The sequence below is a fragment of the Haemorhous mexicanus genome, chromosome 4 (genome assembly GCF_027477595.1).
Source record: "Haemorhous mexicanus isolate bHaeMex1 chromosome 4, bHaeMex1.pri, whole genome shotgun sequence".
Classification (NCBI taxonomy): domain Eukaryota; kingdom Metazoa; phylum Chordata; class Aves; order Passeriformes; family Fringillidae; genus Haemorhous; species Haemorhous mexicanus.
This window is the reverse complement of record NC_082344.1, coordinates 47,689,571-47,761,380: the sequence shown is the minus strand read 5'-3', so window position 1 is coordinate 47,761,380 and position 71,810 is coordinate 47,689,571. Positions and strand designations below refer to the sequence as shown.

Sequence of the window (71,810 nt, the reverse complement as noted above, 5' to 3'; positions counted from 1 at the left end):
CATCTGATAACAAGGACTTCTACCAGAAAGACTCCTAAGTAGGTTTCTTTCACATAGACTGGAATTTCTCACTACAAATTGAGACAGACAGGCACTTCTACAGTTCTTGAAATCCAAAAGATTAATGAGTTTCCGAGCCAATGCTTGTTTATGCCTGGAGGCAAGTCTAACCCTCAGCAACAAAGAAGAGGAATTGTCTTTCAACTTTTCCAATTAAATCAGCACACAGACAACTACAAAGTTTAATAGCTTGTAGACTATTACTCTTTCTGGAGGCAATGACAGAGTAAGCAGGAAAAAATTTTGTGTGTACATGTAAGTCTGCAGGAGGCAGAAAGGTAACTAAGCAGTGCTTATTTGTTAGAAGAAATGGTGGTATGACAGTGTGCACATGGTAGAGAAAATAGTTTGGGAAGGCTTCCACCTCCATAGCACAACTGAATAAAGAGGACGTAGGAATGAGGCGTGGCATAACAGGGGAACCACGCACTTTTGCAAATAGTTATGAGAGGAAAAAAGAGGGTTAAGTACAGGAAAGACAGATATTGGGTATTAAAGCTGGCCTGAACTCCATAACAAAAAGCAGTGATGACAAGTTATGCTTTTTCTCAGGAGGGCAGCGATTACAAACCAGATTATTCATGATCTGACCATGAAACTCACCTGTTCTGATCCCTTATACTTGCAGGACTGCTAATGCATGAAACTAAATGAAGGAGCAATGCTTTCTCTTCCATGTTATTAAGTTTGCATTGAACCAGATCAGTTCTTAGATTTTATTGACCTACAATTTAAAATACACCTGTACTAACAAAGAAAATGAAAACACATAACAGGGCTGCCTCTACTGAAGGCTTTATCAGTTTTGCTATTTATGGACCCTTAGCGTAGAGCTGAGGGATGATGCAAGCGAGCAGGTGGCCACCATAGACTCCAAATTTCCAGATAAGACTTTGTGTTCATTTTTGATTACTCAAGGGTCACACTCAAAACCAAGAATTTTTCAATTTGGTAAATACTGGCCAGGATCTTTAACTGTGAGATAAACAATAGAGAAGACATATCAGTTAAGAGCACTATACCACTGATCCTGCAGATATTTAGGATCCACAAAAAGTGGTAACTTCTATAGGCTCAAAGCTTCAGTTTGCACACTCAATGTAAGTAAGTTTACTTTTTGAACCACTTTTATACAGTAAGATTATCTCTGATATCTTTACACTATGAGTTTCTAGACAGAGGGCAGAAAAATCTTCAACACACTGGGGGTAAATGGATTGTTTGCTACAAGTCCATTAATACAAGATATACAATACCTATAGACTATTGCAGCTCTCCCATGGGAGTTTCCAGTGCTCTAAAGCAGAAATTTTATGTTGAACAAATCCTGCACTGCATCTGGTACTTTGAAGCTGTCCTGGCCACCCTCCAGTCTCCACAGCAACAGCAACTGGCCAGGGAGCAAAGGAGCCAAAGATAAAGAAGGACTTCAGTTGACTCTTACAAAGTAAAAGCTGTAGTAAACTTGGCAAAACAGTAGCGTGGAAGTCTAATTTTATTAGATCATTTGAATAGGGAGGGAAGTGGTGGGAAGCCCACATCAGCATAAAGCCCTCTATAGAAGAAGAAAAGAAAAAGCCACATTAATAAAAAAGGCTGTTCAAAAAGATGCAAAAAACACCGTTCAAGATTATGGAGACTTACTTCTTCAGAGTCTACAGTTTATTAACTCAATAAATTCCTGACATTGAATTGTAACAGTCATATTAAAGTGAAAAAAACCATACTTGTGCTACTCCTCTTCAAAAAAAATTTTTGACCTGTCTTCAGAAAAAAAAAAGTGTATTAATAAAATAATAGAAAACAGATGCCCTCAAACACTTCAAATTTCTTTAAAGAAGGAAGCACTTAAAAAAAAGTCAGCATTCCTTTACTATTCATTTTGAGAGGGAGCAAGCTTTCAAAAATATGTAATTCTTACTCAAAATTGCTATTTTTTTCACTTGGAGACTGTAGCAGATCCAAGCCTACAGACCTAAAAACTGTCACTCCAATTTAGGACTTAGATAGATGCAAAATAAATTTTGAGTGGCCACTGCTGAATGCTAAGAGAAGGCTAAGAAAGTCCACAGTGAGCAACTATGTAATTAACTACTCATAAAAGAAGTTTTCTTCTAATCTTCTAACAGTGATTAGTGGTTGGTTTATACCCTGAAGCACACAGACTTCCTTGCCTGAAAAACCTTGCACCATTTCTAATATAATCACCTGAAATTGCTTAGCACAGCAAGCCACAATCTGTGGAGCTATACAACACAAACACTCACTCTTACAGACATTTGTTTTGTTTTTTCACTGAACATAGACAGCTCTAGGCAAAAAGACAAGAGCAGAGATCAAACATGTCTCTATTTCTTTCCTTTACTATCAAGATAGAATTCAGATAGCCAATTAACAATGAATTCTACTCAAGCACCAAGCCTCTGAAATAAATCAAAATGTGCAAGAGCTGAGAAAGCTTTAGTTCATTTTATGACAGAAATGAGCCAACAGATTAAATTTAACTAAAATCAGTTACACACAAATGATTATTGAAACACATTGGCTTGGGAACTTGGCAGTATCCCAAGAACATCTGGTTTTTGTTTTCCAAAAAGCGTGTTTTCACAGACCCTCCAAAGGCAGACACAGGAGGTTGCACACAAGTGGACACTCAAAGCTTCAGCAGAGCAGACACAAAATCAGCATTTGAGCTGTTCCTTCCTAACTTGCTTGACTGTCAAGCACTCACAACTCTTTTGCCTGTGAAAAAAAAATCACAAATTCAGGGCTTCCCCCTTCTCTCTCATTAACTCAAATACATTTTCACATGCACACATACAAGATTTGATGGAAGTTGTCTATGAAGCTGCAATACACAAGAATTGGTGACAGTGCAAATATTTCTTCACTCATATCTGACAGAACTGCATATCCAGAGATTTGCCAACATGTCAGGGTGCCAAGGCAGCTATATCAAATACGGAGCTAAAAAGCACACAAAGAGAACTATTTGAGAAGCGAAGAGCTTGCAAATGAACTGCATAAAAGTTCAAGGAAATCAAAGACTAGAAAATGAAAACCAAACCATGTCTTCATACTCTGAGAAAGGAGTAATTCCCTTCTCCCACTTACTATGGGACTCAAATTTTAAGAGTTAGTAGTACTTCAAGCATTTTAAGGAAAGGGAAGCAATAGCAGAGTCAGCAACTACCAAGCACAGCTTTATCAGCTGTCAAAGAACTACTACGTGGAGAGCCTCAGTGGAACAAATTTTCAACTGAGCATGCCGCTGTGCAAGTTTCCACTGATAGAACATAATCACAATCAAAGATGTATTTAGAAACAGCTGTTTTCTATTCTTTGTAGCACATTTTATATGACCTATGCTCATTTATAGCTTTGCATAGTTTTGGTTTCCTGGGAACTTAACCCACTTACTCCAAGGTTTTGCGCTCAAGATGTTATCAACAAGGTCTAAAAAAGCACAAAAGCTTTGAACACTCTAACCATCAGTGTCTGACAAACATTTGCTGAACAACTGTCTTAAGAGGATTTCCAAAGACACTTTCAGTGAAATTCACAACAGAAACTCATTTTAGCACAGATGAAACTGGACTTCTATTAATAAAGCCCTTTCAAAAACCCTTCACAAGCTGCACCAGTTAAAAATGACATTATTGCACATGGCTTGCACTACACTCTGACCAGCCCATTAGTCAGGAATTACACACACTAAATATAATTATGTTCTAGAAAGAATCTCTGGAGTAGAAATTTCTCAGGTATACCTTATACTGGGCACTTAGTCACCAGGCAATATTGGAAAAACACCAGTCTGAGGCTGAAGCTGCTTCTACATCGCATCCTCTGCTGAGGCACCAGTTACATGCATAACCTGCCTCCCCTAACCATCCAAGCCATATTACTGTAGTCAAGTGTAAATCACAAATATACACATAAGAGCGTATAATACTGTGCTTAGGAAGTCGAAAAACCACTATTTTGGCTTTTATAGTTATTTTGACACAATTTAGGTTATTCTTGTTACAGTATTCTTCCCCAAGGTACTACTCTAGAGCAAGATAGCAAGATTAAGATTATTTTAGAGTCCTATTGTGAGTTGAAACAGCTCTTAAGTTAAAAATGGAAGTGACAACTGTGCCCAGAAGATCCTTCTTTGTTTAACTGTCTTTTCTTTTAAACCTTTCTGCTTTGGAAACTCAGCCTAGCACTTCTTTGTACAAAACAAATAACAAACAAATAAAAAACACAACTTCTGCAAAAATGTTATATGCACCCTTCTACTACTGTTACACATTCCTTGCCAAAACAACTCTTATTTTTGAGTTTATTGCATAAATACTTCTCTAATTACATGTGACTTTGTCTTTTCCAACTATTAATACTTACAGACAAAGAACTTTTTATTCTAATTTCATCATTTATATACTACCCACCAATACAACATGAGAGAGACACATGTTTTAGCTGAAACTAGTTTAAAAACACTGTTGCTTGCAAAAATTCTGGCATGCAGTTAGCTAAACAACTACTGGGTATGTTTTTAAAGGGTTAAATCTTATTAACATTCTAAAATCTTTTGTATTATGACAGACTCATAGAGATTTAGCATTCACATTTCTCTACTTGAGATATCGACTCCTTTGATGGAATAAGCAGTAAAATATACGCATAAGGCTGATGAAGATCTCCTTCCAAGCTGAGTAATTTCATTTGCTCAGATTAGCAGGAGATTTACAACAAATTTAAGAGGGTTTTATAGACCTCTTTACTGATCACTCTCTCCTATGAAACAGACAATATTTCCACAAGGATTGCTCAGGAATAGTTTGCTTTTAGTAATGTTTCTGTTATTACTTGTACGTGTACAGCTCCACCTGCTGGTTTAGCAGTTTAGTGGTTTTCAGCTTCACAATTTTCTGGTTACTGCAAAAACACCAAAGCTAAAAACACCAGTACAACCCCTGTGCCCTCTATTCTTCCAATACAAAATGGCGTTAAGAGGTATTACAGCAGAAATATTTCCTCAGTCTTACTGACAACGATATGTGCTACATACACAGCATTTAAACTCAGGGGATGTGAAATCCAAGTTCTATTATTCAAACACCCATCAGACGTTGGAACCTCAAACACTTAACATGCAGAATTTACCTATGAAAGGAAAGCCACTTGACTCCTTCACACAATACAACTCCTGATGTCATGAGCAGTTCTGCAAAGTACTGTGTCTCAATTCCTTCTTCTTCATGCTTTTTAAACTGGATACCAGATGTTGTCAACAGTTCAATAGAGTCCTGAGCATACATATCTTCTCTAAAAAGAGAGAGGAAAAGTAAATTTCCAAAATCTACAAGCCTCAATGAGGTAACATTTCTTTTTTGCTATTCATTTCACAGACTAGGAACAATTTAACTTTCTTCTAGGTTAATTACAAAACCAACCATTTTTCAAAGTTTTTTTTTTAACCTTCATTATCACTTTTTAAATTTACCATTCCAGGAACCTCCATTCTTACCATCTTCACAAAAAAATTAGTTCCTGCTCCTCTTCCAGTTACCCATAACCACCCTTTTGCAAGCCTATAGATGAAAGTGCATCTATAGAACTTATTTGGTAAAATATCTCTATAAATCACTTGAATTGTGACAAATTAAATGTAATAGTTGAAGCAGTAACACATTACATTGCAGAAATTTGAGAAATATAATCCAGATCCCAGTACTGAATTAGTTCTGTAGAAAATATTTCTCAGAAGGTTTTTGTATTCTAAGCTTACGTAAATGTTTAGACATGTGTTCGTAAGAACTTTTTTTCAGTACAACTGGAAATGGAGTACTTACTCCATTTAGCAAAAACCTTAGAATTCAGAGATCCTAACTTTTTCTGTCTAAACTCTTTCTTTCTAAACAATTTGTTTCAACTTTAAAAGCTATTTTGGACCTAAAATTTAAGAGGATGAAATAAAAATTCCTCTACCTTTTTTTTGACCCCCCTTCTACCTCTGTGTTTATTCCCTTTAACACTAACTTTCTTTTTTTTTGCGATGTCTTAAGAATTTCATGCTGAAATTCATGTTTTGGAGATTTTTCTCCCTTAAGTTTTATCTGTATCATCATTACAATAACATGGAATGGTTAAATGAAGAAAAAAAAATGTAAGCATGTAAGTACTCAGAGAATGAAATTCATTTGACTGTCCCCAACATACTACTCCACAAAGTCTCTTCAGTGTACAGTTTCAAATTTTAATAAAAAACAATACCACATGAAAACCTAGACAAGACAACCAATATTTCAAACTTGACTATTAGATTCAGTCATAGATCTGTATTCCTTATTCCTAAGAGCAAGTCATCATTCTTTAGAACATAGACACACATTCTCAAGATGTGAAGATGTGATACAACTTTCTTCCTCACTCCCAAACAGCTGCTCTTTAGTTCTCCAGCTTTGAGGCATCAGCTTCTCAACACCTATCTCCATATCACATTAAAAAACCCATCCAAAAGCACCATTTAACAAGAAGGGTGTTTCATTCTAGTTGCTGCTCTGTACTAATCAGGTGCATAGTATGATTAGAGAAATATTTATGCTCTTTAAAAGCACACTAAAACAAGACCTGGCTGGAACCACACACACCAAAAAATTACCTTCTAGGAACAACAAACAGCTGTTTTGCTTTAGGAGAACACTTGGCACAGTGCCACTTCCCAAAAGGATGTTTAGAAACAGACAAAAATAAGTTGTTCAACCATGTAAAAATATATATATATATATATATGAGTTTCTCATGAAGTACTTACCAAGTTTATATTTTTCTATAACCCCCACCATCAACTAGTAATGAGGTAATTTGGCGAATATCTGTATCTTGCCTTACTAAGCTGTCTTTCTTATCTCTGCAGCATCTGGCACAAATAGATGGAAAGCTACTTTTGGTTTCAGTTGTTTGATATTAAGTAGACCTTTGAAGCTCAGAAAATAAATGAAGTGTACCACAGGCCCTTCTTCATAGATCAGAGTTTGGAAGTTATTAATTCCTTTTTCTCCTATAATTAGTAGAATTAGCATATTCTTCTATTTAAGAAAACAGATAACTTTCATCCAGCATTCATATGGCCAGGTAAGTTCAGAGATACCAAAACATTAAATCTGTGCTTACTTTTCCTTCAGGAGACAATTCACACAAGACTAAATAGAGCATGTCATTGCTCAGATCAAACTGATATGTGACAATCCACACCACTGCTTGTTTAAAAGAGCACAGAGATCAAGAGAGGCAGCAATGGTTTTCCTCCTATAAACCCCAATTACTTTGAAAACAAGTCTTTTCATCTGCAGAAAAAATAAAGGTCTCTTCTCTACACCTTCTTTGTAGGCTGTGAATTTAACTCATGTATATAAAGTTGCCCAGTTCTCAACTTGTAATACGACTGCCAAAAACCCCAAGGCTTAAATGTGTGAGAAGGGTTTATAGTGATATTCAATTCAGTAGATAATCAACATATGAAAATCTATCAGACCAATTATGTTTACTTCAGAAAAAACAAAATCAAGACACTAGTAACTTTGTTGACCACCAGCTAAAGATATAATTGGAGCACCAGATAAACTTTTGATCCTCTGAAAAAGTGAGGTTTACGCTTAAAAAATTTTATCACTGATAAAACCACATTTTGAAATAAAGTTCATGGTATTATTCCAATACAGTAAAAGTCAGCTTGCTTTTTAACACTTTGGACAAAATAATTCAGAATGATAATATTTGACATACTTTTTTAGTCACTTCACTTTTTTTTTTCAAGTGTTGGTATTTTCCATTTAAAGTATGTAAAGAAACAATATGTGATTTCTATAACAACTAGTAAGAGTTAAACTAAGGCAGAAGCACTCTAAAATGCTAAACATGAAAACACAGAACTAACTCTTGCACTAAGTATAAAATGCCTTCCATTAATTTTTTTTAAACTGCTTAGCATTTTTGACCAAATTACCAAGAGTAAGACAGACTGCACAGAAATGAGGGAAGAAAGCACGTGTGGCTGATGAAAGTTTTCCTTACATGAGTATGTATGGCATTCCAGTATTACAATCGGATAGATAATGAAGTTGCTACAGTATTTATACATTTTCAGTAAGTCAGAAACATACGTTTAGCAGCACAGGAATTGAATACTTACGTTAAGTTAAATTTAAAATTAAATTGCCAAGTTGAAGTTCCTGGAGGGTATTCTCCTTGCTCATTCATAAACGTCAGTCCTAGTTGAATTATTTTTAGCAAGTCGACATTGCAGCGTAAGAGCTGGTACTGATAGTCTGCATTGCTTCTGAATTCTCCAATAGGCCTTGCAACTACTCCTGGAAATTCAGTGTCCTGCAAGAGCAGAATTAAAACTTGAACACATGACAACCATATAGATCTAACCATATCACAGTTGAAGAGTACTGTGTGTAAAATTAACTTTTAAGAAGATAAAAGATTAGGATCCAGATGTTCACACAGCTCTAATTCAACATTAAGATTTCCTTATGCTTTCAATTTAAAAAGATGGACAAGTTTACTGACCTCAGCTGAAGTCACAATTTTTGCAATAGTCTGCTAGACAGACATCAAGCACCCACTTACCATAGCTACATAGTTATACTTCCGTATAACTTGACGAATTTTCTTCATCTCTTCATCCAAGTTACAAGCCCAAACTTCACAGATTCTTTGGCTATGATCTACGGTAGCTGCTGGCATAGTGGGGGGCTTTAGAGACCATACATCAAAAGTTACACTTGACCGAGGATTGGTTTCATAAAGAGGACTTCAACTGTTTATTTTTTTAGCCTAGGAGAGAAAGAAAGCAAAGCATGAAAGTGTAAGTTTTTACTCTTAGTTTACCTGAAGAAAAAAAGAAAAAAGGATTAAGCACCACATCCACGTTTTATCCTCGTAGATTTCACAAAAGCAGGACAACATAGCCACTAAAACCACAAGAATTTCGGCTTAGCGAGCTCAGATTACCATCAGAAACTAAACCCCTTCAGTTTCGTTAGCGACTGTTTCCTGCAAAAGGGCGGCAAGGCGCACTAGTGACACAGATACCGGAGACACCCGGCTCCCCAGGCGCTCCTGCCCCGCGGCTCGGAAGGGCGCGCTCCTGCGGGATCCCTGCGCTGCGTGCAGCAGGGAACGAAGCGGCAAAACAGAGCCACGCCAAACGCGGGGACGCCGCGGGCGGCCTCCCGAGGCGGGAGTAGCTCCTCCAGCTCCCAAGGGCCGCGCTAAACCAGCGAGCGGCGCGCGGAGACCGACACACGGCCGGCCAGGTTCCCGCGCGCGTGAAAGGCCCCGGGAGCGCCCGGAGGAGCGGCAGAGCCCGGGGGTCCCGCCGGGCTCCGTTCTGGTGCCGGTGCCCCCGCCCGGTGCCCGCGGCGCCGCCCCCGCTCACCCCTCGCGCTCCGGCCGGGCCGCGGCGGGTCTGGGAGGCCCCGCGCGGCCCCCGCGAGCCGCAGGAAGCGCTGCTGCCCCCGGCGCCGCCGCCGCGCGCACAAAGCCATTACATCATCGCCGCGCGCCGCGGCCTTTCCCCCCTCCCCTCTGGCCAATCGCCGGCCGCGCCGCCGCTCCCCCCGCTTCGTCCCGCCCCTCCGCCGCTCGGGCCGCGGCGCGCGGCGCTGACGCGACCCCGCCGGCTGCGGCTCCGGGGCGGGGCGGGGGCGGTGGCGGCGGGGCCGCCGTCGCGCGCAGGCGCGCGCGGGCGCTCGGTTAGGTGCGCGCGGTGCCGCGGGTGCCTTCGCGCCCCTCCGGTGCCGCCGTGCGCGCGATGAACTGGCTGTTCCCGCTCGCTAAGGGCGGCGCCGCCCCCGCCTCCGCCGCGCCGCCCGCGCGCACCGGCCTCCAGCAGCAGCGGCAGCGCCAGGTCGAGTCCCTGCGCGCCGCGCACGCCTCGTGAGTGGCCGCGGCGGGCACGGGGGTGGGGGCGGGAGGGCCGCGCTGTGTCGCCTGTACCGGGGCCGCAGTGGGACCGCGCTGCGTCGGTAGCGTGTCGGTATCGTGTTGTGTCTCTCTGTGCGCGGACGCGGGGACCCGGCTGCGTCCCGTTCCCTCCCCGTGAGGCCTGGCTGGGTCCTCGCGGCCGTGTGGGTAAACAGGGCCCCCGAGCCGACGGCGCCGCAGCCCGGGCCGGCCCAACCCCGCGCTGTCCCGGGGCCGAAGGGTCCCGCCGGGCGGGACCGCGGTGCCGCGGGGTCTCCGCCGGAGGACAGTGCGATGTGGGACCCCGGCGGGCTGGGAGGAAGAATTCGGAAACTGAAAGTCCAGCCGGCTGTCGGGGAGGCGTCCCCGCTGGCTTCGGTGTGACCTGGCCGGGTGATCGGGCGCAAGTCGCCGTGCCCGGTTTCACTTGCTATTGACCGGAAAGACTGCTAATGGGTTGTAATGTCTTCGAAGTGACGCGACTACGCCTTGGGATAAAGCCTCTCTGGAAGCTGCTTGTAATAGCGCAGTTGTTTCAAAGTTGAGACTAGAACGTAGAGCACCAAGGAGTTGTATGGCACAGTGGCCTGCCAGCAGTGCTACAGTGGCATAGCAGTCCTACTGGCTTTACAAACTGTTGTTCCTGGTGTTCAGTGCTACCTGCTAAAAACTGGCTGCTCCTTAAAAACTAGTTTTGTTTAGATGGTCAGAAGAGTGCATTTGTGTTTACTCCTGTTCAACATCCACGATTTTAAAGCAAAACAGTTTATTCTGAGGTACTCCCTCTAGGCAGTATCCTACCCTGTTTTGCCTAGTCGTTTAAAACTTCTCACATTTTAAAAGGAGATCCACATTTCATACATTAGAAGTTATAGTTACAGTGAAGTAAGCATTCTACTGACATACAACTTCCTAGGATTTCTGTAGAACTGAAATCGTAGCTGCATCCAAAATAATTCAGAAAAAGGACAGAGAATGCTTCCTGTCACATCAGATGGACACTAGGAGTGGAAGAGATACTAAATGCATTTCCAGGTTTAATAACTGCAGATAGTTTGCATTCCTAATATTTTGAATTATCACATAGGAAACACAAATATGATGGCATTCTAAGTATTGTTGCTTGAATAAGCAAGTGTAAGTCTGTTCAGAGCTAATTTCACAGATATTTTGGAGACAGTTCACTTTTCTCAGGAACTGTTCCTTTGGGCATATAGGAGCTTAGTTAACTTAAAAGTTTTTGTTAGGCTGGCCTTACTTGGCTTTTTGTTTATACCCACTTTTTAAAAATCTGGCAGTGACATGAGCTCATCCTGAATTAAGTCCCCAAAAAGGGGATCAGGTTTTTGTCAGTCAGCTTGCTGAAATGGTTTGCTACTCTTTGTGCAGGCAGCAGCTCAAGCACAGGCAGAGAGGGAATTGAGGTGAGGGGTAGGGATGTGGTAGCTGCCCAAAAGTTTTTCCTTTATGAGTATTGTTGTTGTTTTTCACCAAAATGCTCAAAATTCTTGGTATGCTGTAGTTAACTAAATTAGTCAGGTTTGGTTTTTGTCTTAGGTCATAAAAGCTCAGGTATATGTGATCTTAATTTCAGTAAAGCAGCTAGCTTTCCTATATACAATCTCTCTCAGGTTAGGAGCTTGAAATAAAATTTTTGCTTTTAAAAATATTTTTTTTTTACATTTGCTGTTGTTCTAGACAAAGTTAAGAATTTATAATTTTTCTAGTACACTTGGAGAAGCAACAACTAAGGTTATTAGTTGAAGGTTTTTCCTAAGCAGGGTTATAACCATTTGAATAGCTCAATGAGATTCTGGTTTTCTTGTTCCTCATTGCCTGTCCTCATCTTCCTCCCCAGTTTCCACATGAGTGAAGAGTAATTATATATCCTTCTCAAAAGGATTTTGCAGCAGGCTAATGAAAAGTGTAACAGATGATTACAGGGCAGGAATGTGCATGAGAGATTCCAGGGAGAATCCTTCAGTTAAGAATGAGAAGGTGCAGATCGTGGTGTGGGGTGTAACACAGCAGAACCCTTGATTTGAATTCTGCTGTGCTGAAGATATTTGGTATTTTCTTCAAACCGCATGTGGTTTCACAGGGAAAGTGCAAATACTGAGTTGTCTATGAGAGGAATAAGATCAGCCTGCAGAAAGCAAGATCCATAGCTGAGTTAGTGTCTTACTCCCATTTGTTCCCCAAGCTCTTAAAGACTTGGTTTTGAATTTTTAAATTCAAAACCAGGTAGTGCCCCAGTAGTGCTTTGGAAGGATACAAAACACTCCCAATACTACTCTTAACACACGTTTGCAGGTAATGTGTTCTGGGTTTCTTGAGGAAGGACTTGTATGGAGTGTACCTGGCAGTGGATGGAGGAGCATTTCTGAAGTTGGATCAAAAGATGTTTTCTGGGAACACCCATCTGCCATTATTTCCCACTGGAGCTGTGTTCCCTCCCCTGTATAAGAAAGCCTTAGGTTACAGAGGAGAGTATTATTAACCAGGTGCAAGCTGGAAAAATACATGGAAGAGCAATCAGTCTGCTTTTACAGTTTGTTTTGATTTCATTATAAGAGGAAGCTTGTTTTCTGCCCTTCTGTCTTTTACTCTCAGATTAGATATGTTCATATTATCTAGAAATTCTGCTTCTGAGCTAAGTCCTCATCTCTACCTCCTCCACATTCTCTGGTTGCTCTCTTTCAAAACAGTCTTGCTGTGCATAGAAATTGTAGAATGCTTTGAGTATTGAAATCAACTTCCTAATAATGTAGCTCAATTCAGGATTTTTCCCTCTGTAATTTACCTGTTGCAGGAAAAAGAAGTTTGGATTTGACGTTACTAGATTTTGTAAGGCTCATCAGTGCTTTCAGGAGGGCCTGGGTCTTGAGTGTCACTGAAGCTTTACATTGTTAAATGTAACTCTACTCCAGATATTTCTTGAAAGCTTGTGCAAGTTCAAGTGAGCTTGGTGCACATAGCAAAAACTACTGTTAAATAGTAGGGTAATCTCATAAGGAAGAATGCCTAATCTAATAAATGTTCTGTATATTGATCTGAAGGCAGTGTTGCAGAGCGATGTGAACCTGATATAATGCCTTGGTGAAGTAGATGTTTAATCAGATAAAATTGAGTGTATTAAAAAAACACTGATGTGTTGCCTTAAATTAAGCCAGCAATGGGAGAAAAATAAGTTGAGCTTGTTGCCAGAAGTGTGAGTAGTGTGATTTCTCCTACTATAGTTCCTTTGCTTGTGACCATGTATGAGGTTTAAATGTTAAATCCACTATTTTTTTGCTTTAATCTTAATATTCAATATAGAATGCTGAAGACTATTAGCTTATTCCAGCATTTTCAATTTTGTTCTTACAGGGCTTTTCAAAACTAAACCAAGTACAAATATCTGAGGTCATGCTAATTTCTTTTAGACTTTTAGCTGTTGTATTGACTGTGCAATGCATGCTAACAATTTTTTCTTTGACAGCATTGCAGAAATACAAAAAGATGTGGAATATCGACTGCCATTCACTGTAAACAACTTGACAATTAACATTAACATGTAAGTACAGTGGGCTGTGTCTATGCACATCTTGAGAATTAAAATTATTCTAAAAAAAAAAAAAGTGCTAATAGAATGTTAGCTGCTCCCAGCTCATAATTAATTTCAGGAACCATAACCTGAATTTGGATTAGAGGTTATAGTGATCTGGGTGGAATTGGCTCTGTACAAGATACAGATGTTCAGCTGAGAGCAAAATCATATTTTACTGTTCACAGTTCCTAAGATAGCTGTGTGATTTTAGTTGAAGGTAACTAGGGGAAAATGCTTGAGGATTTCTGATAATGTTGATTCCCTGCCACTGAAAATAAATTTGATTGGTAATTTCTTAGTCTGCTGTAACTCCATGCTCTTACCCTGGTGAAGCTTCTGGATCATAACTCAAGTGATTTATTGTAATAACACCAAGGCTGCAGGTTCAGTGCCTGTATGGGCCATGCACTTAAGAGCTGGACTCAGTGATCCTTGTGGGTCCTTTCCAACTCAGAGTATTCTGTGATAATTGCTCCTTTATTATACTTAACATTTTGCCCAATAAATGCTTTCTTCAGTTTTGTGGAAGTCTGGTACTCCAATCTGTTGGACTTCAAATTTTGTAACTGAATAATCCTTTTATATGCTTCATTCATTGTCCATAACGGTTCTCATAGAGAAGTATGTTTATGTAATTAATAGTACTTTTTATTTGCATAAGAAGCCTTCTTATGCAAACTTCATCATGGGGTGTCACTGTAGTAATAATTATTCTTATATTTGCAGTTTGCTTCCACCTCAATTTCCTCAGGAAAAACCAGTCATCAGTGTTTTCCCACCTGTGAGACATCATTTAATGGACAAGCAGGGAGTATATGTGACTGGTCCATTAATAAATAATGTATGTATAATTTGTAGCTTCACACAGATCTACTTTTAATAGCAGTTTTAAACACTAGATTATTGTTGATACTCCTGGTAAAAAAGATTAGTATAGATCCTAATCTCTTTCAAACTGTATTTCAGGGCCTGAAAACAAATTCAGAAGTGTTCAGTAGTTATTCTAATTATTTACTGTTACCATTTCTGACTTGAGTATTCCATGTATCTAAAACTATTTTAAGTTATGAAGGCTTGGAAAATTACTATCACTTTTTTTTTTTGTTATTGTTAATTGCACAGCTCTTCCAATGACATTCCAGTGTATTCCAAATAAAGGAGAGGGATGCTTTAAGACAGTTTTGTAACATAGTTCTTTCTAGCCTAATCCTATTAGAATGGCGTCAGGGTTTTAGCTCGAATATTCAGGATTTTAATATGCTGGTCTTTTTGTTAACAAGATTGTCCTATTTTTTCTTGAGTGGATGGAGGTTCTGACTCTTTTGGAATGTAGTTAGTGCCTTTGTGCTCAGATTTTTTTTTTCCTCTTCTGTTGTTTGGCACAAATGTAACTTGGTAACTGAAGTGGGGATTTTTGGTTGTTCAGTAGAAATGTGGTACTTCATTGACTCTCCACTGATAATAGAATATACAAAAGACTTCTAGTTTCTGTTCAATTCTGGGTTGCTTTATCACTTTATTTGGAGCTTATGTATATACAGTTTGGATTAGCTAGTATGTTTGAAATAGCTTTTCAAGCACTGTCACGTGAGTATAATCAAGCTCAGCACATTTTGGAACTCTTGGATTCCAGACATAATTTTTCTTCTTCTTTGGATTTTGTTTTGTGTTTTTCCCAGTTTACAATGCATTCAGATCTCGGAAAAATTATTCAGAGTTTACTGGATGAGTTTTGGAAGAATCCTCCGGTTCTAGCTCCTAGCTCAACATCATTTCCATAGTAAGTTATCTAAACATAATAAATGTCTATTAATTTTTTAAAAAGCAACTAAATCAATTAAAAGGAGGGCAGAGACAGGAGTAATGTAATGGATATACTGGAAGAATTAGATTCCCTGTCCTTGCACAATTTTATGTGCATGGTGGATGACCTGATTGTTTTTAGAAAAGACACTAGATTTCATTGGAGTTACTGGATCAACATGCCTAATGTAACTTTATGTCCAATTTTCTTGAAAAAGAAATTTTTACATTACCAGATGAGATCTGGAATTAGCTGTATCTCATGATCTGAGCAGTTATGTTTTTTCATATTCAGTTCATAATATCCCAGGCTTAGGGCCGTTCCTTTTGCACCAGGTGCAACAGAAATTCTGTGATTTAAAGAATTGTAGTAAATTCCAATTGTATCAGTACAACTGTGGTTCTCATGGCTGACGGTGATACTAAGTTTAGATGTGGCTGCAGTTGTGAATTTAAAAAAAAATCATTCTTGTTATTTAGAAATAATTACATGTGTGTTGCCCAAGCTATTAAATGCTATACCATAAATAAGAACTAATATGTGACACAGATGTTTTTCTTACAGCTTTAGTATGAAAACAATTTAAAATTATGCTGTCATAAATTTTTGAGAAGTAGTTTTCTCATAATTAAGAGTGTAAGTGTGTATTTGGCTGTTTTACAAGAATGTAGGTTAATGGAGTTCTAGACTATTTTGCAGTATTAGACAGAAAGGCTTATTACATTGGAAGTAACTGAGAACAGAAAATACAAAGTTTATGGTCACTTGAAAATTCATTCTTATGTCTTATATGTGGTCTGGCAATTATAATTCACATGACAAGAGATGTGCTGTAAATGGTTGCTCATGGTTGTGGTTTTGTTTGTTTTTTAGCCTTTTCAACAAACCAGCTGGAATGCCTCCTTTTGCTCCTCAGGGGTTTCCATTTCTCCCTCCATATCCACCTCAAGAAACAAACAGAACAATGGCACCCATGCCCATTTCTGAGCCAGTTTCTTCAAGCTACACTACAGACAAGCCTGCTGCTCCCTCATATGGCTTGATTGCTGATCTGCCGCTGCCTGTTCCGACAGCAGAAGCGGTGCTGCAGGTCAGTGTGCTGAGTTTTGCTGCTTAAGCTGTCAGACACTGGGCATAAGTTCCCTTGGGGGCACACAGGACATTGCTGTAAAACTCAAGGAAGCACTTGAGTGAGTGCACTTCATTGTTTTGCTGGTGCTAGGGAAACAAAACTGTCATTCTGGCATTGAAGAATTTTTTAGAACTTGAAGTCAAAGCAACAAGTTTGTCTGAGTTTCAATGAAACTAGTGTTAATGCTAAGGGTCTTTGATTATAGGGGGTTTTGTTTTGGAGCTGCACTTCCCCCATAGGGCAGCTGTAGCTGTATCTCTAACCACAGAAAATGTTTCTTTCTTTCTTTCTTTCTTTCCTGCTCAGAACCTATTAGGTGAGGGCAATGTGCAATCTCGTGTCTTTATATGTAGTGTTTTATCTTGTATGTTTATACTCAAGCTCCTTATTGCTGATGAACTCTGGAAGGAATTTTATTTTAAATAAAACTTCGTATCTAAATGTTTAGTCTTGAATCAAATCATGTCCATAGAAACAAATTTTCTTAGGCTTGGAAGGTACTTTTGTGGCTTTATGGAATTTAAATTTTCTACAACTGTTTTTTCTTGTCTAGAACATTTCTTTTCTGAAGGATTATGGCTTTAAAAACCACATGAAAGAGATCAAAATATCAATCTCCTTCTCTGTTCTCACTTCCCTGAGTTTTACTATTCCTGTGTATTTCCTCAGTCATACTGCTGTTTCCAGATGAAGGACATGGCAAAACAGAATTATTTTCCTCCAAAACTGACTCATCTTTTATGACACGTCACCCCAGACATCTTCAAGCATTTTGTTGCATTGCTTGAGTTGTTTTCTGTTCAGAGACTAGTGTTACTGCTTCTTACTGCTTTTTCTGCTTCTCTTCTTGCTAGAAAATATTCATCTTCAGTTCTTGATTAAACAGGTTAAATATCAAGAAACTGCACTTTAAAAATCAACTAAGCATTTCTCAATTTTGATTCAGGTTGGCCAGAATGGATTTACATACAAGATGCCTGATATTCCTGATACCTTTCCAGAGCTCTCAGAACTAAGGTAAACTTTCAGAAGGTAGTTGAACTTTCCATAGTTGTTGAAAGGCACTGCACTGTACTACTGGCCATTATCTGATTTTTGTCAGAAGTCTGTACTCATCACTAAAAGGATTTTGTAGAAATTATAATTAGGGGAACTACCAGATACCAAAGTATTGGAGTCATTTATATGCAGATGTGCTGCTTCTTTAGGGTGTTGTCAGCAGGAGCAGTATTTAATTCAACACCAGGAAAAGGAGTATTTATTTTCACTTTTTCTTACTATCAATGTTTTGCTATTTTCTGAGGCCTTGCAAGGGACTTCATTTCTAGTAATTCAATAAGTATAACTTTGAAGGAGCAAATGGGACAGCTTGAGGCTGATTCAAAAATTACATTCTCCTAAACACCAAAGGACTGTAGTGTAAGGTAAATGGGGAACTGCTTTGTGAGCAGCTCAGCATGTTCAGGGGAAGCTGGGTTAGACAAATCCAGGTGGTTAATGTGTCTGCTGTCCCAGTGCAAATCACTGCTACATCTAAATACTTTACACATGTACTACACAAATATTTTCATCTGTTTGTCATTATTCAAACACTGTATTAGTTATTACTCTGAGCTTGCTCAGATCTAATGAAACAGTTTCCTAGATCAGTTATGTGGGGTAGAATAGGTTACAAATTTGCTATAAACTCCTTCAGATCTCACATCTTTCTGGTGGTGTTGTAGTTAAGCAATTGAAAACTCAGTCCTTTCAACTGGGGTTGCTTTTTCTTTTGCTTTGACACTTTCATGCTTAGTTTAGCTGACTTGGCTTTTAAGTTCTGGCAGCATCCTTATTACATAACAGCAAATTAAGACTTTTGCAGGAAAGTGTAATTTGTTAAAATATTCTAATCAAGCCTGGTCCTTTCAAGAAGACTGGATTAAAATTCCAGATTCTTCTGTTGGTTGTTTAATTGAATGACAGTGCTATTGCAGCTGGTCTGAATAATTCTGTTCTGTATATGTGGCGCGGTTTTGGTAAAGGGGGCTTTTTCAGTGGCCTTTGTGAGAAAGGGTCCAGAGCTGCCCCTCTGCCAGGCACAGCTGGTTTGGCAGCAGACCCACTGCAGGACTGCTGAGTCCATTAGTGAAGCAGGTGCTGCCTCTGAAAACATTTTAGAAAGAGCAGAGGCAGTGAGGATTGAGGGGAGGAATGGAAAAATGTGATAATTCTGCGAACACCAAGGTCAGGGAAGAAGGGGGAGAAGGAGGTGCTCCAAGTACCAGAGCAGTTACTTTTCCACAGTCCACAGAAGTTTTGGAAAAGACTGCTGTAGAATAGGTATTTAAAAAATGTACCCTGTAGCTGAGAGGAGTATGCTGGATCAGTTGCCCACAGTGCAGTCCAGGAAGGACCCAATATTGGAGCAGGCAGATATGCCCTGAAGGAAGCTGCAGCCAGGTATTACCCAGACTGGAGCAGTCTCTCCTGCCAGGAACTGATTGCAGTCTGTGGAGCATGGGTGAAGTGTGAGAAGGAAGGAGAAGCAGAGATGAACTGTTAGGGACTGACTGCTACACTTGTAGCTCCCCTTTTGCCCCAAGGAGAGGGAGACAGGATGGGGTGGGGGGGAAGGTAGTGTTGGACATGAAGGAATGAGGTTGAGCCTAAGGCCTAAGGAAGAATGGAGCAAAGTGTTTTAGTTTTTGCTTTTCTTGCTTACCATCTAACTCTTACTGTAATTGACAGTAAATTCAGTTAAATTTTTCCGAGTGTGTTTTGTGTGTGATTGTAACTGGTAAGTGGCTGTGTTTATCTCAACCCCTGAGATTTTTCTCCATAGCCTGTTGAGGAGGGGGACAGAGAGAGCAGCTGAGTGGGCATCTGGTAGTTCAACACAGTCAACCCACTATTGTAGCATTATGGGAAGTAAGGTTTGAAATGGGAAATATTTTTTAACATGCTGCTTTTTAAATTCACTGCTGCATATAGTAGCTCCAGGAGAAAGTGGAAAAATAAGTTGTGGTCAAGTGTCTTGTATTTGTAAAGTCCCAAAAAATGCCTCAGATTTTGGAAGAAATTAATTACTTTACTTGTGGTGTTTTCAGATTTAAATGTACTTTCTTTCTGTTTGAGTACAGTATATCACAGCTGACCAGTATGAATGAGCAAGAGGAGGTGTTACTGGAACAGTTTGTGACTCTTCCACAGCTGAAGCAGGTCATTACTGATAGAGATGAGTTAGTGAAAAGCATTGAAGAGCTGGCAAGTAAGCTGTCAAAATGTTAATATGTGTGGCTTTGTTCTGTGAGCTAAATCCTTTAAAAAAAAGTAGTAATGGTGATTTTATTTTTCAGAAAAAAACCTGTTGCTGGAGCCTAGTCTTGAAGCAAAAAGGCAGACGGTGTTGGATAAAGTAAGTTAACGATAAAATCATCCTCAGAAATATGAGTGGTAATATCTGGAATTTTTTCAAGGTGATAATGTTCCTTTTCTTCTTCTTCCAGTATGAGCAACTCACGCAATTGAAAGCAGCCTTTGAAAAAAAGATGCAAAGACAGCATGAACTTAGTGAGGTATAATTCCTACATGGCGTCCTTTAAGAATACTTCGATAAATCTGAAGTTTTGATTTGTTTCTTTAACCATTAAGAATATTTATTTGGTTAAACTCTCATTTAATATGAAGCAGATTAAGTATTTCATCAAATATGAAAATAATGGAATGATGCACCAAAATGTTAAAAGCAAAATAATGGGTTTTTCTCATTGGGTTTTTATTTTTTACTGCTACAATAGAAGCAAAGTTGGAAGAAAAGAGTGATGTACATCTGTAACTGTTTAGTACAATCCCAGTCCAAACCAGTTTTAAGAATAGAATAATTTTTAAAGAAGGCTTGTTCAATTAATGGTACTCATTTAACATAATGAGATTGTAAAACTGTACCAGATGAAAGTGCTCAATAACTTCAGGAACTTAAATTCTGCAATTCACTAGGCATGCTTACTTCACACAATATGCTCTTGCACGTTTTGCAGTGGAAATAGAGCAGAAGTTATTACTTCAGAAAGTATTTGAGAAGGAGAATAATTTCTTGGTATGTTTATCAGGGTATTCATTTGAAGATGTAACTTCTGATAAACCACTTTCTGCACTGAAATCTTCATAATTTGCAAGACTTATCACCTGAGAATGCAATAGTCCATTAATTTAGAATGCATAGTACCTGAATTTCAGAATGCCCCCAAAATAACAAAACAAATTAAAAAAAAAAAAAAAAAAAACACCAAAAAGTTGTGTGATGGCAAACCAAATGATTTCATAGGTGGTCTAAATGTATTAGAGGTTTCCTCACTTGAAAATCAAGATAGTCTGACTCCTAATGCTTCCTTTGACTTCAGAGAGGGCAGAGGTAGTTGACATGGATAAACCTATTTTTGCAAGAAGCCATTCAAGAGCAGGACATAATATCGCACTGCTGTGGTCCCTATTCTCTTTTCTAAATTACATTTGCTGATTCTATTTAATGATGGATAGGAGGCTGAGAGTTGAGGAGTAGCAGTTGAATTTTTCTGCTTTTTTTCCATATATGCTGTATCTTCATGTAGTGATGTTTGCTGTGCACTACATGGTATCTCCTGCTCTCTTTCCTTCAAATTCCTAAACAAGTATTTTCACTTGTATTGGGTAAATTTTAGTCATCTTTTATTAAAGCAAACTCTCCGTATTTTGTACAAGATTATTTTAACAGGAAATTTTTGATTACATTAAGGTTTCAAAGTACATAAGTAAAAGATTTTCCATAGGGTAGATGAAGGTTAGGCCAAGCATCTAAAATCTATAAATAGCTTAATTGTACAGGTCTGGCTCTGTATAGACTCTGCTGGATGTGAATCATGTCCTGTTTGACTGCCCAGATATATTTGAGAAAAAATAATGAAATTGTATGCAATTAACAGAAGTAAGGTTTGAGATTTACAAGAACAGAAAAATGACTATACTGATTTAGATTAGCAGTCCATCTACTTCTTGAGCAGGTGCTTTTTGCTTTCCTGTCTTCTCCACAATCATTTCAAGGGTATTTAAAAGCTGAACAGTAAGTGTATTTTTACCTTTTTATACTTCTCAGGTTCACAACTGATTTTCAAAAGTAGACCCTATTTATTGAAGACACTTGAAATGTTAGACTCAGAAATCATGCACTTGAGAACTTGTCAGATTTCCATGCTGGATGCTTTCTACACTGTAGGGTAAAAGTTGAAAAACTTTATTTGTTTGTGTGAATGATTGTGTATCAAGACCTAAACTAGAAACACTTTTCTCACATTGAAACCTTTCTAGTTTAACAAGCTGTGCTGTAACTTGGAGATGGAACTTCATCTGGTTACTTAGGCTTTTATTATTTTATGTAATAATAGTGCTCTTTCCACATATTCTGTATTTATATAGTCATTTATCTTCTGGAAATGTAAGTTTTAACAGACAGGTTAATATTACATTGGACTTTTTATTTTCTTAGAGTTGCAGTCCAAGTGCTCTGCAGGCCAGACTTAAAGTAGCTGCTCATGAAGCTGAAGAGGAGTCTGATACTATTGCAGAAGACTTCTTGGAAGGCAAAACAGAGATAGATGACTTTCTTAGTAGTTTCATGGAAAAGAGAACGGTATGTAATATACAAGTACTTTTAACCCAAGACATGTACAACACACAGTGAATAAATTTGGCACTTCTTTTTTTAAGAGTTTGAGCAGTCCTGTGATAAAAAACAGTTCTTTAGTGAGCTTTGACAGAAGGAAAAAATGTCCTTAAATGGCTTCAGTTTATTTAGACTATAATCTGCATTCCAAAAGCACATACTTCTAAGATGGGAGTGCAAAGGTCTCCTGCATTAGACCATATTCATGTGCTGTTGCAGATATTTTTGTGCCAATTTCTTCTGTATCTTGTATAGATATACAGGAAGATAGCCACATGGTAAATTTCAGATTTGGAAGGTTGACATAAACTGACATGGTGCATTAAGCAACCTTAATGTTTAATTTATTAAACTTCTTAAACAAATTCTGTTGATGGCTATTATCAAATAAGTAACTGAGGTTCAAAAACCACCATTCTTGCTCATGCTGTGATAAAAGTAACTTACCAAGTAGTGTACCTTTCTTTAAAGGTGTCCAGTAAATACATTTTGTAACATTGGAAACAATCCTGTTATAAACAATTTTGGATAGAATATTGTTATCTGTGTAGACCATTGTTCAGCTCAAAGCTTGGAAGAGAGGTATGTCAGGCAGGGCTTTCTTTAAAGAGCCTGTGAAATAGCTAAATCATTAAGGAGAAACTGCAGTATGCATTATAAAAAAACTGCATTTAGAATTCAGTCTTATATGTCTTGTTTTATAGCTCTGCCACTGCAGACGAGCCAAAGAGGAAAAACTTCAACAGGCAATAGCAATGCACAGCCAATTTCATGCTCCGCTATAGGTAAACATGGTTTGTTAAACAGTTTACCTTATTGTTACACACCTGGTAACTGCTAATGGATTACAGTGTTTATTGTTCTAATAACACTTTCTGTGGAAATCAAGTATGTTCTGCATCTGTTGTTGAAAATATACTTGTATTGAAAATATAAGTTCTGGAAAAATTAAAATACCTAATTATGGAAATTTGTCTTTACAGACTTCCTGCAAACTACACCTGCCAAGAGAACGAATGAAAACCCCAATAAAGCACACTTTTTAATAACTATTATTTGCAAATAAGCATTTCATCTTATCTGGTTGTATTTATGGAAGAAAATTGTATACAGACTTGGGATGGTTTTTGTACAAATTAGAATGTCTCTTTATATTCCCATTGTACTTAAGAATCCTTCTATTGCAATCTTTGCATTAATTTCTTGTATTTATTGTTGATAGTTACAATATTTAAGTTCCCTGCTGCTATACTCCATTGTTCAGAGATTAAATATCTAAACATGTAATTTTGACTAGCTTTTTACATTTTTATAAAAACATAATTCATATCTTTTGTATTTTGAATTTTAACCATAGATTTGGCTTAATCTGTGGAAGACTTTAAGTGTTGATAGGCTTTTGGAAACGAAAAAAATTCTTAATGGAGATTGCCAGTGGATTCACAAGCTGTCTTTTCTTGAAGCCAAAATATTAAAGAACAAGTTTTTTTACTTCTAAGTAATAGTAGAAAACTAAGCATAGCTTGTATTGTGTTTTGGATAAGTAGATTGGGGATTAAGCAAAGGATGTGTTGAAAAAAATTATATTGGAATCAAAATAGAATAAATGATATCTGCATAGATTTGGTATGTTGCTTAGTAGCACTGATGCACTGATTTCTAAAGTGGTTTGGTACCCACCACTAATTAAACACAATTTTCATCTGACAAGATAATTTTCTTTTTTTTTTTTTTTTTTGTTCATAAAGGAATAATACACAGGTCACCTTCCTCTTTCTGTTTTATGCAATATAAATAAGTTCATCATGTGAGGAACTCAGAAACAACTTACAAAAACTAGTTCTGGAGTTCTTTGGAACATAGTTGTTTTTTCCTAATGTTAAGAAACAAAGAAATTAATTCAGTTGGAGTTGCATAATGTCATATGGTAAGGCAAGTGATCGAATTTGGAAGTGAAACTCAATTCTGTGCTTTAATCAAAGGATCTTGCCTCTGGTAAGCTGACAGTCTTGGGATGGGGTGTATCTGGTGAGAATGGATAGAACTAAATGCAGTGTTCTGTAGGAGAAAAATACAGGTCCTAAATAAGGCATGTATTTTCTCTCTTGCTATTGCAAGAAGGCACATTCTTTTTCTTAACCTTCTCAACGAATTAGGTTTTCATGGAGACAGTCAAGGAGGAAGGAGGAGGAGTAGAAGGAATGGTACAATTTTGAGAGTTGTAAGTAGGATAAAGTGCTGATTAAGTAATGTATCAGAAGTCCTGCTTCTTTCTTGTCAGGAAGCAGTCTGGAGATAAACCTCTTAGCCAAACTCTACCTGTGTGTTACCTAGATAGGATCACAGAACATGGTAGGTTCAAATCTCAGACTACAATCCAAGCATGTGCTTTTCTATATCACTGATCTTCAGTCCTAAATTTCATATTCTTCTGGCAAAATGTGATATTTCTTCTGAATGGAGAAAAGTGAGTAAGCAAAATCATGGAAGTGCAAAAAGTCTGTTCCACAGGCTAGTGGGTCTTCAGTCTCAGCCCTGCATTCGTTATACTTCTCTGATTGTCCTAAACTGTTGCTTCTCAGGGTGAGTAAACTATTCATTGATATTTTATAGGACTTAATTTAAAGCTGATCCAAATTCTGAGATTAGATGTCCTAAGAAAGTAGATCTGTGGTCCAAATCAAAGATACTTCGGTGTCTGAAAAAAAACCAGCACTTTATAAGTGGAATGCTTAAGCAATAATTTTAGAGGTTCTTATTCCAAAAAATGTGCTGTCTGTATATTGACATAGCACTCCTGCTAATGTGCTGACTAAAGCCTTACATTGTATAAACATCTAAGTGGTTCTGAACTTGTGTCTATGAGTAGTGTTATTTCTGCAGCTCTGGAGAAGAATTAGGTGTACGTCATCACTGTCACCTTCTTGGCAAAATCCCATCTCATTTTGTGCTGAGTTCTTTCTGATCTCTTTCTGAGGATCGAGTTAGCTCTCAAGACTACACACAATTCTGTGCAGAGCTGATTTTTTTGTTGTTTCTTGTGAACAGAAAAAGGCATGGATGACCAGACATCTGGTGTTCTTGCTGTATTGGGCTAGTATCTTCTTTATATGTTTTATTAACAAGATGGGAGAACAGGCTTCTGTTCTTATCTGCCAGGTGTTACTGTGCTCTGCTGTCACTGAACACTTTAGCTAGGTCACCTTCAGGGGATTTGATAGTACGAGTTCTGAATTCTTCTGCTTTTCTTCTTATGTTACTTTAGTGAGCAAATTTTCAAGTTGGGAACTTCTCCATGGAGTCTTTCTGATGGTAGTGGAGTAGAACCTACAAGAAAATGTCAGTGTTCAATGCAAGTTCAGTGTTTGTTGTTCAGGGATTTCATAGTTAAGTTCTTTTTTCTCCGTTTCTATTCTCTGTCATTGTTACAATTCTTTGGATTATTTTTTTCCTCATTTTTGGCCCCTTCAGCAGTCACAAACCCATCCTCTAGAAAAAAGGCACAGAAATCTCTGTATTCAATGATGATGTATACTGGATTAGCTGCAGGAATGCTGTCACATCCGAGAATGTCCAGCCTGTTTATGGTCTCTAAGGGCCTACCTGATGCTTGTTGGGGTGGTTTTTGAGGATTTTTTTTGTTGTTGTTTTGTTTTTCTTTTGTTTTAGTCCTACATTGGTTGTGCCTTCCCTGGTCTACTTTCACCAGAAGACTAAGTAGAACACTGATAGCACTCTATCAGAGTTAAAGATTTTTGCTTTTAGCACACTGGTAGCCCACTGTGAAACACATTCTTTACCTCAATTTTTGCCAAATATGGAGTGTAGGTGTAAATCCAGTTTCCCATAAAGTGTAAGAGAATGACAGCTGCTGTTAGATGCATATTCTAATGGGTTTTGAAATGTGTCAAAAGAACTTTTAAGCAATCTGTAATAAAAGGCTATGTACAATGACTTACTTCTTGGGAGCCTTGTACAATGTCATGCTCAGATGTTCTCCCAGTGGGAAAGCCAACTCAATGAAGAAGAAATTCAAGAGTAAGGAGATAGGTCAGCTCTGAAGTTGTAGTTGTTTGCAGGGGGGAGTGTACATTCTGTGTTATAACTGCTAATTGAGTCTGGGGCTTGCCTAATTTTAATACCTGATCTTACTGCTAAATCACAGAATGGGTCAGGTTGGAAAGGTCCACACTGGGTCGTTTGTTCAAACCTCCCTGCTCAAGCAGGGTTATCCTAGAGTACAAGTGACAGGATTGTGTCCAGATGGTTCTTGAATATCTCCAGTCAGGTGACTCCACCGTCTCTCTGGGCAACTGGTCCAGTGCTCAGTCACCCACACAGTAAAGAACTTCCTCATAATCAGGTGGAATTTCCTGGGCATCAGTTTCTGCCATTTACCTCTTGTAATATTGTTCAGCACCACAAAGAAAAGCCTGGCTCCATTCTCTTGACACCCTTCCTTCAGATACTTACAGACATTGATGGTGTCCCCTCTCAGTCTTCCCCAGACTAAACAGGCCCAGCTCCCTCAGCCTCTTAAGTGATGTGATCCACTTATCTTTGTTGCCCTCTGCTGGAATGGCTCCAGGAGCTCCATGTCTTCCTTGTTCTGAGGAACCCAGAACTATTCTTCCCCAGGTGCAGGGCCCTGCATTTGCTTTTGTTGAATTTCAGAAGCTCACTCTCTGCCCAACCCTCCACTCCACTGAGATCCTTCTGAAGGGCTGCACAGCACTCTGGGGTATTGGCTGCTCCTCCCAGCTTGGTGTCATCAGCGAACTTTCTGAGGAGGCACTGTGCTAGCCACCACTGCAAACAGGAGACTGCTAAGTCAGTTCTAAGCAGTATGTACTATAATTCTGTTGTTTGCTCTTTACATACTATGGCAGCTTTGCCACTTAGGAGCTGGATCACCAGTGGAAGTTAGAAATTTTACAGTTTTATACATGTCCAAGTTCTAACTACTCCCTTCAAATACTAGAATAATTTTTTTATGAAATAGAGATTTAAGAGACCTTCAGGTAAAACTCAGTTAAAACTCTGGCAACAAAATTAAGTATCACAGCCTTAATTATTCTGAACAGTAAATACTGTGATGTGTTAAACTTACAAATAAAGGCTTTAGGATTTTAATGTATCTTGTAGTCATATAACTTACAGATACAGTTGCAGAGCATTGCAAGACTTTTTGAGTGGATACAGAGTTGTGTTGGAAGTGGATGCAGTACAATACTCAAGGACAAACTTTTTATCTTCACGTGCAGCGGTTTGAGCTTTTCCTGTTCAACCATTTAAACAGCAATAATTCTTGGAGTTAGCTTCACTAAAATGGGCTTTAAAAACCTGTATTGCATCTCTGGCTTTTGAAAATGCCTTGTTTTTGTCAGATACCTGTAGACATCACATTTCTATGCAGTAATAAGCTATAAAGAGAGACTATGTTTCAATAAAAAGGGCTTACCTCAGTATAAAGAACTGTATTCTTTAGTCTTCAGAAACAGCATAAATTTATCTGAATAACCTTAGCAAAAGACTTAGTCCTTGCCTGAATTCACTTGTGTTTCTGTTCGACCTGTAAGGTTTCCTTAGCTTCTTTACAGAATAATTTATATTAAAAGACTAGGACATTTTATTTTTAACACTTAACATTATTGGATTTGCTGGTTTCAGGTGCTCTCCTGGCAATTTAAATAATATAAGTAAATTTGAATGTTTATTTTATCTTCTTATGCCCGCACTCTGGCACCTCTGGATTCAGGGTTTGCAGTACACTTGGCTCTAGATCTTTGGCATATTTTTTGTGTGTGTTAGTACCATCATAAGCAGACCTATTTCAAACTCATCCAGCACATGTTCTTCCCTTCCCAAATGAATTGTCAGTGACTTAGCTGTCCTTGGAGGATTTTTCAGTCACTGTGGTGTTTACCTGTCTCTGCACTACAGTGTAAGGGTGACCAGCCAACCTAAAAGCTGCACTCAGCCGTCAGCCTGCACCCAGAAGCAGCCCCTGGCCTTGACTATGTTTGTTATCTACTTGGGAACTCTTTGTATGCAGTTCAGGGCAGTGTCCACATTAAAGCATTAAGTTAGCTGCTCAACAGCGATGGCATTCTTACCTTCATTGCAAAGGCTACCCCATTTTGTTGCTGTAGTTTTATTGTTGGTTTGTGTCATTAAATATCTTTCACACTGTGAACCCGTGCCCTGGCTTGCCTCTGTCTTCAAAGAACATGGTTCCCTGCCTTACTTGCTATTTTTACAAAGAGCTTTCCTTCCCTGCCTTCCTCCTTTTACTCTCTGTTTCTCCTTTTTTATTTTTATTGATGCCGTGTTGTTATGCCCTCCAGCTAATTAATTTCTCAGCTTTTTAGAATCCATTACCAGTTAACCACATTTGTTTCTGGTATAGAGTTACCAATAAAAGCAGCTGGCAAGTAGTTTTCCTTCTCTGCTTCAGATGGTGAGCCTCTGTAAAGAAGGCTTCAGCTGTTTGATCCTATTGCTTTCAATGTCCCTTAGAGGCACATTTTGATACTAAAGAGCAGCCTGAACCTAGTGAGGCCTTTCAGCAGTTTAGTCACATTCATCTGTCTTATATTTCAAATTGCAGTGGGCCAAATTTGCAAAGATTTGCAGTAAGGCTACATGAAAACAATGTAGTTAGTAGAGAAGTCTCTTCATCTTTTTTTTTTTTTTTTCCTGAAAATAAAAGAAATACAGGGGTATAACACACTTCCATATAATTAACACAATTGATGAGAGTCTCAGTTTTTTTAGTTATCAGTTGTAGATTCCTCTACAACTGCAGCTACTGGATTCAAATATCAGAGTAGGGGAGATACAAGAATCTCTTGATCTCAGTGACAAAGTGACTCTTGAGTAAATGAAGAATTCTATTAAAAATCAGGAAAGCAATCCTTTGTTTCATTCTCTGGTGTGAAATAACATTTCATAATACCCAAGTGTTTATTTGAAGGTGTTTCTCATTAGCCTGATAATGCTGCAAATACATACAGTACAATGTAATCAGTAATAGTTAATTCAAAACTCCAAGAAATAAAAGACATATCACAGAGGGCTGCTAAGTGAAGGCTTAATAAAGAAAATGTTAGTATGTTAATATTTTAGTTGTAAAGCTAGTTACAAGGAGTTGTATAAGCAACAAAAAGATAGTGCTTTAAATTTGCATATCTTGCTCTTCTGCATTTATTTCTATACATGTCTAGTTAAACACAATGTCATCATATACAATTTTACATTTTAAATATGTACAATAACATTGCCCATTTTCAGACTGATTTTTTGGCAGAATATTTGTTTGTTTTGTTTTCATTGCTGACTTTGCAGCATGTTTCTTTAGTTAGAGAAAACCCATTCAAAGTTTCCTTTAATGCCATAAAGTTAACAGGCTATGTTCAAAATACAAAACACTTTTAAAAGTGCAGTTAAAATCAGGGATTTAATTTATTAAAAATTCATAAAGATTGAAAACCAGAAGGCTAGATTCTCAACAGAATATAATTTATTGTTATTTTTATTTGAATTGAGCTATAGTGATTTATCAAATTGAGGATCTGGCCTTTCCAATATAACATTAAGATAAACCTTGCTGTTAAGAATTATTTGTTCAATGACAGCAGCTCCCTTCAGAAGATAGTAATAATACTGAAGTTTACCTATTCACTTTTAATAACATGTTCACAGAACAGAATGAAAAGCCATTCCAGAGAAGCAGACTGAATAATAAAATCTAATGATTCTAAATTGAGGTATATTTATATAATACAGTTCTTTCTGTAGGTCTGTACTTGAAGAAGTAGTGTGAAATGCAACCTAAGTAAACTTACATTACTACCACTTTGCTCTACTGGAGTTCAATCCTGCACTGTCTTCAAGCAGGTAAAAGCAACCATATGAATTATATTTTTAACTGCTGGCTTTAAATAAAATTTTAAAAAAACCAAAAACCAAACTTGAAAGAGTTGCACCTTAATATGGCTGGCCACGTTTTTAGTGAGTTTCAACACCTTCCAAATTTTAAACATTTTTTAGTTGTTTACTTCTGAAATGTTGATTATGAAAACTATTACTCCTCTTCTTAAAAATATCTGAATTCTTAAATGAGATTAAACTTTCTGATGAATAGTGAATTAGTCTTTTTCTTAAATTAGTATTGCCATGCTCTGTTCAGGTGGCAAATACTAAAGGGGAAATTTTGTGTGAGGATAAAAAAACACCTCTTGGTTATGGTTAATTTATTTTGAATAACAAAATTTGGAAGAAATATTTTCTGTAACAGTTCCTTTATGGGCATAGCTTTCATTTACTTACTAATTCAGAGTGATGTTTTCATAAGTGATTTCTGTAAGTATTTTGATATTCCCTATTCTGGCTACTGTGTATGTACCTTACTCTCACTCAAATAAAACATTTTCTAGTAGGAAAATAGACTGAAGAATCAAGGATTTTATCACCTTTAACATTTTACTTTTGTGTCTTATGTAGATGCTTTGGAACAAGGGTAAATTATAAACTCTTGATAACATAAAGAGGCAAGAGCAAACTGCCTGGTGTACCTTTTCTTACAAAGGGGGTTTTAGCACAAAGGCTGTGCGAGCATTGTACATTCCTTGAAGTTTTGGTCACAGAATATACTGAACTTTCAACACTGGTTGAGAATTGAGTACAAATTGGATGCATTCAGATGCAGCAGCAGCAACTGCTTATTAATCTTTTTTTTTTTCTTCAGGCTCAAAAAAATCCTTGTCCCCTGAGCCAGGGTGTCCGTTTGTTAGTTTTACTTTACTGTAAAGGATATTAGTAAGAGAATATGCAAAATAATTGTTCTAACCTCTTGTGAAGAAAAAAGCAAAGAAAGTACATAATGTGTCTGAAGGCAAATGAGCTCTACAAAAATAAGTTTTGACTGCTTCACAAGTGAGGCTAACAGTAATGCATCTTCAGCCTTGAGTAAGAGAGTACTTTGGAATTTCACATCTTAGGAAAAGAACTATTATCCTGTCCAATAAATAACTATGGAAATGTACAAAGTAAGGAATAATTATGTACAGCATTGATAAAACAACCACCATATTAGCTTAATGAAATATAACAGTAGATATTACCTTTCTTTAGTGTAATGTCTTAAAATTAGTAATAACTTGTTCTGCTTGGATCTTAACTTACACAATTGCACAGTTCCCTTTCTTTGGATCATTTCTTTAGGCCATAGACCACTTCTATTCTTCATCTGATGAAAAGATGTCATTCCAGACTGTGTAAGACTTTACATCATCTGGATCTTTGTTGCAGGTGCAGGTATTTCAGCCTGCCAGAAATACAGCTTCATCAGAGTCCTTGCCACTGTCTTCACTAGGCAAGCAGCCACCCCCACTTGGGGACCTACAGCTTAAGTCCTCTACACCAGACTCCTGGTCACTGTTGGCTGAGAGGTCAGGATCAGAGCTTTTCAGGTTGTCTTGTGTCAAAATCAGGGCGGAATCTTCGTCCCCTTGAGAAGGGCTCCGGGATGGAAATGATTTCAGATCACTGCTATACTCCTGGGGAGTGTTAGCTAAGCTGTTGTTGGAGGTATACAGTCCAAACTGTTTGCTTCGGTCTTGTTGTTTACTCTTGACTTTATTATTACCTGATTGTGATTTCTGAAGATTTGCCAGTCTCTGAAATAAGGGAAATAGGATTTACCATGTGGACACATTTAGGACCCAGAAATTCTCTTATATGTCCTTACTTTTTTTCTTTTTAAATAAACTTCCAGAGCCCAACCCACCCTTTAAAACTGACTATTTGCACTTTTGGAATATGAGAAGTGCACAATTTGTCACACACTAGTGCTGAATTACAGCATTCTTCTGAGCTACAATTCCTTCTGAGTTACAGAAGGATTAAACTTACTTTCAGTAGTACTTGTACATCAACACAGGTAAAATTTTATCCTTAAAGAAAAAATTCCATTTTTGTGTCTTAAGTGCAAAACTTTCACAATAGTTTATCTGAGAACAAAGATGATGGCTGAACATCCTTCTTCCAGAAAAGGATGCAGTGTGTAGGGGACTCTGCAGCATATGGAGCTAGGTTTCATTTATCATCAGTTACCAAGTCTAGGGTATCAAGCTCAGCTGTTTATTACCTCTTGCAAGACTTCCAGCTCTTCTTCCAGCTGCTGAGTTTCTTCCTTCACTGCCATCAGATAATCAGTAACTGACTGTCGAGGATGCAGCCCCTTCTCAAAGCGGTTGTACATGCCACTCCAGAACCTGGAATTGATGGCAAGGTCAAGAATTTTCCCATTTGGTGAAGTTGTCTCATGAGACTTAAATGAACACCTTTTTTTTGTTTTGTTTGTTTGTTTTTTACCCAGACACATATTGTCCTAAAGGATCTATCCATGCTTATTCATCACTAGAGTGCATACACGTAAGTTCATAGACTATTAGCAAGGTTCATGGTTCATTTGCATTTCCTCCATCCTGAAGGTGCAACTCATAGGCAGCTGGACATAAGCAGCTCAAATTAATTCTGATAGACAATAGAAAGATAGATGAATGTAGTTTAGATAACAACTGAGAAAGGTTCACTGAATGCAAAACTTTGCAAGCTTTTTTTTTTGTATTATTGTTCTACACTATGGGCTTTAGAGCAATCGTACCTATAAAGTAGCCAATGGTAAAGACAGTTTTTCATATTTGTAGTTCTCAATTTCATATTTGTAGTTCCCAATTGAGCTCAACTTCTTTGGAATTCTGTGTTACTCTGGTGCCCCTCCTGCCTTGCTGGCATAGGGCCACAGGCGGGCCCTGAGTGTGTAACCAGTTCACCAGACAGGTTAAGTAGCTGAGCCCTGCTGTCAGCTGCAGCTGTCTGGCCAAGGAGCTGACAGATATTTCTGGAGCTCGTGCATGGTGCTTGGTGGCTTATTATTCCTATCCCAATAATATACTATTTAAATCACATTCCCCCTTAAGTTTATCATCTGATAGCTCATGCTTGGAAATCTTTACGCACCCAAGTAATTCAATTAAAATCAACAGGATTACTTATCCATTGGAGGATCTGCTGTATCAGTACTTCTTTTATAAATCCCACCATCCCAAAGAATACGATTAGTGACTATTTTTAAATTGTTTTAAAGTGGATGTGACCTGGTATAGTAGACATGAAAAAATTCAATTTCTGTCATTTAGGATTTTTATTGGTTTCTTAACAGGTGCTATTACTTGCAACTGGAAAACAAACTGATCAGTTTTACTTAAATGACTGTTTTAATGAATTTCTAAGTTCTCCCAAAGTGTGTTAAGACTAATGGCACAATTAATCAGGATGTCAGTAGTAACATTTCTAAAGTGATGGTATTTTGCTATATTTTGAAAAAATATCAGGAAAAACTTAACTTCATTTTACCTGATATAACAACATAGGGAAAGTCTGGGTTTTTTTACTAAATACTTATTTTAGCAATGAAATCATATGATTTCTTGAAAAGATCCTTTTTACTTTTGACACCAGTTGATCCAAACTAACATCACAAAATCTTGGAATGGAAGAAGTTAAAGCAACTGTAAATTTAGAAACAACAGACGACAACAAGACTCAAAGAGGCATTTCTCAGTGGAAGAAGTGAGTAACCTTGAAATTAGGACACACAACTATCAATATAGCTTTAATCTTAATCTTCTTTTCAGACTAATACTCTGTTGTGGAATGGCGCAGAGGTGTTGGCTGACTATGAGCACATAAGGAACAAACATCCTGCATTGAGACTGAATTTACTCTGCATAAACGGCCTTATAGAACAAGAAATACTTATATACAAAGGTATTCTGTTCTGTACTAACCCATACTACAATTCCCAGCAGCAAGTGATACTACCTACTTGTACAAGAAGTTGCAAGGAGCTATCTGTGGGTGCAGGGTCCCTTGGGTTTGGCTGTGGTCTGATCTGTATAAAGGATTCAGGTAATCAGCACGATTTTTCCACAAGTGGGCCCACAATGAATAGGTTCGTTCTTTGATTCTGAAAAACAATACATTAAATAAAAATATATTAAAGCCTCTATCACAATTGAGGGATAGTGAAAGCTTAGATGCAGCATTCTTGTCCTCAATACTTCTAGTTTACAATCAGCTGCTTTAACAGAATTAGACTTAAGTTACAAGCATAGAGAAACAGAGACCCAAATTCCCTTGCTGGTCACTAAAAGCAAAATCAGATCCATTTCCCATAAAGCAAAAACAGCTAGAGCGAGTAGGTGGAGAGACTGGTTCCTTTGTGTGGTGAAGAGGATCATTTCCATAAAGTGAGCTTGCAGGCAGATCTCTGCACCAAAGGGATCTCCACATTTAAAAGCACTCCTGTTGCACCGAGCTGCAATTTCTTACACAGTTACGTCTTGAGATGTGGTGATCTGTGAAGGTTTGATTTTTAAATAGGCATTCACTGTAGCTGCTCTGCATTTGAGCAGTGAAAGGGACCAAATGGCAGCAGCCAGCAGTGACCAGCACCTCCTCTCATTGCTACTGCTGACATCCTCAGGCTACTTGAGAAAAGCAATGGATATCATCATGCATCAAGGACCCAGGGCCCTGGGAAGCAGATAAAAACATCAGCACTGCCAGGAGTGATGATGCTGTCTTTGTTTGGGCCTCAGGGCAGGTAGATTAATTCATAATTGCTTTGAGGCCAGAAGGACAGCAGAAGGACAGACAGCTAACTCAGTCCTAGGGAGGGCTACCAGACAATAAGTTTGTTCATAAGGAAGGACCTAAGAGAGCAGGACTAAAATGTCCTGACATGAGATCCAAAGACATATTAAACCACAGAGGAGCAGTTACTCTTAAACTGAGAACTTAACTAGAGTTGCTATAATTTCATACTAGAGTTACAGGGCCAGCTTGCCTTGTATTCTGTCAAGGCTGCAGTAAAGGCAGGCCCACATGGCTGAAGGCATAATGCTCTTGTCAATTTTCACTAATCCCCGTCACGTACACCATGGATTACTCTCCCAGCAGAGCCTCACTGCAGAGGATCAACTTTTTTTGGTATTAATCTGTGTTGCCAGAAGACAACAGGCAGCCTGTGCCTAATGCAAACTGGAGAATGTCTGATTGCTCAATGCACCACCAGCCGCAGACCTCATGCATAAGTACGCTACCAAAAAAACCATTTTCATACTTCAGCTCTCTTCTCTCCTTCTGGCTGTTACACAGGAAATTCCCAAACTGGCAAGAATAGATGTGATGCTGTATGTGGATGAGGAATCTTTCATTGAATTCAAAGGCACAAGGAAACTGTTCCATAAGCTGCCAAACACATTCGATGAACTGGTCAATAACAGGTGATATCTCCTTTGGATCTCCATCTAAATTGCCATACCTGAAACAAGACAAGATGCATCCAATTATAACCTGAATTCCTGTAAGAAAACTGAATTAACTCGAAGGAAAACAAACCCCCCGCTTTTAGTATGCAAGGTACATCCTAGGCATTCATTTCTAAAATCTCAAGTATTACTATATTTTTAGTTAGAAAAATGATGCAAGAATCATGAAGTAGAATGGAGGCAGAATTACAAACAAAAAAGTCTCTTTTATTTGGTGTCTTGTTATATTACAGCCACAAAAAGCTGGCTGCTGCATAGTCATGTTTTAATGCTATCAGTATAAATTTTACCCTGGTAACATAAGTTATCAGAAAAATGGCTGCAATGACTTAATGACAAAAGTGTGCCAGAAGACAGTTCCTTAATAGTAGATTATTCCCCAAACCAGAAAACTGAGCAGGAGAACTACCTGCTCTCATTATAACCTCAGCAGAAAACAGGTTAAAGCTGCCCTCTCTTGGTGAAATTTCTAGGAAGTGGCAAATGTTTACATGCTACTGTGACTGTCAAGTAAACATGAACCTTGCTGTGTATAAAAATGCCTCTTGGAACCACTTGCAATGAAGAAAAGGAGACTGAAAATAATAGGAAGAAGCATTTTCAGTCAATTATTCTCTATTATTCTCTGGGGGGGTATATTTGCCTTTATATTTACACATGCCAACAGAGTAGAATTTTATAAATATCTAAAATTGAAACTTTTATTACCATCAAAGAAAATACAGCAATATTGCACAGCAAACCAAAGCTATCAGTGGTTATTGCATTTCATAATACCTTTTGCCACTGATAATCAAAAACAACTGACAATATCATATGAACTGTAGCAATTCCTATGGAATTTCACAGGTGCTGTGAAGATGCTCAGATCTTCTGAACTTTGTTGGTTTTTTAAACTATAATAAATTTATATTCTAATCAAGCAATATAATGTAACTAAACCCCAATATAAAAATTGCATTTTTAATTTTTACAGAAAATAGAAGTAAAGTCATGAAAGAAAGAAAATGTGAAAATATACCCAAGTTTAAATATATTAAGTCTTCAAACTTTCATTACATTATAGCATTGACACTGGATCAATGTTCAAAACAACTTGTTCAAATAAATGACCTTCCACTTTGCCTGACATTTCTGAGCAGATCTTGCTGGGTTTTTTAGAACAGACTGAAACAGGAAGAGTACATTTTATGTAATAAGCAACTCACAGACATGCCTAAGATTAAGTACTGCCTTGGAAGATGTAGAAGTCCCTTTGATGAACAGGGATTTATGTGGGGGCCTTGGCACTCCTAGGAGATCTGAAGGAGTCCAAGGGGATTTTGCAAGCCAAATACTCACTACTCACATGGACCTCTCAGTGCTCACAGCAGCTGCAAGACCAGCACGCAGGACTCCCCTTAGTAGTTTTGGAGTGCATATACAGAAATATTCCACTCTGACTTTTCCAGGCAGCTAAACCATATAGTTGGAGAAAAGGGTATGGCAGTTTCCTGGGGCATTCTGTTGCTGTGTTTTGTAAGGCAGCAACAAAGAAGAACTGGAATGGCAGCAGATACAGACTACATAAATATATACATATAGAGAGAGGAAAACCTTAGCATTGCCTTACCTGTGGTTAAATTTGTGGCCAAAGGAAATCCAGTCTTTTTCAATTAACACCTAAAATGAGAATATTGCATTCAATGTTGTGGAGTGGAGCTGACACGTTGAAGCAGGCAGAAGGGTGGTGTAAACACGAAGTGCTGGAATCCCAGTAAATTCTTAGAATGATCAGAAAAGTGGCAAGCAAGAACTATGTAAACAAGCAGTATTAGAATCCCAACTAATTTTCAGAATTGGCAGAAGAATAATGTTCACTGCTTGCCAGCTCAGGGAAACAGCACTCTTCATGGATGCAGAGAGAGTGCCAGTATTTCAGCAGAACTTCCAATGTCTTGTTTCATTGCTTTCTAAAACAGAACTTATAAATGTCTCAAACATCTATTTAACATGTGACCAGTAACTTGATAACAACTTCTAGATGCTTTACTACTGCTGATTGACCTGGGAAAGGGGCAGATTTTCCAATATAGCTGCTCATTGCAACCTAATGTCTAGAAAAGACACACTTCTGACACTCAAAATGTTCACTGCAAATGAATACAAATTCTTGCTTTCACAGAAGTTCTTTGGGCTGTGAGAAAGTTTCTTGGTCAAGATTAGGGAAAAAAAAAAGCCCCAAACATAGTTGACCAACTGATCCCCATCTTGAATAATGTTTCATAGAGAAATTGTAACATGAATATATGTAACATGAAGCCTTCCATCCTATTAAAAAAAAAACCAAAACAAAGTAAAACAAAAGGGTATATTTAAGGACAATTTATTTCCTATTTAAAAGAAAGACATTCATCTGAAGTGATGCCATACTACTTCATTTACTCTGCAGAAGAACCCGCTTACCATGAATCCCTTCATAGTTCTGTAATATGGATCCAATAGAAGGCTGGCTACAGAGCAAACCTGGGCTGTCCTATCCCAGCCATCAGAGCAGTGAACAAGCACACTCACACCTTCCTCAGCCACAGCCTAAGGATACAGAAAAAGTCAGAAAGTTCACAAGCAGGGAGGAAGAATGGCAAGAGAGAAAAAGTGAGACAAGAGCCATGGAGAGAACATTAATTTGGGAACTAGGAAAGCTCATTCATTTTTTACTCTACCACAGAGTTCTTAAATAAAGTTGTGTTATTTGTCTCATTTGAAAATCAGTGTTATTACTCTAATTTGAAAAGTTTTAATTCACCCCAGACCATGCAATATGGTAGTTGAGAATGACCTGTTTATGCTCCACTACAGGAAGATGTGGGATTCATTTCAGTTAAAATACATCAATGTGTCAGAGCAGACAACTACCTACAGCAGATTCAGATGCTCCAACACATCTCGTGCCACTTACATGCCACTAAAAGCATAGCCATACTTGCAATATGGCTCTTAATTTTTCATCTTGATGGTAGTGTCATTAAGGTCAATGTCTATTTCCAATGCCATCACTAGCCTGGACATTATTGCAGCACACTGCTGTAAAGGCTTCTGGGAAAGTTGGTGGTAGTGGGAAACTTCCATGTCTAATAAGCAAGATTTTATCAGTATCTTTAATGTAATAATCAGGGAGAGAGGATTCCATTTTATACATAAACACATAAAGAAGAAATTGTACTGAGTTCTCCAGAGTCTGGTGTTGGATTATTTTTAGAATTTGAAGGTTGGTGTTGTTTTTTTTTAATTCTAAGGGTTTTGGCTTTTTTAATTTCTAAAGAGAATTGAATTTAGGAAGTAGAAAATAAAGTAGGTTCGGAAAAATACTGTTAGGGGAAAAAAAAGAAAAACATTTAGGTTAATTTTGAGCTTAATAGGGAATGAGGAATAGTAATAAATTATCTATGTTTATCTCAAAAGACAAAAATAAAACCCCTGTGGGCAGAGGACCAAGAACAAAGAACTGAGAACCATTCAAATAAGAATGGGTCAAAATGCATGTCAGAAGGCACTAGGCTAGCAAGCACATGCACAAAGGATAATAAGACTAACCACTGGGGAAAAACTGGCAAAACTAATGTAAAATGACCTTATTTCCATGAGCTAATGAAAAGGAGTAGGTCTGGGAGTAATAATATGTGTATTTATTGCACATTTGCTGTTCAGGTAAGAAACTACAGTTGCCTACCGAGAAGGAAGAAGCAATGCAAGAGAAACAAACAGTTAGTAAGGAGAGAAAACCAGGAGGTTTTATCTGTATAGTTGTGGGCAGTAAGTCATGTGAAAAAAACAGCCAATAAGAAATGGTAATCTCAAAGATAAGAATTGAAGCAGTAAAAGGCAGAGCACAAGGTAGGGGGTATGAAAATTACAGCTACTGCTGGCAGATGACAAATGTCTACATTACTTTGTGGGGGAGTAGGGGAAATAATATCTTATTAAAGCCAAAACTATTTCCTGGAAGAACTGTCAAGTATATAAAAGTAGAAGCTGCTAGAGAGTTTGGCCATGGTAATACACAGGAGCTGGTTCAAAAGGTGAATTTGGTTGGTTGCCTGATAACTCAGTAGCTATATATTGTGTATAATATAACGTATTATACATTATATACAGCTGTATGTATGTATTACAACTACCACTTCCACCAAAAAAAAGTCCAGAAACCAGTGGAGGAGGCAGGGCAAACAGGGAAAGAAACAGTAACAATCACTCTTGGGGAGTAAAGTAAGGACATTCAAATGTCTGCCACAACAAGACACAGGCTAGTAGAGGCTTTGGCACAAAAGAACACAAGATTTTGTTTACTATTTTAGAAAAACATCAATACAACAGCACCTAAGAATCATCTCTCCTCATACACAAAGCACTGCAAGATGGGCTTTTTTCAGGTATAATATCACTGAAAAGATAACAGAAGTTACCCGTAAGCAGAGAATTTGGTCCTCATTTACTGTACCTGCTTACTCCAAGTTTTGTTCTCATTTTACACACTTTACCTTCGCAATAAAAATGCCAGCGTCCATAATGGCTTTGATGTGCTTCAGCCAGCCAGAATTTTCTAAGCCCCACAGAAAGTCACTCATTGAAGGTGATTTCAACTCACAAACTGCAAAGTAAGATACATTTTAAAGGTATAGTAGTTAGAGTCCCTTAAGCTTCATTGACTATACAGCCTTGGAGTTACCTCTTCTTCAGATAACCACTGTGTAAAGCATACATGTTTTGAAAAGAAAGACTACATGTCTGCCAAATTTAACCTTTGAGAAATGGGGCTGGGTCAAATTTCTCCCAATATGTTGATTTAATTTAAAAAGAGAAGCTGTCATGAAGCCTATTGCAAGCAATCCAAATCCATCCTTCTCTGAAACATGTATTTTCCAAGGAGTGTTGGGAGTGAAGTTTTCAAACCCCTGGGAGGAGTTCATGTATTTGATGATGAGGGCTTGGAAGCAGAAAGTATTTGATTTCTGCACTTGGACAGGCAGACAGTCACCTAAATGGTTCCACTGCCTCCTACTCCCAGCATCACCACAGATGATGGTGGTTGAGTTAAAGTGGTTCACTCCACAGTTCTCCATCCCTGAATTAAACTTTATTAAAGCTTCACTTGGAGTCAAAAAGTATTCTGATGGTGAGGACAAGACATAATATATCAAGGGAAATTTTCCTGAAAATCTTTCAAACTCTATGCCACATTTGAAGAAAAAAAATTGCTCAGTTTTTTCTCTATGTTCTTATTCTGCTGTATCCAAGTATCTATTTTTTAAATAGTAAAGAGTTTGTGACATCAGAAGAAAAAAAGCAATCAGAATCTAAATAAGGTACCTCAATCCTGCAGAACACATACTGAATGAAATTTGGTGCAAGCTATTTTCAACAGTCAGATGCTAAAATCACCCCATAAATAGGCTACATCTTTATTTTGATCCATGTAGAGTTATACTGTTTTTAAAGAAAAAATAAATTAGCCAGTGAAATTAATTTTCAGAGTACAGTGGAAAACATCATGGCTTTTACTGAGTTAATGTATGATCTGTCAATTACTAATGCTTAGTAAGTCTCTTGTGGTCTGAAAATCTTAAAAGACTCAGTTATTTATGGGCATTATGGTCCCTGGCCAATAGCTTTATTTTCCTTCAGTGTAACTGAAATTTAATTTTACAAGTCAAAGGCAGAGTTTACACCATATCTGAACTATCTGACTGTCCTAACTCCATTTAGTTCAGAACCAAAATGGCCTAATGTGTCCGTACAAAGTCTTGCAATGTTTATATGTAAGGCCCCTTCCAGATGGTTATTTTAGAAGTAATTTTTGGAGGATATTTTTAAAGATGCAGAGATAGCAGCACTGAAAGCAAACAGCTTTTCACATGATTAATGTTTCGGTGCAGATGGAAGCATGACTAATTAGTGGCTGAATACTGGCTGAAGCTGCTGTCTCTGTTTACAGAAGCCCAAGGTAAGGCTGAAACAGTGCTTTGCTCATTCCCACTCCTAAATTGGAGTCAATATTTACTGACCACTTCACTGAGCAAAGTTCATACTGTCCTAAATGCATACACTGTATATTCCACATGACTTTGGCAACTGATCTGGACCTTAATACTGAGTTCATTATGAATTCAGTTTTCCTAAAGGGAAAGGGCATTTCCGTCTCAGCAGAAAAGGTACTGAAATCTTTGAGAAAAATTGCCTGCTTCATGCACAGTGTATGCACAGGAAAATCAAGAGCCAACGGGCAGAGCTCTGGGAATTCCAGCAATGCACCCAAGTCTCAGAATGGGAGGAAGAAAATGAACTGCCTCTTCCACCAGTAAAAGTACCAGAGGGGTGTGCTGGACTAGTCCCCCCATTCCTGGCAGGACGGCCATAAGTAGAGGAAGGAACAGTTACTGTGGGCCAAACCCACTGGGTTTCTCACTGCCTGATCTGTCACAGAAGTCCAAGGACCAGAGGGCTGCTCCCACATCAGCAAGGGCTGCTCCTGGTAGGAGGGGAGCAGAAGCTCCTACTTGCTCTTTAAATACAGACAGGGAGCATGTGGGGCCATCCCCTCAGTGCACAACACACGGGAGTCAGGTCTCAGCTGGCCCCTGGATGTGCAGCACAGCCCACCCCACCCCAAGTGCCAAACAGCAGCCTCAGGCAGACCTTGGATACTCATCAAGGAAAGTCCCCGGGTAATGTCATTCTAACGTTAAAAATTGTTTCAAGGAAGTTTGCACACAGGATCACAATTATCTCAAGGTTCTTCACATAGACCCATCTATAAATAAAAATCCATACTACACTAAAGGCAGCAGAGATAGGTTTCTTTTTTTTTAAAGAAACTTCCATCATGTTGAAATGCAATTCACTTCCACAGTACAGTCAAAGCTCAACATGTTTTGCATATTCTGAAAAAAAACCCCTTATTAAAAAAATTTATTAATTTTATAATGCTGGTATAAATAACCAAAAATCAACATTATACTTGGGTAAATATATGTTAAAGTAAGATAAATTGGCATGAAATAAAGTCAATAAAATCACAAAGCTGAAACCAATTTTTCAGCTACTAAAATAAAATAGTATTTTATTTATTAATAATTAATTTTTAATTAATTTTACCTACTCAAATAAAATATTGATATTTTTATAAGTATAAATTTATTTCCTCAGCTTCCCCCCCCAAAATAATGAATAATTAAGCGAACACATTCCTAATCTAAGTGCATTTTCTAATGGAAAACTGAATACTAATTTTTTTTTAGTATAATATAAACAATTTAGTATAAATTTTTCTTAGCATTGGAAGCTATTTAAAATTGTATATTGAAAATAATCTGCAGTCTGGCAGGTGAAGATCCTCTGCTCTTCACTTCTGCTTAGCACCAGTAAATTGAATGAAACCAGCCTTGCATTTCAGCAACACATCTGGCCAACTATATCTTTGATGTCCTCTTTGCATGCTGTACACTTCCAAGCAGCAATACAGCTCACGTTAAACTAAAATCAGTTTCCATCAGCCTCATTTGTCTTTTCTAAGGTTTTAGGCACCTTATAAAGTCTTACCACAGATCATGAGCAGCAGACCCATTCTGTAAAGAGTAGTGAGATGTTTTACTTGAGATTCACATAGCTACAGTGATATTGCTATCTTATTAATGTATTCTAATTATTTATATCTTTGAAATTGATATTGATAATACATCACTAATTGATAATTATTGATATATTATTGATATATTAATTGATAAAAAATTAAAGCAATAATAAATGTGTTTTATCATCATCCTTGACAGCCTTTTTGGTTCTAGGTCTCTTTGTATGCTCAAGTCAGGCAAAAGGTCACCAGAAAAACAGATTAAGAGACACATACAAATGGAAAAAGATAAAAGCTGCATAGCATCTTGCACAAGGAAAGCCCTAGTACACTGAAAGTCATAAGATTTTTCTTTTAAAAAGTCCTTAACTTCTCTGATTTCTAATCTTATCAGTCAAGTTGCTACATGAGAGATTTCAACACAGCAAATATAAAACCCAGTAAAAAAGCAGATGTTTTAACCATACAGCTTATTCGAAAATAGATGCTAAGAATCTGTGCCCTCCAAGCAGCCTGAAGTGTTAAATACTTTAGAAGTTACCTGGTTACATGCAAGTTTGGGTCATGGGCCAGTCTCATGAACTTTTGGCTCAGAAATTATACACAGTACTGCCTGTGCAGCCAGACTGGTTGTTTACTATTTTACCATTGATAGTCTTGAGTTGAACAAATAAAGGGACATGTTTACTCACCCAGCCTATCTCCTAGCCAAACAAGACTTCCTAGTGAACAAAAAATCTGTTTTCCCCACCACTGTTTTCCTTAGACCAAGAAAACTCTCATGAATAGATGTTTTACCTGCATCCCACTTTAATGCTGGTTTCCATAAAATGCTCTTATTTGAAAACAGAGCATGGCTTCCCTATCATGGAAAATTTAAGCCTTTCTTAGATTTCAAATTTACATTTGCATGCACTCAGTGGGAGACAGATGAAGAGTAAAGGAGCATGGGCAGAGCATCAAGACAAGAATAAGACAAATGAAGCTGATCCAGGAGGTGATAGAAGTTGTTGTTGATGTACCTGAAGTAAATATGGAGACATGGTGGAGTGAGCACTATTTCCTATTTGCTTGTTAAAAATCAAGGATGGCTTATTTATCCTTGCTCTTTTCCCAGATGACCTCTAAACAGTTATGTACTGCAAATATGAAATGGCAGAACAGCTTTGCTGGTTTATATACTGCTAACTATTTATAAAGCAAATGGTAGCAATTTGTATTAGTATTTCCATGGGATGTTGAAGGTGATGAATTGTTATACTCATTGACTGTAAATTTCATTCCTAGACCTGATTTGATATGTTCTATGCAGGGCATGAATAAGTTAAATTCATGCAGGGCATGAATAAGTTAAATTTCACAGTCTAAAATGCACCACTACCTTTTAGGAAAATCCCACCATAGTTTTTCTGAACTTTAAAAAAAAAAATCAGTTGGTATTTTCCACTAGCCTCTAAGTCAGCAATAAGGGATTTTTTTCATTTCACCATCAAAGTGTAAATTTCAAAAAAAGACAGAGTAGCAGTAAGGTGTACGGAATTAAAATTATTTTGTCATTAAATGATATCTGGATTTCAGCCAGGAAACAAGGTATTTTCACATTTAAGAAATCACCAACCAGTATTTGCCATGATGCTCCATTGCACAAGTCCCATTAGCCAGCAGGCAGCTGCATGCAGCTGCAATAGATAAAGATTGCTTTCCATACTCTTTTTCACTGCTGCTGATTTCAGAGCAGTTATTCTGATTTCTTTGACAGAAGGATCAATTATTTTCCTCTGGTTTCCAATGAATATTACCTTCGAGCATCTTCTGCAGACTATTTCTCATAACATGGATGTTCTCAATGCCTATGAATTGAAACTTGATGTTGGAGTAGTTGTCTTCATTTTCATATCCCTTCCCTGCTGCTCTGTTTGCCATTGCATTGAGCTGAAAAACACAGGGAAATTTGGATGAAAACCAGCGGCAGAATCTTTTCAAAACAAATCTTGTGGTCTACAGCAATAAATCAGAGTGGTTTAAGTCAGTCACAAATAGGAAGCATTTGCCACAGTGTCTCACAAGGGGCTCTGAATCGGGGATCTGTTCACAGCCCATTGCAGGGCGCTGGGCTGCCGAGTCTCTGATATCCCCACTTCACACCCTTTGGGTGAAACCTCGTTAGTGAGGTTAAACACAAAACCCTCCCGGCTTAGGCAGGATTCCTCTGCAAGAGCATAAAGGTTTCCATTTAAAGGGCAGCTGTGATTTTGCGTGGGATCAGCTTTATGTTTTCCAGCAGAACGCACCCAGGAGGTGGCAGTGTCTCATCTGCCGCGCCGCTAGCTCATCGCCGGTGCGCACCCGTGCCGCCCGAGTTACTGTGTTTTACCGCTCAAACCATCCAAAAGCAGGTACAGCTTACTTCTTTGAAGCATGTAATAATGAACAGGGAGCCGGAGTAGTTTTTTCCTTATTTTATAGTAACTTGGCTCTGGTTAAGCAAGATTACAAAATATTTGAATTGACAAAATTACCACAAAAATCTCCATCCGCAATGTGCAGCTATCAAAGGAGTTGTTAAGCTTCAGCAAAAATACTTTCAGCTGGAAGCTGAAGTTTTCTCTTCAAATCTGTTACTTGCTTCCTGACATGGGAAAGTGACTGAATACTTCTTTAGTTTAGTTTTCTCAAGCATAAAATTAAGGCTGTGGTTAATGTTTATTTTCTCCCTTTTGGAACCCTTGAGTGGGAAGGAAAACTATCTGCCAAGCTCTTTATGCCAAATTTTGATCCTTGGGCTGAAAACTAAAGCTGATAAAAATTAATTAAGTACTTTTTAAAAATAAGTCTTTTTAACGAAATTATTCTTTTATTAAGTACTTATCTACTTTTTTCCTAAATTTCCTATAGCAAGATCTCTCTGTGCAATGGAAAGAAATTGTCTTTTTGCATGAAGTCTATGCTCTTCTGTGAAATTCATGCTGTAGTACTAGGGGCCTTCAAAGTTCACAAGAAATATGAAGGCTCTGAGGGTGACAAAGCAGCTCAAGTGGCAGAACCTCCATGCCTCCAAGCACAACTCACAGCTTCTGCTCAGGAAAGATATAAGAAATAAATAATAAAGGATTTAGAATTCATTTGGCATCAACTGGACAGAAAGTGACTCATCTTCATTTCAGAGAGAGCCAATGCTCATGAAAGAGTAAAAAAAGTCTCTCTTAGGCATTGCCTAGGGGACAAGAGGCTGTGCAGATAACTGTCTCCAGTTTATTTCCCAATAGTGCAGGCAGCACTATTGATTCACTGCTTCTGTGGTCACATCTGAAACTCACTATAATAAATTTCAGTGCTTAGCTAATGGCATCATGGGATATAGAAGAATGTCCCCTTTTCTGACCTCTTCCACCCCAAACACACATACTCCCAATATTCAATTTTAATTTGGTGCCAACACTCACAATTGGGGATTGATTCTCTGATGATGTCTTTCCTCAAACCAAGATGAACAAGCCCAGCTTTTTTACATTATATGTCAAAATAGGTTTGTAAGGACCAAAACTGATATCTTAACTTTCAAAGGAAAGTGCTAAAAAGTTACATTTTTGGACCACCATTAGGAACTGAAACATTGCATGAATTTCATGAGACAACAGAAGGAACCACACTGTGGAAAGGAACCTGGGCAAAAATCCAACATTTTTGATTTATACAAATCTTGGGCAAAATTTCTTTTAACTTTCAGTATGCAATTCAGGAAAGAGCAGGAACAAAGAAACTCCAATCTTGTCTATCAACCAGCAGTCTGCTGATGTTTTGACTATCAATGGTCAATAAAAAACCATACAGCCTGTGGACAGCATGTCAATTAAGGACAGAGTCCTCTGTGTGACTTGCAACAAAGATATAAATTATCTGCTGAATCCTAATCTTTCTCTTTTGAAGTTGACATCAGTGTTCTTGTATAAATAAAATGAGGCAGTGTCTCTCTGCAGCAGCCTATAGCTTCAGGTAGAAAGATCTGTACAGATGAGTCTCAGTTACCACAAACCCTTGGAACCCTAAATGAAAAGCATCTATCCTCTAACTAACCCAGTACTCAGCACATAAATACCATTAACTGTTCCTGCAGCAGAGCAATTTTATCACAAATATCCTCTCTTAAAGGGCAATCTGAAATAGCACTCTTTGAAAGTAAATAAATATAAGGTTAAATTTGAAAAGCTTTCTGATACTCATTTATTTTAAATACTGTCAGTTGCCAAACTTTGCAGCTGCCACAATATTTACTAACAAGTTTTCCACATCATCTACCAAAATTCCATCTGTTGCTCTTAAAGTAGTCGTTGTGAAGCTATCTAAATTGTGCATGTCCTTGATTAATCTCAGTGAATATGAGGATACAGCCTGTAGAAGACCCCACTTGCAAGATTTCCTGGCATTTTCTTTTATCTGGAGGATAACCAAGTCAAGTCTTGTTATAATGTGCTGTAGTCATAAACACTAAGTCTACATTGGTTTCTTCTGTGATTACATAGAGAAATGACAGTGGCTTAAGTAAATTTGTATTTGGTGCTCCTGATATATTCCAATGAAGTGGAAACAAAGCCTTCTTCCACAGACAAATCTTTGGTTTTGAAAATTATCAATTGCAATGAGGGAAGAGCACTTGGGAATACTGAATTGAAGGATCCATCAACATTCATGATCTTTATAAGGAGCTGGTTCTTATGAGAAATGAGGCAAACAGCTTTTTAACTGCCTACAGGAATGCAAAGCCTTCCACCAGATTGGATATCTTATCCTTACATTTGTTAAAGGTTCCCTGAGGAATGCCAGGAAGCACTTCCACAGATACCTATCCATTGCTGTGTGCTCTACATTTATAAATGCATTATCAAGTGCAAAATTTAACAAGGCTGCATTTGGCATCTGGGATCACAGAAGTTTTGTAAATCTGTCCATTTTTGCTGCACAGAGAGTAGTAGTAGCAATCTAGTATACATATTTCTTTACATCAAAACCTTTTTATAAAAGGTTTTAAAGTTTGCACTTAACTGTTTTTTTAAACAAAACAGTTAAGTGCAAACAACGGTCTTCATGTCCTGACTAGCTCCTGAAGGAGCCGGCATTGCTGGAAATGTGCTGGCATTCATGGCTAAGTGAGCCTAATTCAGCCTCTCCACACCCTCTACAAAGTATGGGCTTTTTTGACTGCACACAGAAGGTGCCTCAAAGTAATTTACCAGAAAAAAAAAAAAAATAAAGGATGGCTTCTTCCTGTTACTACGTGGTAAAACATTTATAATAATCAAGTCAGTAAGTTGTTAGAAATAAATCAACTGCCTTATATAGGGCAGAGTGCCAATACCATCAGACAGGAAACAAGCTATAGCTGTCACTACGCACAGAAAACTGCTAAACAAGCATTATTTAGGCAGCTAGGTCTGTACTTCATGTCTAATGCCCTTTCTGAACACAATGGTACCAATCCTTTCCTAGTGCTCATCCCAGTTCACTTGCTTCAGGACCACAAGTAGGCTGGTAGCATCCTTCTCTTCCCAACAACACAGAGGGAACTAAAGGTAAAATACCAGATTACAAAGCCCTTGGTGGACTTGCGTCCATGAGACATGCCAAGGCCCTCATTTCCTGACTACTGCCTCCCATTAGAGCTGTGAGCACTCACAGCACCTTCCCACCAAGGCTCATGCCTTCAGTCACCAGCCATGCAGGTTCCCTGTATCTGCTCCAGCTCTGCCAGGTTTGCCCTTTCTCACTCCATTTCTCACGTTTCTCAGTTTTACTCACCTTGCCCTTTCAGACTCTGTCTTCTGGTCTCAGGATAATGAAACATTTTCCTTGTTCTTTTTCCTCAAATATTTATTCTTTTTTTTTTTTCCTTTTCCCCATGTTATAGCTAATCCCATACCTACAAGGGATTCTCTGGAGGTTTGCCTCTTTAGTTTCTTTTCTTCAGAGACTTTGGTAACTTCAAGAGGAAAGTTGCTGATAGTATAAGAAAGAACATATCCCTACTCTCACCTCCAGGTACTGAAGTCTGTCTATCACCTTGAGCTGTTTGCTAGCATGACAACTTTGACACAAAGTTTTTTTAAGCTTCCAACCTCTTTTAGATCATTATTGAGTTTCTATGCTTCTCCAGAGCATAATTTTTTTCTAGAGCTTTTTTCTTGGCCAGAGGTTTTTAATCAATTATAGATATGGCATCTGATGTCACTATTTATCATATTTCAGATTGTCTCTCAAAACCACCACAGTGCTAGAGATATTTAAAGGTCTCTTCCATTCCTGTGATCTCAGTGACTTGTCTTTCTTTAGCCTTGTGCAGGGGTCATTGGAATTTTCTCACTTCCAGGAGAAATCAGTCATGGAGAATTATAGTATAAGCAGTCAGAAGTTTGCAACATTAAAAACAATTGTAAATACGTCTTATAATGGGAATTAATTTTCGCCAGTCTCATCAGAAATATTCTTACTTGATAGCTCCTTTGTGTGTGTAAACAGTTACAACTGCACATTATTTACTTTTCTGTATCTTGACATTTTGCTAAGAACAAGAAAAGGGAAAGGTCCAGTGTAAAGGAGAAAATTCTCCCAGAGATAATGATGTGGTCAAGGTTCCTAGTCAAGATTCCCCTGCTAAATCCTCATGTACCTGTGGAGTTAGACAGGTGCAACTAAGATCAGAAGTGACTAGGTCAGTCGCTCAGGTTGTGTGTCTTCCCGAATGGATTGAGCCCAGGCTCAGTCTTGCTATGTGCAAGAAATGTAATGTGCTTACTTTGGGCCGAGTGTCGACAACATATATGAAATCACTGCCTGGATTGGCTTTTCTGATGGCCTGGAGCATCTGCTCATCCTCAAGGCATCGAGCACTAAAGCCAGATAAAGGCTGGCTGCTTCTACATATGGAGGCCTGCAGAAAAGAAGACAAACAAAAAACCTTACAGAATTATACAGTAGAAATTATTTAGCATCCAGAAGCATTTACAAAACCCAGATCGTTAGATGTTTGCCTAGATGTACAATTACATGAGAAAGACAGAATGGTAAAATTAATTACATGTTAATAAATGCATTATTTTCAACTACATGTTAATAAACACATTCTTTTTTAAAAGGCAAGGAAGCATTAAAACAATACAACCCCACTGGCCCAAGTCTAATCTCGAATCAAATTTTAGAGCTGTTTTAAGTATTGTATTTCCCTAATGTGGAATACCTCCTGAAAGGTGATATCTTGAGGATGAGAACAGCCTTGAAATCATGAGAACATTGATATAACAAAAAGGAATAGGTCCTTTTGTACTCCCACTTGCCAGGTACCAGGCTGATTACACACAACCTACACCAGTGCCTGCTTTACCAAACAGCCTGGCAGCATGAGTCCAGGAAACAGAAATGTATGACATGAAACCAGATCACCAGTGATGGGGTATTTTTAGCGCTGCCTAAGGAAAAAGACCTCCCTGAATAAGAAGTGGGTCAGGCAGCCTCACTCCTGCAGAACTTGTATTAAGCAGGGCTACTGAAGGAGGCAAGAGAGCTTCTCCACACACCCATCAAGATCACCTGCTCTCCAGATGAAACCAGGAAAGAAGAAACAAAATGTGAAATAGGTGGGCAGGGAGATTTTTATTTTTGCATGGCAGAGGACAGCTGGATTTATAGAAGGCAAGAGGATAATATATGCACTTTCTAAGCACTGAACACAAGCATGAAGAGAACCTGCCTACTGAAGGTCCCAACCTGTGCAGGCTGTCCTGCAGATTATTTATTACTGTGAGAAAGGACATGCTTTTTTCAGTCACATCTTTGAACTATCAGTAGTTAGTCTTTATTAGTATGGGTCTTTAAGAGAGAAACCCAGAATTGTGTGAGACCCTGTTCACACTTTATTAATGGTTTTGCAAACAGGTTCTTGTTATGTGGAGTTTAGTCTTCTGATCAGCACATATTCCAGTGATTTATTACATGCTATTGCATAACCTGAACAGATAGTTGCAGACTTTGATCTTATCATATCCACACAGACTGTGTAAGATGCAGAGGTGTCACATCACCACTGAATTTGTCAGGATGAAGAAGTTGTGTGGAAGTTCTGTCTATGAAGGACTGGATGAGTGGTACCTGTCTCCTCTGCATGCAGTAGGCTCTTCCCAACTGCTGATAAATCTTACCCCTTTCCTGCCCATTAGTCTATTTACTGGCAATCTCCAAACTCACAGGGAGCTATTTCCTCCAACACTGCTTTTCCTAGCTCTTTAAACTATAAAGGTTCCAGGAGTAAACACAATACTTCAGATCCTGGTACTTTGAACATTAACCTGAACTTCAACCACAGCAGGGAAAACATTCAGGCTGAAACCTGAAACTCATCCAAGATGAATTACTATTTATTAATGGTAATCTACCTGACCCTGAAACCTTTTCTTTCACTGAGGTTTGGAAATGTCCAAGTGTTTTGAATCCTAGATATCTATATTTGGACCTAGTTGATCATGCAAAGTGATTAACTCTGAAAAATTTGACCTGAACAAAATGTTAAACAAAATATTTAATTAATGCAGAGATTGTATTTACTATTTAAATCTCCCTATTCTCCACTTCATTGTAAAATTCACAGATCTTTATGGAATCAATGCTCTGATGAAATGCAGGGTAAAGGAGTAAAAATAATGTCTCATTCCTTTCTTCTGAAGCTTAAATCTACAATAAGGGCTGCTGTAAAGGCAAGATTTCCATGGAGATTGTAGCCCATGATTTATGCTTGTGACTTTCTGCAGAAATATGTCCCAGCCTGTGTGGCAAATGCTACAGATACCCTGTAAGCCCAGACTAGCTCTGTCTCTTGGAAGGTCCTGACCATCCCCCAGCACTAGGGAAGACCTCTCAGTGCCACTCTGGACTGAAGCAGGAGTCACACAGATCCTTTGAGAGTACAAAGGGGATGCCCTTCTCCAAAGTGGTAATGACAGCTGAGCTAAGGCAGTCCCTAAAGGGCTGGAACACAAATGTAAAAACACCCAGTTTGGGGATCCTTCAGCCCAAGGGTCTCCTTTCTCACCTCAGCTGCCAGAAACAGAAATGCAAATAGTCTAGGTTCAGGTTTTTTCCAAATGGTTACAGACAAGTGAAGCAGTTCCTTGCTCAGCCCTGAGAATGTTTGCTATGGAGAGGGCAAGGTGGAACTCCTCACTCTTGCAGACAAGGAGAGACTCTTCAGTAAAACCAAAAACCACAACCTACTGCTCAGCCAAAATTTAGTGGCTGTTATATCCATCCTTTCTGTGTCTTTTCACAGATCTCTTCTTGAAAAGCTGCTCCTGATTCTCTAACTGATGCAAGTATCATTTTTGACCCTCCTCAACTTGCTCTCAAGCTACCAGATCCAAAATTGCTCTGTTCTCCTCCCAGTCAGCTACTAAGCTGCCTGCTACTGGCCTTCACTCCTCTGCCACCCATGTCTCAGGGCCTCCTGTACTACTCCACTTCCTTGTGATACAGAGATCACTCATTTTTTGTGTGAGCTGGATGATGAAACTGGGTTCAAATGTCTGCATTAAATGTCTAATAATGAACTAACCACACTAACCAGCCTACACTCTTTTTTTTTTTTTTTAAATTAAATAAACACTGATTTTCTCTTGCAAAACCTTACTAGAAGAATTATGAGGCCAAGGCCAAAATAAGCAAACATTTGAGGTTACAAATTCACACTTACATTGTTACCCTTGCAGTAGTAGGAAAGAGCTGGGAAACGCCTTCGGCTGCGAAATTTAGAGCTCCCCACTATGATGTGTGCAGTTGCAGACTTTGGTACATAGACTTCTGTAGGATAGGAGTCACAGACCTGTGAAAGGAAACTCTGTTTGTTTGGTCTGCAAAGTGCAAGTCGCATTAGCCATTTTCACAGCAAAAACAAAGCACCATAGAACTCAAACCTCGGGGAATAGTCTGTTGTAATTGTAAACCTATCACTGCTGGCCCTCAAAACATCATTTTGAAGCTGGAAAGTGTTAATCCTAACTTACAGATGGAAAAACTGAAGCAAAAGGGTTGAAGGGCTGTATTTCCAAGTGTTAATTCATGACTTGTTGAAACAGGCTTAACACACATTCATCCCAGAAAGGATTTGTTGTTATGTATAGCAAGGTTGTTTTTACAACTGCAGTATCCTCTGCAGCAGAATTTGGGAGTAAGGATGGGAGTGGGTGAAGTTCTCAAACATTCTGCTGGGAGGGGACAATATGGGAGGGAACAATGGAGCCAAATTTTTCAGAAAATTTGATAATAAGAAAAAAAAGGACAAAAATAGGGACACGGCGACAAGAAATTAAGCTTCATCAAATGAGGCTGCCAAAAGGCAAGCAGCCCTGACAATGCCTACCACTTCTGAGAGGAACCTATAAGCCTGCAAAAAAAGCCCCAGATTACCTCTGAAGACAAGTGAGGCCACAGATGCAATCCTGTTTTTACCCCCTTTTCCTGATATTGTCTGTAGCATTCTGACTGGGGTCAGAAGGATATTCAGTATCTCCCTTTGACTTTCTGAGATGACTAAAGCACTAAGGATGGCCAGGATGAAATTATTCTCTGAGTTGAGAGATATGTAAAGAAAGGGAAAGGAAAGGAAGGGCTTGTGGTTACAGTTGCTGCTGTGGTGAACTGGATTTTATTCATCATGACATTTTTTCTACACTTTATCTTAAAAGAGATCATACATTTTTTTCCACTCATCTTAACAAAAAGAAAACAATCCCTGATAGCACATTCAGTCTTTTCTGGGAATGTCACAGTCCTTCCCTAACAAGGATATGTTCCAGCAACCGAACCAATGGAGTGCATGGACAAACTTCCTTCAAAAATATCTTGGTTATTATTCTTCACAATTAATTAACATTAAAAGGTCTTCAATCGTACAAGACCGAATGAGGAAGGACAGCAGGCAGCTAGGAAGATTTATGACCTATAAGATCACTGTGAAAATCACTGACAGTCAATCACAGATGCTTCAAAAGGAGTGTGGGAACAGCCAGTGAGGAAAAAATATTGCCAATTGTTCCATCTGGAACAATTTTTTTTTTTCCTAAAATGACTATGAAGTAATTTTGCATAGCCCTACATATCAGGGAAACTCTTATTCACACACATAACCTTAGGTATGACTTTAACTTCTTCCCAGGCAGCTGAACTCTAACATTTAAAACACAGTGGACTTATTTTCTGCTTTTCATTTCCACATCTGTCAAATGAAGACCCATCCTTTCTCTCACTTTCTGTGTGCCATTTTATGTGTAGCAGAGTAACTGCACCTTACTACATGTGTGTACAGCACTGAGCACAAAGAATACTGCCAGCAAGCATATGGTGGTCCTTGGTCAGGCTGCTGATTTGTTGTACAGACAGCCTCTGTGACAGAAAAATCACAACAACTTACTCCATAGTCTCTGTTTACATCACTAATCTGCCAATAGTTGTTTGGAACACCCATCCGATTATATTCCTCATTGAGGTCCACAAGCTTCCACCCTTGCTCTCGTTCTTCTTTATCTAATTTTGGATTGAAGGAGAAGCAATACAGCTCTTCATATTTCACTGGGAAAAAAAATAAGGAAAGAAACAGAAAGGGTAAATGCCTTCAGATTTCTCATGCTGAAATCATACTTTGCACGGACTTTGATGCAGCCTCCTTTCAAAGAGCACACTCTGCTTTACAAAAGCACATATCCTGCTTTATATCTACTGTCAAGAAAACTTTGAAGGTACATGCTCTTTTGTTATTTGTATATGTTGCAATCTATGTGCCTTAAGTGAAGTGCTACTTAAGACATACTGTTCTGCTAGTCTCCAGTACATTTGTAAAAACTTTCCCCGGCACAAAGACAAAATGTCAGCAATGTGCTTTTATCCAAAGAAAACTAAAGCCAGTGCCAGAGTAAGCACTTGTTCTTCAAAAGAATTTGCTATCTAGAGTAGTTTAGAAGTCCCTTTATTAATGTAACATCTATCCTGTGGCAAAGAAAAAAGATATGAACAATGGACTTTGCAGCACATTCTTCCAAAAATGAAAAAAAAAAACACCTCAGTAGTCATTGTCCCTATTTAGGAAGGTTTCCAATAGAACCAGTGAAATCATAGTTTTGTGGACTGCAAAATTCAGTCCTTGAATTATTAGCAAATGCATTCAAGATGCACATGATGTAATAGGATTAAAGAAGCATGTGCTACATCAAATAATTTATCATCACCAGGAAGTTGTTTAAGCAGCTATGGCACCTGTTACCTTCAACCACATACCATGTATGAAAGTTTGGTGGCGCTGGAGTTTTTAAACTTTTTTTAGGAATATATATGCATTTAATTAATCCTAATCCTAGAGAGCAGTGGCAGGCAGACACCACTGCCACTGAATCCCAGCTGTTACAGGGATGTTCATGTTAACTCTGTCAGGAACATACTGAAAATCAACAAAGTCTTGAGTAGGGAGAAAAAAGAGAATTATTTCCACATTTTCCAGCAATTTAAACTCCTTCTGTATTCTCTAATTTCAAACTTCTGGCATGGCACAGATTAGGAAGACAGTCTGGTTTATTTCTCACATGTTAAGCTAAAGTTTTAGCACAATCCGTAAGTCCAAGCTGAGCTTTTGGTAGCAATCTGAGCTCCTGTTTTCACTGCTTTGTTGTCAGAAGCATGGGGATTTTCTTTCCAATGGATCTGCTGTTCACAGGCACAAGGAAAGCCTTTAAAAATCTACCTATGTATCCAGGTTACTTATGACTGCAGTCTGCCTCAACATTATAAGTATTACCACATGGTGGTATCTGCACATAATAACAAAACATTCAAGTATTGGTAGTCAGTGCCTTACCACATCTTTGCCAGTACTTACAGGACCTTTCCCAATCTTTCAATAACTTTGCCATAAACATCTGCAAACCTGCTATTAGATATGTAGTATTTTATGGTCAGCTTGTTTTACAAAATGGCTTAATTAAGCAAAAAGGCCAAATTCAGCTGACAGCTTGACCTTATTAAAATTCTAGTAAAAAAAAAAATTAAGCATAATCTTCACCTTTATTGCAACTAGAATATCAGATAGCATGGAATGTGTTAAACCAGTATACAACATGAGCTTCTCTCAGGAACGAATTAAAAGAACAGGCAGAGAGTGGAAAATAGAGCCCAATAAGGTCAAATTATCTGCTCATGGAGTAAAAAATACCTTCTAATGCTGAGCAACCATATTATCCAAAGGAAGTACAGCTTCATGCCCTGACAAAATGACAGGGAAGAGCACAGTCAGGTACAAATGACTCAGCTTGAATCAGAGCCTTCTAATTTTGAGTAGGTAGGCAAGATCTTATCTGTCTCAAATCCCAATCAGATAGTTTGCTGGAGAAGGAAAACTGCTGTGCAGTTAAACTATGCAAAGAGCTAATTCTACAGTGCTGTTACTGCCTCTTCTTTACTCAGACCTTCTTGTCCACTGCAGTCAGTCACTGAACTTGTACTCAGGGTCCTCAGCTACTCTTCCTTTCATCATCTGGGGCATAGCAGCACACAGACCTCCTCCTGCCTCCAAGAAAAAGGATTAAAGAATCACATGCCTCCCAGCATACATGAACATGTACTTGCAGCTGGGGTGCATGGAATGAATCCAGATTTTCATCAGCAGAAACACTGATTGATTTTTTCTAAATGTTTTAAATGTCTCTGATTACTTTCACCCTGCATCACCTAGCTTATCAAGTTACTTCTGCTACAGTAATATAGTACTACTGCTATTATTAGTACTTTATAAAGCTCAGTAGCTGTGCTGGTGGACTGTGGAATTTTTGTCCCCTTTACAGAGCAGATAACAAGATTTTTTTTCTCCTAAAAAGAAAAAAAAAATTAAATCCAGTTGTTGTCAGCTTTGTCAAGACTGCAGCAGATAATTTCTTTGCATACTGTTAAAATAATAAAGAACCAAAGCTGGTGTTATATTTATAAATTCATAATTTAAAATAAACAATCCAGAAGTTTTGTCAGTTGGGTCTTAGGAGAGCACAGTGCAGAGAGGAGCTATAATGTAGGCAATCAAATGTTGGGCTTTGACACAACATTTGGTTTTTCATTGAAAAGGGGAAAGGTTTCAAAAGGATCTTGAAGTGAATTCAGAAACATACAGGGCATACTCAAAATGTAGATAATAGTAGGCCAAAGCATAGGCAGGCCAGTGAAATAAAACAACTGCTTGCTGCTAAACCTTTCACTGATTTTAAGGAATTTCTGCGCAGCACAAAAGTTCAAAATGGAAATCTTGACAGGACCACTGATGTATTGTAAAATTTTTGTTACAACAGAGACATAAAACTTACCTGAATTTAGAATATTCTCCTAAATTTACATTTACACAAGTCATCCAGCAAATTAGTTGCACACAATATATCTTTATAATATATTTCATGGCCCATGATGCCCATGAGTATTACTTTAAACAGAAGTATTATTTTAGAGTATTATTTTAAACAGAAGTTCATGTCATAATTTCCAGAGTAAACTACTTGTTATAATGAGCTGTCTTCATTGATCTACAAATGATTATATCAATATTTCTCTCACAACACATCTCCATTGAAACTTTTTTCTTAACCTGCAAAGGACAAAGATGCACAGATACATTTCTTCCACTAAATTCTCCCTCCTCAGGATGAAGGCTGATTTTTTGTGCTGTTTTCTTCCCATACCTGGCCGAGCCAGACGTATCAGGGATATGTAAACGTCATGGCAGTCTCGTTCCTGAGGGATCACCAGATGGATCACCTGAAAGTTCTTGCAGCGGATCAGCAAGGGGCAACCAGTGGCAGTGGTGGCTTGTTTCTCAATAGAGGAAATTTGGCTGTGGAGAACCTGAGGGCAATTAAAGAGTTATGCTAGTGAAAACTTTAAGAAGAAAAGCAATTATTTATAATGATGTGCCAGAACAGGCACAGTACTTCCACTACTCTTTCAGAAAACCCTCATGCTCCTCCTCCTGTAGTTTGGTTCTATCTCCAGCTTCAGGCTCAAGCAGCTTGATAGATCACCTGCAGACAAAGAGGCATTTCTGGAGTGTTTCAGCTGCTCAAACATCAGCCTGCTCACATTATCCAAAGCTTTTTGTTTGTTTGCTTTAGTGTAAGCTAGTGGTTGTCAAAGCTCATTTCATCTATTTGCACAGTGAAAAGATGAACCAGCCCCAGTTACATAAGGCTAAAATATTCTGCCTCCTCATAGGTAGAATGGTAATGCTGATATAATTTTAAATACTGCATCAAATGAGACGAAACATTGCAATAAAAATCTGGTCAGGAATAGTGGGCTCAAAGGAAGATGGAGTTAGTGCAAAAATGGACGAGGGCTGCATAATTAAGCTACATAAAAGAATTTTAGATGTATGACAAGGAGCAATAGCTGTACCTATATGTGTACATGTGTGCTGGTTCTGGCTGGGGTAGAGTTCATTTCCTTCACAGTGGCTGTGTTCTGGATTTGCACTGAACACTGGGTTGATCATATAGAACTGGCTTTGTTATTGCTTACATAGAGGCAATGCTGGCCAGGAAACTGAGAGTGATGGGGGCTGGGAGGGGACACAGCCAGGACAGGTGACCCCAACTGACCAAAGGGATATTCCAGACCCTGTGACACCAGGCTCAGTGAGTAAAGTGGAAGGAAGCAGGAAGCACGGCACACCTGCAGTGACGACATTCACCTTTCCAAGTCCCTGTTACATGTGATGGAGGCCTGCTCTCCTGGAGATGGCTGAACACCTGCCTGCCCATGGGAAGCAGGGAATTTGATCCTTGTTTTGCTTTGCCTGTGAGTGTGGCTTTTGCTTTCCCAGTTAAACTCTCTTTATCTTAACCCATTTTCTACCTTCTACCCTTTAGCTTCTCCCCCTGATTCTGCTGGTTGGGGGAGTGAGCGAGTAGCTGTAGGTGGCTTGGTCAATGGCTGGGGTTAAATAAAAAGAAAAGGCAATGCATGTTGTCAATCAATCAAAACAGCTATTTCAAAATACTACTTTAGTAAAAAAATTAAAGTATTAAACCAACAAAATCACTGATTCAACACTACCAGTAAACGAGAAGGCCAAGAATTGGCAGAGCCGAGGAAGTAGTTCACATTCAAGGCATATTCAAGGATGACAGGAGCAACAGTGCAGTTTACAGCAGCTGTTCCTCAGTCAATCACATCTGGTATTCACACAGTGAATAGCCTTCTATTCCTCTTACTATACTGTAATATCTAGAATCCACTGAAAATTTTTGAAAATTACTAGGCTAGAACTTCACATGGCTGCATAAAAGCATCCATATGAATTATTAACTATTTTTAAAGCGTTTTGGAAGTAATTTTCAAATTACCATCAGCAAAGTGCCTTGCACTTACAGCTAACGGAAATGATAAAAATTCATACCCAGGTTTCTTTGCGGGTTTCAGAACCATTCTCCACGAATATGACATGGGTAGCTGTTAAATACAAGGTTCCCACCACAGCTCTTCTTGAAGATAAGCGATCAAGTAACCTAACATTTTCCACCTATACAAAAAAAGAGAGAGAGGAAAAAGAAAGAAATAAATAGGCTATGACAGAAAGCTCAGTAGTGGGAGCTCAATGTTCACATTTGGTCTATTACAAAGTTCTTTTCAGCACGACATTAAATATCAATGAAGTATAACTATATGAGAAAATGGGATTATGTGATTTATTTCCAGATCTTCCTTAATTTTCCTTTTCTCCCCTCTCTTGTGGTACCTCTGTATCCAAAAACCTGTTACTTAACACTTCCAAAGACAATTTCTCACTTAAGTTCTTCCTAGTGATCTCATCTTACCAAAACCCTGATAACAATAATAAGTAGGAGATAATACTGGTAGAGTGTCTTTCTTCAGTGGGTCTCAATCAGGCAAATTTTCTCCCATGCAAATCTCTGTTAGGATTTAAAACAATGTTAAAAGAGTTTAAAAGAGCTAAAAATAAACATTTTGATGTTGCACCCTTCATTCCTGTTCGGGCTGACAGCAGAGGTCACACTGGAAGTTTTTGCCTTCAGTAACTTTTCAATGGGACTCAAGAGCTGCACTTCCACTGCTCTCCCACCTTGGGCACAAAATGGGCATTCTCCCTTTGCTGCACTCCTGACAACAGGAGAGTCTAAAACACATTATTAACTCTCAGATCACCAGCTTGTGACTCATACATCATTAGTATTTTGTATATAGCATGTGCTATATACATATAATTAGGCACATATTAGGGGCAGCAACTAGATGATCTTTAAGGTCCCTCTGAACACAAATTGTTCTAGGCTTACATGATTTCTGACTGAGGAACTACAATAATTTTAAACATCAACAAGTTTGATATTCAGTGGGATAAAACCTGTCCAAAACAATCACCAGTTTGCTACCATGGGTTTGATGGATCTCCTACTACAACAATTTTAAAACTATTATTAGTTGATTTTCCTGAAAAACAGAATGCCAGCATCTGAGAATTACACGTTTGCAATGTGTATTCCAAATATATTGCCCTATTTTAAAACCAGGAATAAAGAAAAACTTAAAATGAGAATAAGCCAGTTTAGTAGCAAAATGCTTAAACCAAACCATTATTAAAGCAGAGTCATCTCCCTTAAGGCCAGTTATAATCTGTTTTAAACAAAAATGAAACTATTTATTTAAACAAAAAAGGCTGCTAGAAAGCATGGATGAAGTCTTTTCCCAGGGCCATCTACTTCAGAGGTCATGTATTGGCTTGAGAAGGAATGGAAGAAATACAGTATTAACCAAGCACGCATTCAGCAGCAGGCAAAAGAGAAGGGATAATACAAAAGAAAAATGCAGGCAGTGCCCTTCTGAAAGGAACCCACAAAACCAATAAAAATCAGCACTGTCTGGATGAAGAAAGGTCCCTACACTGCAGTCCAGCCAACAAGGGCTCTGCTGCACAGGCACTGGTCTTGCACAAAACACTCATCACCCACCCCAGCCTACAAAGTGAGCTAGCATGGGCCATGAAACACAAGCTAGGCTGGCATCCACACAGCAGGACAGGGCTGAGGGATGAATTTCCAGACCTCCTGGGTCACATCCTTCCCCACTCATCAATCACAGCCTCATGACTAAAAACTGCTAACCAACAAAGCTCCTCTTTGGTCATGGTTTGGTGGTTTTGTTTTTGTTTTTTTTTTTTTTAATACAGAGCTACAAATGAATTAAAGGCTGGATCTGAATGAACAGGAACAGTTGCAGTAAGAGCAGTGTGGTAAGTCTGATTTCATCAAAGCAAATGCAGTGGCTGCACCAGGGAGATCAAAATTCACCTCTCCCTGCAGTTTGTCTCTCAAGAACAGACAGTTGCAGCAGCTGAGGGAAGAGTGTGAGAGGAGCCATGTACTCATGCTCCCTCAGGATCTCAGCCCAGCTCTGGGGCCTTCCTAAGATGAGGTCACACTTTTTAATAGCCATAACTGTGTTTACATTCCATTCATTTTATTAAATAACATTTTGTATATCAGTAACTTATTGGCATCCATAACACCTTGTGAGAGTGAAATTCACATTTCAGCTCTACATAGTACAATGAAATCCCTTCCTCCTGCTTTTTTTGAACCTGTCACCAGCTACGTGCCACACGTGCTGTTACAGACCCTTCCCCCCATCCTCGTGTTCCAAGAGTGAAGAGCCCAGCTTTACATAGCTGTGACCTTTATGGAAGCTATTCCAGACAGGCTCTTCCACACTATTCTGCATGAGGTCTACTTCCTCAGGAAAGGCTAAAAGTGCAAACAGGATTCAAAAGTTGGATGTACAGCAGGTTTCTGTAGTTTGTATAGTGGTATGGTGATGTTTGCTGTTTTGCTTTTTTTTTAGTTTTTAACACTTCTCAAATATTGCTTGCTTTTTTTTGTCCTCTGCTGAACAAGCTGGGGTTGAGGTTCGTTTTGTGGGGATGTTTTGGTTTTGTTTATTTGTTTGGTTTGGTTTTTTTGTTGTTGTTGTTGGGTTTTTTGTTTGTTTTTTTAGAACTATCAATCCTAACTCTTAACTTATGTATGCAGGCATGAATAAGATCTACCCCCCATGTGTATAATCTTATATTTATGAATGATAAATTTAGTCCATCAGTAAAATGAGACATTGCTCAATCTTAGATTTCACTCTGCTGATCAAAGGATTGAGAGAATGAGCCTTCTGCACTCTCCTAATCAGGAAAAGAAAGACACATCCAGCAGTCTCTTTAAACCTAGAGAGTTTGGGAATAGAGGGAATGGGAATATGTTCATTTCCACAAGAGGGGAGCACACATAGTAATAATGCTTTGGAAGAAGAGATTTTTTTCTATCTAAAATGTCACAGCATGCTGAGAAATCAGCATTAATTGCCAAAATTTATGTGCACTGACATACATAATTTCCTACATACTGACATACACAATTTCCTACAGGAAAAAGGATAGACCATGCATGTGTTCTTCACCTAAAATGAACATCTGGTGTGAGAGACCAGATCGGAAAACACAATCTGTAAAGCTGAGAGCTGGAAGACCACAATGAATCAGAAAAAAAACATCAGCCAAGGCAGTCTAGAGAGGGGCATCTAAGTAAAACTTCCATAATTTAAATAATTAATTTGAAGCTCTTGCCTCTTTATTTTTTCTCCTTTTTTATTTTTCTTTCCTGATGACTGTGGCTGTCTAGGCCTAAAGAAAAGACCACCAGGAGATTCATTTCAATGACTACAACTGCTTACATGGAGATAAATAAAGCTGCCCAGAAAGTCCATTTCCAATGCAACACAGATGACAGAAAAAAGGAGGCAAAAATAGAAGTTAAAGGGAACACAGATTAAGAACAGATGGAAGGCACTTTTTACTCAGAGAATAAACATGACAAATGACTTATGAAGAAGGTTGCCAGGAGGTCATTCAAGAAAAAAATGTCATATTAGGGAAAATCATGGGCCAAAGTTTTATTCAGGCACAACTCCCACCAGTTTCAACGGGACTCCCACCTAAGGAAGAACAGCAAACATATGACCCTGAAAGCATTTGGAAAAGTTTGCGTGCCAAAACATTATTCCTAAAAATATTCAAGTACCCTAGTTTATTTTCATTTTTAGTTTAAATAACTTTTTTTATAAGCTTTGACTGCACTGCCTATTTTTGAATGCTTTTTGAATATGCTACCTTCGTCTCACTTCTTTAAGCTGTTTCAGTGTCTCCAAACACGTCAGCATCTCAAAACAGTGCAGAAGTTACTGCTACTATTTCAGGCTGTTCACAGTTCCACATGGGAAAGCTTTTTCAAATAAACACAGGATCAGTTCCAACTGGGGGCTCAGACTGAGCAGGGAAAGGAGAAGCAAAATGATATGGCAGATTGGCCAGGACTGGAGCTTCCTGTCACAGCAAAGCTCATGTGCAGCACGGAGATGCTATCTGACACAAAATGGTCTCACTGTAGAATTTTCCAATAAAATTAAATTTGAATTATGAAAAAAAAAATCTCAAAGAGCTTTTTTTCTCACTACATAGGTTTTAAGTCTGTGTGATTGCTTCCTATGCTTTAGCTAACCTGAAGCAGAAGACACTTGAACAGCTATTTCTGCCATGGTCATCACTGACCTGCCCATTATCACTGGGCATCTTGAAGAAGCTGAAAAAGCCTATTTGTCAGCCAAGAACAAAAGGGATCAACTCCCATGTGTTCCCTGTTCCTTTAGGAGGAGCCCTGACTAATTCATCTCCTTAATTCCTTATCCCAAGAAGGAGAAAAGCCAGGAAACCTTTCCAGCCAGGAGAAAGCTGCCAATTAAAGGCAAGCAGAGAATTTCCTCACTCAGGCCACATCCTCAGGAGCTTCTCTATTGTTCAGACGCTTGAAATTCATTACTCTACCAGAACCCAGAAAAGCAAGTTTCATGTATAAGCTGATAAAATACTTTGAAATTTGGCTGCCCAAATGAGTTTCAGTGATTCTTCAAGGATAGAGAAAGGCCACTTCCACAAACTTCTCTGCTGCTTAAAAAGTTGACCCAAAGCCAAGGCTGGGCCCTAGGGGCACACACTTAGCCCTACAGAGACTTCTTGTCCATCCCCTTGGCCTTCTAGACTGACCAGGGATTTCTGCTGCCTTCCCTTCTCTCCTCATGAGGTTACACACATGAGTGAAAGCAAGAAGAAACTGCATCCTGGGAATTCGTGACAGGACTCTCACTGGCCTTAGCACTGCTGGCAGACAAAAGCTAAGGGAAGAGTTTGTGAAAGCCAAAAGCCTGAGCCTAATGAGAAAAAAGGAGCACAGCTGGTGTGGTTTGAGGCCAAGTGGAATATTTGAGCTTTCTTCACCCTGGTTGACCTCAGCTATCCATGTGTTTAGCATAATTCCTGAGAGTGAAAAAAGGCTACATATAAAATACCAAATGCTATTACTTTTTTTTCCAACACAAAGATAGTTGTACTTGTTAAACAAAACATACAATAAGTGATCTTTTTTGCATGAACTTGGAGCAAGAATAAAAGAAAACTGAATTGCCAGTTGATGCTGCCTTTTAATGTGGTTTCCATTCCATTTCATTTATAAGAATCATAAAAACTGTACTTGATGCATGTTACTTTTTTATATTTCCCTCTCTGAAAAGACCTACCAAGTGCAGTAGAATAATGCACAGTCTATAAAGTTAGATGGCTGCATATGTCAAAAGACTCAAAGCCAAAAGTAAATCATTAAATTTAAGCAAAGACACCTTAAGAGATGCATTGTAAAAAGTTTCCTCAGGGCAAATCTGACAGGATGGGAGAAACTATTCGAGAAAAATCTAAACAAGTTTAATTTTTCTAAAGAACTAAAGTGAAATGGAGGAAAAGAGCTGAAAAATAATAATGAATGATTCATAGTGGCAAGACAGACAACAAACTACCTAATAATTTGGCTTAAAAAAGAAACTGTTGTCTGCTAAGATCTATAAAGAGTGAGGTCAGCACCACATTATCAGATACACCTGAGTAACAGCTGCATAATGGGAGCAGCAAACAAGATCCTATAACAAGAGTATAGAGCATTACAACATGGTGCCAACACTGTAACATAAGGCTCATACATAAAATTCTCTCTTTCAGTCTGTATTAGATCTCATTTAACTAGAAAAGGAGAAGAGAGCAACTAAGTGTATTCAATTAAAAATCCTATCTAAGAGTTTTAATTTAGGAAAAACAGTGCTTCATCAAGGCAGTAAATCTTAATACATTTGCCAAATTTGTTTAGATTTGGTTCTGAAAAGATATATAGGGAGAAACAATTCTGCATTCTGCCAAAGGATAGTAATAAAAAATATATCTTTAAACTCTTGTATTTGATACAGGCTTTTGTGTTACATGTTTAAAACCATGCCCTGTTCAGCAGCCTATTTTAGAGCAGCAGTACCAAGTCATTTCAGCTGTGCAGGCCACGAGAGATTTGCATTAAAAACAGATTTGTAGGACTCCTTTTCTGGTGGAAGGGACCTGTCTTTCTCAGCAGAGTACACCTTCACAGCAGGAAACGTCAGTGTGCATTTTCCATTGCAAATAGATAATTCCTTTAGTTTACAGGCAACAACAGCTCAAATGCCACCCACTTGGGCCCATTAACAGCAGGCCTAGGGATTCCAGCCTTGACCACCCCAAAGCCTAACTTCTCAAATCCTTCATTCCAACTTCAGTCTCCTACTATGCACAAAAAAATAATATCAAAGAGGACCCTGCAGACATGCTGTCTTAATGATTTCTAGTACTATTTTTCAAGTGGAAAAAGGTTTAGACTTGGCAGTTTAGACATAAATACCAAGACAACAAATTAAAACACATGACTACTCATGATTTTTAGAGCTTGTTTTATGACTTTATCCAGCTACCTCTTTATTGAGTGGCACTTTATTGAAAATATGGAAGTCTGAGTGATCTTCTGACCATTTTTGACTAAGTATTTTGAGAATAATGGCTGTTACAAAACTTTGTTTAAATCGAAACTCACACTAATAAGAAGGTAGCTTGATGTCCACATCTTTATGACTCTAATTCAAAACAAATATTTTATAGCACAATTCCAAACAGTTATTTTAAGTCCAATCCCACAATATGTGGACATTTTCTTCAGTTCTTATTTTCATTTTATCCACCTCCAGTCTGATGTTACCACAGAACATTTTCTGGCATAGTATACTACAAAGCTCACTTGTATTAAATTTATCCTTAGGGCTCAAACTTTCATAGCACAAAGATGGAATAAATGGAACCCAAAGAAAACTAAATTTCACTGTAAATAAGGAAGATTTATTAATAAGAAAAAAATCCATAACTCACAAAATCAGAGTTAAATGTGTCCAGGATGAGTGTAGATGTTTTAATGCATCATTTGACTAAAGCAGTGAAGTAGAATGACATATTTGAAGCCACTAAACATTACTGGACCCAGAACAGGCTAAACAATTTTTAACCATGATGTAAAATGAGAAACAGTTATGAAATAAGGAAACACCAGCTGAACTGTAAGACACATTGCTCTAAGCTGTATACTTAGAGGAAGGTACAGAAACCACCTTCACACAAGATTTGAAAAACAGAAAATCAACTTGGCACTTAGAAGACGTTGCATAATGTGTTTGCTCTAACCTGATGACTCAAAACACCATTAAAAGGCAAAGGCCATGCCAGCCTCACCTCCTCTACCTTTTCTAAGTAGCAAACAAAACACAAGTTTAGCCAAACCCTAGTGCTATAGTGAAGTGCCTGTGGCACTCCATTCCCCATTCCCAGTGGGGGAAACAACCAGTCCACGTCCCCAGGGGTTCCCCAATACCTCCTCAGGGCTGCTGCCACCTTTCTACATAACTGAAATAAATCAAACTTTTCCAAAAGGAATTGTAGCTTGGATACAGAGAACATAACTGTAATATCACAACTTATCTCAACAGAAGGCACACAGAGAGCAGTGGTAGAATATTCCAACTTACCTTAAAAAAAATGTGGAGATCCAGCAACCCAGAACATGTAGTAGGAAAGTAAAGACTGGGCATGCTGGGTTCAATTTTGCTATTGGTCTGGACAGACACCTTGAAAAATGTTTTGCCATTTACATCGTCGTATATAAAGTGGATATAAATTACATGGGTTTCCTGATGGAGACTTTGTAAAAAAGGACATGTTATAAAATCTTATTAAAATGTAAGAATTATGGAAAATAGATTAAAACCAAAAGCAAACACACGGCTCATTTACACATGCTGGAAATTTATTCTGCAAAGCAATACATCTGGTAGAGAGATTTGTCATTAACGTGGGAGCAGATCTTAAATTCTGCCTGAGAGACATCATTGAAAGGAAGTACCTCACTGCAACATCACAAAAATGAAAGCACTCCAGCAACTCAAGTCATCCCAAGTATTCTGTTAACACTGAGCCAAAAGAATTTCTGGGCTAAGCCCACTGAAGACAGCTAGTACACCAGGGATAAACTGATGTGTTCTTTATTATAAGGCCATTAAGTAGGCCTGCTGCCAATATACAAACACAAAGGATATAAACATATCTATAGAGCTCTGGATCTTTCATCCTGTCCATGGCCAGACATATCTCTACACATGCTCATAAAACACGCTTCTAATCTTCTCAGAAGTATTGCTGATTTTTTTTTTTCCTGAATGTTATGAGCTGTTTGTCGTATTTTGGGTTTGGTGAGTTATCCTAAACTATCTTGCTGCTCAATCCAAACTCATGTCAGTCACTTTTTTTATTAATTTTTAATTTTTAAAGGGATATGGGAGTTATATATAATTCTATTCAGCAATGAAGGATGGTTTCCAACTCTTAAATTACAGCCTTCATACCTGGCATTTACCTTGTGAAAATACAGTGCCTATGTATGTCCATACAGGCATACATCATATATGCACCTTGTTTTCTACCAAGAGTATAACAACAGAACAATAGTGATCAGCACAGCAAATAGTGTGTTAGCAGGTGGATACAAACAGTCTGTTGGGGAAGCACCAGAATGGCTTCTGCAGTGGGAAATCCTACTCCAGAGGAGCCTTGCTAAACATTGTGTGGGCAAAGGAGACACCATGGGAGCTTCAACACAGGCAGACATGGTAGAATTACCTCCAGGAAAAACAACTTAAAACATATCTACAGAACAATGGATTGGATATAGGAAAGTGGTCCTGGGGTCATTTCTCTGAAATTATCAGAATCTGGAGGGTTGTGATCAAGATTTACTGTGAAGGCATGGATAAGGAGAACATGGAATTTTTATTGAACAAATACTTGAAGCTAGAAGGAAGCAATACTGAGGGAAGCTACTCAGGACTTTTCAATAGACAGAAGAAGATAATTTTCGTAAAGCCTCAATCTTCTGGACCTTGCTTCCATGCAGGTTGTGGAGCCAGAGAGCGTCATCCTGTCTATAAGGAGCTCTGGCTAACTCACACAGAGAGGTCCACAAACGGGCACTAATGGAACTAGGAAGAGCTGGACCCTAATCCAACTGTGGAATCTGAGAAGCTGCAGAATGTGGCCAGGTCTAAATGCTCCCTCTCCTCTGTCACTCTGACATAGAGTAGTTTTGTTAATGAACCACTGATCAAACTGGTAGGTAATTACCTTCTGCTTTTTAAATGTCTGTTATGTTTTATCAGATTAATTTTAATATTTATGAACCATAAATCACTACAGTAATATTTCTCTTAAAATTAAAACAGTTGTTGAGACCTAATGGGCATCACATAATATAGACCTCCCTTTGAAGGAAAAGCTTTTACTTGGGCTAAGAATTTTGTTGTCAGATAGTAATAAGTTTATTATCTTGCTAAGTATGGGATTTATCTTGCTTTTCCATGTGGCTGGGTTTGTGAATCGGGAAAGTGTTATTATTCTGAGATTAATACCTTTGCAGAGCAGGGCAGTCACTTCCCAAATTTCTCTCAGGACAAGATTGTATGGAGTCAGGAAATGTGACACCAGAGGCTAACCCATGATACTGTGAGCTTTCTCTTACCTATTTTTACATTACAGGCATTGGAAAACATTTAATGTTCAGCTCCAAATTATCAAAACCAAATTCAGTAAAAACAAAACAAAACAAAAACCCCCAACAAGTACTGATGACTTATTTTACTATGAGGAGATTAAAAAAAAAAATCAAAAGCATCAATTCTCTCAAGGAGCTGTAGATACACTGATTTTTCAGTGTATTTAGGAGTAACAGGAGAGATGAAGTATTTGAGTAATCAGTCAATAGATGTTGATTTTCTACATTTATATTGGAAATTTTAAAGGATTTTTGTACCCCTTGTACCTTTAAATCATTCCTTCTAAACTGCTCTATTATATCAGATATCTTTCAGCATAGCTATAATGTAGGAGACTGCCAGGATGCAGGACTGCAGAATCACCTCACACTGAGTTAAGATTTTCAGTGATCTGAGGCATTGGTACAGTGCCTTCTCACAGTACCAGGTACAGAAATGGGGTTTACATATGCAGAGTAATATTTTCTGGACCAGGACCTGCTCGTAGAAAAGAAAACAGATAAGCTTCATTGCCTGCAATGGGGACTTTCCTGGGTCTTCCATTCACAGCAAACACAATCATTTATTTTTTGGGATGTTTTTCAACAACCCTTATTAGTTTGTTTTCAACACTTTTCTCATTCATGCTTTCAGCATTCTTCAGCAAATGGTCAGGAGCATCTGTACAGACAAATTCCACTGATTGTACCTACCTGCAGGAGGACACAGTCATACTATTCCGAAATTCTTCCTTCCCAAAAAGGGTCAAAACAGGTAATGAAATGAGATTAGAAGAAAGGCAGTTGTAATAAATGCCCATCTTCTTACTAGATTTACACCTTAACACCGAAAGGCCAAAAAAGATAAGCAATTAACAAGGCCCTAATCTCAAATTCATGCAATCATATTAAATATTGATAATAAATACAAATAAATTATTTAGTTCAGGGGGTCGGGCTATTAAATAAATAAATAAATAAATAAATAAATATGAAAATATTTATTTATTTATTATAATAAATCCCAATATTTATTATAATATATCCACCCCATTTCGAATTAACATATTGCTCTGGTTCACTTTTTTGTTATTACTTTTAATCTAAACCTTTTATATGTTAAAACTGTATCTTTTTGGGGGGTTTTTTTAGAGCAACGTGGCAATTTTGTTAAACAAATACAGGCCTAGCGCTTAGAAAGCTGTAGAAAAAGACGGATTACGTCGGCTAAAGATGAAACATAGGCATAGAAAACCTAAATGAATTCATCGCCGAGCCTGAAATCTCGAAAGGGCTCACGAAAGGCGTTCGAGAAGCAGTAACCCAGCTGCCATCCGGATACGTGCAGCTCACGGGCAGTGTCTGCGCTAACAGAGGGACTGGGTGAGAATCCCGACAAGCCCATGCAGCAGGGCTGGAATCATGGCAAACTCGCCGGAAAGCAGCCCGCAGCATCAGCTGCAGGGCCACAGAGCCCCGCAGGGCTGCGGGGCGAGGCTCCCTCGGGCCGGAGCCGGAGGGGCCGCGAGGATGCTGCCGCGGCCGGCGGGACCCACCTTGGGCATCCGGATGTGTTCCATGGCGGCAGCGCCGGCCGAGCTCCCCACGCACCGCCCCCGCCGGCCGAGCAGCCCGGCGCACCTGGCCTCTCCCCGCCGCGCTGCGGCCCTGATGCTGAACACAATTCTTATTCCTTAAAATTATATCATTTCATTTTATGTTTTCCTGGCGTTTCCCGGCTCAGATGGGAAGGAAGAAGGGAGGATCTGCTGCCGGTAGATGATGTGCCCGTGCTGCGGTGCCGGCAGGTCAGCGGCTGGCTCCACCTCCCCGGCAGCTGCCATGCCGCCCCGGCCGCGGGGATGCTCCGCGCCCGCCGCCCCCGGCCCCGCCGCCCCCGGCCCCGCCGCCCCCGGCCCCGCCGCCCCCGGCCCCGCCGCCCCCGGCCCCGCCGCCCCCGGCCCCGCCGCCCCCGGCCCCGCCGCCCCCGGCCCCTCCGCCGCGCCCGCAGCCTCCGCCCCGCGGCACCGAGCACGCAGCCCGCACGGGCTGCTCTTTATCGAGCGCTACATCCCTCTGCCCTTTCTTTCAGGAGAGATCAGATCGGAAGCATAAAGCGAGGTCTGTCTGGAATCGCCTCCCCCCGTTTTGTTTGTTCCCTGGCCCAGCGCGTACAGTAGCTCAAAGACAAAAGCTCCAGTTACTGAAACCGAAGCACTGGATTTTGTTTATCTCAAGCTCTGTGTGTCTGTAGTTCACGACTTTGCTGCATCCTCAGATTTGCACAAGGGAATATTTTATGTGGCACACAGTTTTCAGCTTAATGCCAGAAATTCCTTTTTCCATCTTTTGCCTTACCTATTGCAGGAGATGTGTTTCCTCCTGGAGCAAAAAGAAATGACACTGGGATGGTTTTCCCAGTTTACCAGTGTGAAGATAGAGAGCAGGTATCCCTAACCATCTTTCAAATACTAACCAGCTATCAT

General features: G+C 38.7%; 3 protein-coding genes across 5 annotated transcripts in view; 1 reads left to right on the top strand and 2 right to left on the bottom strand.

Moving 5' to 3' along the window:
- CNOT7 (CCR4-NOT transcription complex subunit 7) overlaps nt 1-9,614 on the bottom strand; it is a 22,491-nt gene extending 12,877 nt beyond the window's left edge. The window contains exons 1-4 of the mRNA XM_059844739.1: nt 9,503-9,614; nt 8,692-8,898; nt 8,246-8,439; nt 5,218-5,379 (exon numbers count right to left, since the gene is read on the bottom strand). Coding sequence (XP_059700722.1) covers nt 5,218-5,379; nt 8,246-8,439; nt 8,692-8,808 — 473 coding nt within the window. The 5' untranslated portion in view covers nt 8,809-8,898; nt 9,503-9,614. The remainder of the gene's footprint in view (nt 1-5,217; nt 5,380-8,245; nt 8,440-8,691; nt 8,899-9,502) is intronic.
- A 203-nt stretch (nt 9,615-9,817) lies between these two features.
- On the top strand, nt 9,818-23,946 carry VPS37A (VPS37A subunit of ESCRT-I). Of its 2 annotated transcripts, XM_059844733.1 has the most exons (12): nt 9,821-10,002; nt 13,511-13,585; nt 14,345-14,459; nt 15,298-15,398; nt 16,296-16,512; nt 17,501-17,571; nt 19,677-19,804; nt 19,893-19,951; nt 20,043-20,111; nt 22,055-22,198; nt 22,936-23,016; nt 23,215-23,946. In XM_059844733.1, exons 1-11 carry the CDS (start codon nt 9,878-9,880, stop codon nt 23,014-23,016), a joined length of 1,185 nt encoding a protein of 394 aa, XP_059700716.1. In that variant the 5' UTR covers nt 9,821-9,877; the 3' UTR covers nt 23,215-23,946. The 2 variants fall into 2 exon arrangements, with proteins under 2 accessions (XP_059700717.1, XP_059700716.1); XM_059844734.1 differs by lacking the exon at nt 22,936-23,016 and having other exon boundaries at nt 9,818-10,002.
- Nucleotides 23,947-29,178: 5,232 nt separating this feature from the next.
- Nucleotides 29,179-71,045, bottom strand: MTMR7 (myotubularin related protein 7). Of its 2 annotated transcripts, XM_059844731.1 has the most exons (14): nt 70,881-71,045; nt 59,694-59,816; nt 57,979-58,141; nt 54,684-54,841; nt 52,968-53,096; nt 50,025-50,159; nt 45,037-45,169; nt 40,149-40,258; nt 38,077-38,202; nt 37,244-37,293; nt 35,424-35,624; nt 34,125-34,265; nt 32,382-32,508; nt 29,179-31,911 (listed from the first exon to the last, which is right to left on the bottom strand). In XM_059844731.1, exons 1-14 carry the CDS (start codon nt 70,902-70,904, stop codon nt 31,555-31,557), a joined length of 1,977 nt encoding a protein of 658 aa, XP_059700714.1. In that variant the 5' UTR covers nt 70,905-71,045; the 3' UTR covers nt 29,179-31,554. The 2 variants fall into 2 exon arrangements, with proteins under 2 accessions (XP_059700714.1, XP_059700715.1); XM_059844732.1 differs by lacking the exon at nt 38,077-38,202.
- Between the last annotated feature and the right edge of the window lie 765 nt (nt 71,046-71,810).

Coding starts and splice junctions, on each gene's coding strand:
- VPS37A (XM_059844733.1), top strand. CDS start 9,878: ATGAACTGGCTGTTCCCGCTCGCTAAGGGCGGCGCCGCCCCCGCCTCC. Junction 15,399..16,295: donor AGCTCAACATCATTTCCATA/GTAAGTTATCTA, acceptor TTTGTTTTTTAG/CCTTTTCAACAAACCAGCTG. Junction 22,199..22,935: donor GTTTCATGGAAAAGAGAACG/GTATGTAATATA, acceptor CTTGTTTTATAG/CTCTGCCACTGCAGACGAGC.
- MTMR7 (XM_059844731.1), bottom strand. CDS start 70,904: ATGGAACACATCCGGATGCCCAAG. Junction 58,142..59,693: donor AAACCCGCAAAGAAACCTGG/GTATGAATTTTT, acceptor AATTGCCCTCAG/GTTCTCCACAGCCAAATTTC. Junction 38,203..40,148: donor CTGGCATTTTTATTGCGAAG/GTAAAGTGTGTA, acceptor CTGTATCCTTAG/GCTGTGGCTGAGGAAGGTGT.